Source organism: Pipistrellus kuhlii, unplaced genomic scaffold (genome assembly GCF_014108245.1).
Source record: "Pipistrellus kuhlii isolate mPipKuh1 unplaced genomic scaffold, mPipKuh1.p scaffold_m20_p_30, whole genome shotgun sequence".
Lineage (NCBI taxonomy): Eukaryota > Metazoa > Chordata > Mammalia > Chiroptera > Vespertilionidae > Pipistrellus > Pipistrellus kuhlii.
The window spans coordinates 2,889,662-2,944,533 of NW_023425530.1; the positions used below are offsets into that span (position 1 = coordinate 2,889,662).

The window sequence follows — 54,872 nt, forward strand, 5'->3', positions numbered from 1 at the left end:
TATGAGAGAGACACATCAATTGATTGCCTTCCACACCTGGTCCCAACCGAGGCAAGGGAAGAACCTTCAACCCAGGTATGTGCCCATGACCAAGAATTGAACCCAGGATCCTTTGGTGTACAGCTGATGCTCTAACCAGCCAGGCCTGATTTTTATTTATTCATTTTTAAATGTATTTTTATTGATTTCAGAGAGGAAGGGAAAGAGAGAGAATCATTGACCGGCTGCCTCCTGCATGCCCCCTACTGGAGATCGACCCCATAACCTGGTGCCCTTGAGTGGAACTGAATGGAACCTGGGACCTTTTTAGTCTGCAGTCCGAGGCTCTACTCACTGAGCAAAACCAGCCAGAGCTGTTTGTTTTTTGGTTGGTTGTTTTTTTTGTTTGTAGGATTTTTTATTTTTTTTATGAGAGAGACAGAGAGAGAGAGAGAAAGAGAGAGGTGGATGTAAGAGAGATACATCCATGTGAGAAACACCCATGGTTGCCTCCCCAAAGCACCCCTACCTGGTACCTGGTATGTGTCCTGACTGGGAATGGAACCCGTCACCTTTAAGGTGACAATCTCGAACTGAGCCACTAGGGAAGGGCCGAATGTTGATTTTTTAAAATAAGGAATGAACAGCAGGAATGAACAGCAGGATACTGTGCCGAATTTGTTAGGAAAGGGACTCGAACTGGAGGTTCTAAAGCTTCTCCAGCTTCTCCTGGATTCCACTTCCTCCCGTGGCCCCGCCCAGCCTCGGACGCGCCCACACCACTTCCCGGAAGTGGGCGGCCCGGAGAGCGGGCACCGTGTGCGCAAAGCACCACGGGAATTGTAGTTCCGCCGTCGGACGGAAGCCGGGAGGGACGAGCGGCGGGATGTGGAGCGGATTGCTGGTGGCGGGGACCCGGCTGGCTGCAGGAAGGTGCCCCGCGTTATGGCCTCGCCTCGCCGCCCTCTCCCCCACACAGCGGGTGCCCGAGACGGGTCTGGCCCCGCAGCGGAGCCTGCACACGACGGCGGCGCGGGCTATCCCGCTCATTCCCATCGTGGTGGAGCAGACGGTATCGTGGCCGGCGGAGAACAGGCCTGGGGGCTTGGGCTGGGGGCACGGCCGCCCTGACCCTCACCTCCATCTTTCTCCTCCAGGGTCGCGGCGAGCGTGCCTATGACATCTACTCGCGGCTGCTGAGGGAGCGCATCGTGTGTGTCATGGGTCCGGTGAGCACCCTGATCCTCCCTTGCTTCTGCCCGGATCCTAGGCGTCCCTTATCCTCAAATCCCATTGACTCCCTGATCTCTCCCATTTGACTTCCCTCCCTGGACTCCGCTCTAGTCACCCTCTTCCTTGTACATAAGCCTCTGACTACCCCGCCCCCGTCCCCACGTACTCCCCACCATTCTATCCTGACCCTCCTCTTCCTGACTTCTGAACTCCCTCCCACAGCTATGATCCTATCCCGGTTCCCTGGCTCATCCCCAGCCACGCCAAAACTTGCCTCCCTTAGTCCTCTCCCCAACCACCACCTGGGACACCTATCTTCCACACTTGCAGATTGATGACAATGTGGCCAGCCTGGTTATCGCGCAACTGCTGTTCCTGCAGTCTGAGAGCAACAAGAAGCCCATCCACATGTACATCAACAGCCCTGGTGAGCATGGGGAGTGAGGGAGGAACCCCTAAGTTCGAGGGGGCACTGCTTGGGTGCACTAGGTGACTCAGGAGATTCTAATACCCTCCTACCCCCCAGCCTTTCCCAATCCCATCTGGAGAAAGTAGGGATTCAGAATTAACTTCAGAATCCCAAAAGTGTCTTAACCCTCCAAAAACTGCTCCTTGCTTTTAAGTCACAAACCTTCAGCTAAATTTTCCTCTTTGATCACAGACATAACTTTTTTTTTTCTTTTACAGTTGAGTTGGTATTCAACGTTATTTTATATTTATTTCAGGTGTACAGCATAGTAGTTAAACAATTATGTAATTTACAAAGTGACCCCCTGATAATTCTAGCACCCATCTGGCACCATGCATGCTTAATGCAATTTTATTGATTATATTCCCTATGATGAACTTTAATCCCTATGACTATTTTGTCACTGCCAATTTGTGCATGTTAATCCCTTCACCTTTTCCCCCAATTGCCCTCTTCTCTGGCAACCATGAGTCTGTTCTCTATATCTATAAGTTGTGTTTTGTGGGGTTTTTTTTCTGACTTGCTTGTTTATTTTGTTCTTTAGATTCCTCATATATGTGGAATCATACGGTATTTGTCTTTTTCACACACATAACATTTTACCAACCTGACCTGTTGTCAACATTTTTAAATTGGTAGATTCCACCACCACCACCACCACCCTCTCCCCTCAAAAAAAGAACAGCCAATCTTGATTGAGTGTTTTCTACGCACTTTATGTGCATCTAACTTATTTGATCCTTACTGCAGCCTCACCGAGGAGACACTGTGGCTCCGAGAGGCTAGGTACCCTGCCCAGGCCACACAGGTGACAGATTGCCCAGCCAGGCTGCCCCTGGAGCTTCACCCTCAGCCACATCTCCGGATTTCTAGTATCTCTAAAAAATTTGGTCGCTCTGAGCCCACATGCACGTGTGGCAACAAGTCGCTCTGGAGCAAGCACTCATTTTGTTCCCATCTGGCCTGTGTCACCTGTTCCTGGCACCTCCCTCCCCCCAAGGTATCTGCAGACCCTGCTTTAAAGAACTGCATCTAACCCTAGCCTAGTGGCTCGGTTGGAGCATCGTTCCATGCACTGGAAGGTTATGGGTTCGATCCCTCGTCAGAGCATATACCTAGTTGTAGGTTCAATCTCTGGTTGTGGCATATATGGGAGGCAGCCAATCCATGTTTTTCTCACATGAATGATTCTTTTTCTCTCTAAAAAACGGCAACCTTTTTTTTTTTTTTTTTCAAAGAAAGAATAATTATTTTAATAATAAAATGTAAATAAATCTTATTAAAAATAATAAAATGCTACAAAATTAAGCATTAGATCTTAGGTTTAAAAAACAGCAACCTTTGGGAGAAGATTTTAAAAAAAACAACAACTGCATTCACACCAACTCTCCCAAAGACCAGGCCTAATATAGGGAAAGGATGGTGGGAGGAGCTGGCACAGCCCCTGACTTGTGCTCACACCCATAGGTGGCCTGGTGACCTCAGGCCTGGCCATCTACGACACGATGCAGTACATCCTGAACCCCATCTGCACCTGGTGTGTTGGCCAGGCCGCCAGCATGGGCTCCCTGCTTCTCGCCGCGGGCACCCCTGGCATGCGCCACTCGCTCCCCAATTCACGCATCATGATCCACCAGCCCTCTGGGGGCGCCCGGGTGAGTGCCAGGTCCTGCAAGCTGCTTCAGGAATGAGGGACAGGGGTCTAGACAGAAGGACTGACTGGGTGAAACTCCATGGGGATGTCAGTGTTTTAAAATGTAGGGTTTATTATTACTCAGCTACAGTGAGGTCAACAGAAGCCGACTGCTGTTACAGTCTCCAAAAGGAAGGGGCATGCCAGGCTATGGCAGGGACACACAGGCAAGTGCCAGGGTTGGCCAGGAGGCAAAGGGAGCTTGACAAGAGCCTTTATTGTCATGTCTGTGGGGAAAATTGGGGGCAAGGCAAGATCAACAGCTTTAAGATTGGCTAGTCTGAATAATTAACAAGCTCTGAGGTGTAATAGCTCTCCCTAGTTGTATAGCAGCTGGCCTTTGGGGGATCGGGACAGGAATAGTGACTCAGAATCCAGGAGGTGGTGGGAAGATGGCCTCTGAATTGTCTGATTTGCACACGAAAGGTGTGCTTTTAGGTGAGCTGCATGCTATCTCTAGGAATTAGCTAGCCCTGGTAGGGACCATTCCTCTAGGTCAGTGAGGTCCAGATACAGAAAATAAGATCATATATTTAATCCAGGAAGCCTTCCTGATGGTGGTGAGGATGAAGCAGCGTGTAGAGGGACTTAAAGCCCTGACCCACCTGCCTGACCACACTGGCAGTCCAAAGTCCCAAGGGGGCTCCCGGGTCCCCATCTCCAGCCTTCCCATGAGTGCTGACACTGGTTCCAACCTTCTCCTTGGGACGTCCCCCAGGGCCAAGCCACAGACATCGCCATTCAGGCAGAGGAGATCATAAAACTCAAGAAGCAGCTCTACACCATCTATGCCAAGCACACCAAACAGAGCCTCCAGGTGATTGGTGAGTGCCCTGCCCAGGCAGACCCCCACTGCTCCCCTTCCTTTATTGGAACCAATACAGGTGTAAGTGTCAGGCTTGCGCTGAGCCAGGGCCTCTCAACCTTGGCACTGCTGACACTCGGGGTCAATCATTCTCTGTGGTGGGGACTGTCCTATGCACTGTAGGGTACTGAGCAGCACCCCTGGCTGCCATCCTAGATGCCAGGAACACCCTGTATCTATGACAACCAAAACTATCTCCAGACATTGCCCAGTGTCCTCTGAGAGACAGAATCACCTCCAGTTGAGAACCTCTGTTCTAAGCACTTAAAAAAAATTTACAAAACCTTCAAAAACTTCATTGAAATGAGTCAAAAGGTTTGAGCAGGGCCTTCCACAAAGAATATTCCAAGTGGCCAAAAAGCATAAGAAAAGATGCTTACGCCCGGCTGTGCTGGCTCAGTGGATTGAGCATCATCCCATGGACCAAGAAGTCCTGCATTCGATTCCCAGTCAAGGGCACATGTCCAGGGGTGCAGGCTCGATCCACAGTAGGGGGCGTGCAGGAGGCAGCCAATCAACGATTCTCTCTCATTATTGATGTTTCTGTCTTTCTCCCCATCTCCCTTCCTCTCTCATATCAATAAAAATGTATTTTAAAAAAAAGGAGAAAATGCCGAGACTGGTTTGGCTCAATGGATAGAGCGTCGGCTTGGGGACTGAAGGGACCCGGGTTCGATTCCGGTCAAGAGCATGTACCTTGGTTGCGGGCATATCCCCAGTGGGGAGTGTGCAAGAGGCAGCTGATCGATGACTCTTTCATCGATGTTTCTAGCTTTCTATCTCTCTCCCTTCCTCTCTGTACAAAATCAATAAAATATATTTTAAAAAAAAAAAGAGAAAAGATGCTCACCATCTTTAGTGATGCTGTTTAATCATGACATTATGAGGTATGAGGGAAAGGAAATTAAGCTCTGAGGTGTAATAGGGAAACATTAATGTGGGAGAAATACCATTTCAATCCACTGGAATAGCTAAAATATAAAATGCTGACAAGAATGTGGAACAACTTAAACGCTTATCCTGCAGGCCGGAGTGAAAATGATAGAGCCACGCATGCTCTGATCTGCAGCTCCCTAACTCCAGCTGTTTGGCTCTACGGGCGAAGGCTAAACATGCAGAAAGATGCTGGGGTTCCCCCACTCAGCATATATGGGAGAACTGCGTGTTTATGTCCATCAAAGATGCAGACAGGAATGCTGATGGCAGTCCTGTTCATACAGGCCCCAAGCACAGATGGCCACAGCAGGAGAATGAGTGCATTGGTAGAGGTTTATTCACAGAACAGAATACTTTACAGAAGTGAGAGAATGGTCCATGATGACATGGCAGCCTGGAGCAATCTCAGAAACCTAATGCTGAGTGGAAAAAAAAAAGAGTAAACTATGATTCCACGTATTTAAAGAACAAAAACAGGCATAACTGTTAGGCCACTGTGGTGACAGGAAGTGGGCTCAAGCAGGGTTTTAGGGGATCTAAGTGATGCTTTTTTCTTTTTTTCTTTTTTTTCTTTTTAATCTTCACCCGAAGATTTTATATATATATATATATATATATATATATATATAAATTTATATATAAAATCACTTAGACCCCCTAAAATATATATTTAAATTGACTTGAGAGAGAGGAAGGGGAAGAGAGAGAAATATTAATGTGGGAGAGAAACATTGATCAATTGTCTCCCCATATACACTCCGACTGGGGATCGAAACCACAATCTAGGAAGTGCCCTGACTGGGAATTGGACCCATAATCTTAGTGTACGGAATGACGCTCCAACCAGCTGAGCCACCCGGCCAGGCCAACGTCCCATTTCTTGATCTGGTTGCTGGCCATGTGGGTATGTTCAATCTGAAATTTATCCCATTATCCACTTATGATTCACGCCCCTGCCCAAATTATCATCCATGACTAACAAGTAAAAAAAGTTGAAATATCTGAAGAACAAAATGGACTAGTGAATATAATAGAATCAGGGACATAGAAAGGGATTGGACTAACAATTCTTAGGGGGAAGGGAGTCTGAGGGGTGAGGGAAGAGATTAGACAAGAATCTTAGACCTATGGATGAAGACAGGGGCGGGGGGGGGGGGTAAGGGCATGGGGTGGGGTTGGGGATCAGGTGGAGGGGAGCTATGGGGGAAGAGGGGAAAAAGAGGAACACCTGTAATATGAACAGTAAAGATTTATTATTTTTTTTAAAAAGTTGAAATAGGTATTTTAGCAATGGTATTTAGAAATGGGCACAAAGTGGGAAAGACATGTGCCCTGACGGAGAACTGGCAACCTTTTGGTGTATGCGATGAGGTTCAACCAACAGCCACACCAGCGAGGGTTCCAAGTCTCTGCTTTTAACCACACATGTCCTGTCTCCCACTTACCCCCTCCCCCAGAGTCGGCCATGGAGAGAGACCGCTACATGAGTCCCATGGAGGCCCAGGAGTTTGGCATCTTAGACAAGGTTCTGGTGCACCCACCTCAGGATGGTGAGGACGAGCCTGAGCTAGTGCAGAAGGAGCCTGTGGCGGCAGCGACAGCAGCAGAACCTGCTCCAGTGAGCACTTGAGTGGACCTCACCCTTGAGAGGATAGTTGGGCCAGAAGCTACAGCTGCTGCACTGTCGGCTCCTCGCTGCTGAGCCTGGAGGAGCCCCATGAGGACCTTTGGACTTGAGTGTACCCCTAGTGGTGGGTATCCTGGCTGAGACACTGTGATTTTAAATTAAATCTTTGTAGTCTTTGCTCCCCTTCTGTGCTCCTTCCTTCCCCTCTCCGCCACCATGCAAGTGTACGTGCTTCGTAAGGCCCCTTCTCTTTGGCCCTGACCCTGAGGCTCTAATCTTCCGCTCTTGAACTTCAACAACCTGGACTGGGCATATACACCATTCCACGCACTGTTCTAGAGGGTGCAACGAATCGTGAAGCAAACACAAAAATCCCTGTCCTCAAGTACTTATTCTTGTGGGGGCAAACAGTTTAAAATCAGGAAAAGCAGTGTGCAGGGGGTGTGTGTATATACGCGTATGACAGTTTTGGATGGGGTGGCCAGCGAAGGCCTTGCTAAGAAGGTGACATTTGAGCAAAGATCTGAAGGAGGTGAGGGAGGGAGCCATGTTGCTATCTTGGGACAGAGCAGTCCAGGCAGAGGATATAGCGAGTGCAAAAGCCCTGAGGCAGGACTGCCTGGCACCTGGGAGGAACCAGAAGACTAGAGAAGATTAGAGCAGAAAGGGGAGAAGTACAGATTTCAAAAGGCCTGGTAGGTCTTGGCAATGAGGGAGATAAATTGCAGAGCGTTTTGAGGAGAGGAGCAAAAAGAAGTAGGACTGTGGCCCCCAGGGAGATGTGGGAGGAGTGCAGGAAGCTCAGAAACGTGGAATAATCCAGATGAAGGCTGAAGGCCCAACCAGGTGGTGCGAAGAGGTAAATTCCAGCCAGGTTGTAAAGGCAGGGCTGACATGTGGAATATGAGATTTGAGAAAGAAAGTAATCTTCATAAACTCCAAGGAATTGGCCCAGAGCAGCTAGAAAGATGGAGAGTTGCTAACTGTGATGGGAAGGCTGGCGGAAGGAACAGGTTTGAGGGCCGCAATCAGAAGCTGCTTTTGGTCGTTATATTTGATGCTGGATGAGCCTCAGACATCCCAGGGGATGGGTAAGTCTGGGTCAGGGTTGGAAATAAAAATACAGGAGACATCAGCTTGTGGAATTCGTGGTCAGGCAGAGAACTGGCAGTTGGGTTTGGCACAGTAGAAGTCACTAAGTGGCCTTAAGCACTTACAGTGCTGTGGGGTCTCAGAAAGCATGGGCCAGAAAATACTGGAGCTAGACAAGTCTTCCAAGGAATTCTGCTGTAAAGGAGAGCAGAGAACGTGGGACTGGAGCTGGAGGGAGAATTGGGGTGAATTTTATGTTTTTTAAAATCAGAGGACTTAATTTGGCTATCTTTATTGGTTACATTTGGCTAAACTCTTCATTCTGGACAATTTTAAATATATTACAAAAATAGAAAATATAGGATAATGAGACCTCATGCACCCATCACACCAATTTAAGGCCAACTTTTTTTTTTTTTAATATGTTTTTATTGATTTTTGGAAGGGAGAGGGAGAGATAGAAACATCAATGAGAGCGAAACATTGGTCAGTCGACAGCTTCTGGGATCAAGCCCACAACCCAGGCATGTGCCCTGACTGGGAATCAAACGAGTGACTTCTTGGTGACTGGGGCGATGCACAATCCACTGAGCTACACTGGCCGAGTCATGGCCAACTTTGATTCATCCCTCCCTGTCCCCCACTTACTGGATTATTTTGAAGCAAATCCAGTTTTCATTAAATCTGTAAATATCTCAGTATGTATGTCTAAAGGGATAAGAAATCTCCAAAAAGACAACCACAATGCCACTTTCAAACCTAAACAAATTACAATAGCCTTTCAGTGGGAACCGCCATCTTCCAGTAATTCAACAAAATGACTAACAAAGGGAAAAAGGAGAGGCATCGCGCTGTGTTCTCCAGGCCTTTTGGGACACAGGGAGTTGTTCTTTGAAAGATATTAAAAAAAGAAAGAAAGGTGATATTGTGGACATCAAGGGAATGGGTCCTTTCAAAAAGGAATGCCCACAAATGTTACCAGGGCAAAGCTGGAAGAGTCTACAGTGTCACCCAGCATGCAGTGGGCATTACTGTGAACAAGCAAGTCAAGGGCAAGATCCCTGCCAAGAGAATTAATGTACACCGAAACCAATTTGGCTCAGTGGATAGAGCGTCGGTCTGTGGACTGAAGGGTCCCAGGTTCGATTTCGGGTCAGGGGCATGTGCATTGGCTGCAGGCACATCCCCAGTAGGGGTGAGCAGGAGGCAACTGATCGATGTTTCTCTCTCATTGATGTTTCTAGCTCTCTATCCCTTTCCCTTCCTCTCTGTAAAAAAACCAATAAAATATATATTTTAAAAAAAGAGAGAGAATTAATGTACATATTGAGCATATTAAGCACTCTAGGAGCCAAGATAGCTTCCTGATACCTGTGAAAGAAAAGGATAAGAAAAAGAAGGAAGCCAAAACTGGTTTGGCTCAGTGGATAGAGCGTTGGCCTGCGGACTGAAAGGTCCCATTCTAGTCAAGGGCATGCACCTTGGTTGAGGGCACATCCCCAGCAGGGGGTGTGCAGGAGGCAGCTGATTAGTGTTTCTCTCATTGATGTTTCTAACTATCTCTCTTCCTCTCTTTAAAAAATCAATAATATATATATAAATCAATAATATAATATATATATATATTTTTTTTTAATATATTTTATTGATTTTTTTACATATACTATTGGCCAAAACCGGTTTGGCTCAGTGGATAGAAAGTTAGAAACATCGATGAGAGAGAATCCTCGATCAGCTGCCTTTTGCACACCCCCTACTGGGGATGCGCCAGCAACCAAGGTGCATGCCCTTGACAGGAATCAAACCCGGGACCCTTCAGTCTGCAGGCCGACGGTCTATCCACTGAGCCAAACCGGTTTCGGACAAATGGTATATATTTTAAAAAAAAGAAAAAGAAGGAAGCCAGAGAGAAAGGTACCTGGGTTCAACTTAAGTGTCAGCCTGCACCACCCAGAGAAGCACACTGTGAGAACCAATGGAAAGGAGCCGGAGCTGCTGGAACCCATTCCCTATGAATTCATGGCATAAGTGGAAAAAAAATAAAAAGGACTTCTGTGCTGATCAAAATATTTCTCTTGAGTGGAAGTGTGGCGTCCCTTCTTTCTTAAGGAATAAAGAAAACTCTGTGTCCTAAAAGAAAAAGAAAAACATTTACAATATTTACAAATATCCAACCAGTATCCAAATTTCAATACTTACAAAAAATTAAAATACTTATAATACAAATATCCAACCAATGTCCAAATTTCCTCAGTCTCTATTTTTCTAGCTTGTTGCAATAAGTTGATAGATCTCTAAGTCTTTTGTAATTGCAGGTTTCCCCTTGATCTCTCTCAATCTCTCCCTCTTTTTCTTGTCTTTTTCCTTGAGATTCATTTGTTGGAGAAACAGGGATGTTTTGTCTTGTAGACTTTCAGTTTGGATTTTGATGACGGGGTCAGGGAAGGTGGTGACATCTATCCTAGGTATTTTCTGTAACTTGGTGTATAAATCTAGAGAAATCTAACTGAATTCATATTCCCTTTCTTGGCAAGTGACCTCTTTGGTGGCGGGAGGGGTGTGTGTGTGCTTCCATCAGGAGACACAAAAAGTCCAGTTGTCCCTCTTTTCTTGACCTTAGGGGCTGATGAGAATCCTTGTCTAGATCCACTATATATTATTCCCATAAGGGCTGCAAAATGGTAATACGTATGCCAATTCTACCATGAAGCGAAGGTTTTTTGGTTTTCATTGTTTATAAGGTGCAAATCAGCCTGTTTGTATGGGAATGGGTGATTCCTGGTTTTCCGCAAACTTGGTCCCATAATCGTGACCTGACGTCACTCCTCTGAGCCCTGTGCCCCTGACCCTTTCCTCTCAGTTGAGTTAACCTCTCCGGGCCACTCCAGAACGCTGACTTTGGCCCAAATTCTACGGCCCCTAACCACCCAGGACAGATCCGGCCCTTGCCCCTGGAGACGGACTTGCGGGACACCCAATAGTTTAAACTGCTGAGGGATGGCGCCCAATAGCGCGGGAAAGGAGGCGGGCCTTGGGGGGGGAGCCAATAGCTGAGGGAGGAGCCGAGCAGCAACCAGTAGTCTTCTCCGAGAGGCGGGACGCTGAGGAAAGCCAATCGCTGGAGGCGCTCGGCGCAGCCGCACACAAAGGCTCTGGGGTAGGAGTGGGGTGTCGCTGACCCCGGCCGGTCCCACACCGGGGCGCCGAGGCTATGGCCGGGAGCGGGTGGCTGGCGCTGCGGACGATGCCCGGGCCTGGCTGGGTGCGGGGCTCTGGCCCCGCTGTGCTGAGACGCCTGCGGGATGCGGCTGTGGTGCGGCCTGGCTTCCTGAGCACGGCCGAGGAAGAGACGCTGAGGCGCGAGCTGGACCCCGAGCTGCGCCGCCGCCGCTACGAGTTCGACCACTGGGACGCGGTGAGGCTGGAGGCGGGCCCGCGCTGGGGGCGGGGCCACGTCAGAGGCGGGGCAAGGACGGCGGGGGCGGGAGAGGTGCCCTGGGGGCGGGGCTATCTGGGGCGGTGCCTAGGACGGGTTGGGGGCGGGGCTACGGCGGGAACGGGAGTGTGGCGCTGGGTGGGGTGGGGCTGCGGCTGGGGGCAGGACCTTGGGCCTGAGGTTGGAGTCTTTGAAGATGAGGGCAGGGCCATAACTGGAGGCAAGACCTGGAACTGAAGGGTGTTTGGGATACAGGACCAAGGTTAGGTGAAGAAAGGGGTGTGGAGCGAAGTAAGGGCGGGGCACCGTTTGGGGGCGGAAACTGAGACAACATTGAATATTGGGGCGAGGCCAGCCCTGGAGCCTGGATTTGGAACTGAATTGGAGCCAGAGGTTGGGTACAAAAGACTGAGGCCAAAATATATGGGGCAGAGGTCAGGGTTTGAGTCCCAAGATCATGGCTTAGATAGGATAAAGTTTGTGAGTTGAGGGTGAGGTCAAGGGTCATGCTGGGAAAACCAGCCCCTGGCTCTGCATTCTGTCCCTCCCTACCTTAGTTTCCCTGTCTTCTCCCCAGAGCGCCCCCCAACCCGACCCCCAGAGTTTCCAGGCTTGACCTGAGCTCTCTATGCAGGCCATCCATGGCTTCCGAGAGACAGAAAAGTCTCGCTGGTCAGAGGCAAGCCGGGCCATCCTGCAGCGTGTTCAGGCAGCCGCCTTTGGCCCCGGCCAGAACCTGCTGTCCTCAGTGCATGTGTTGGACCTGGAACCTCGGGGCTACATCAAGCCACACGTTGACAGCATCAAGGTGGGCAGAAGCCAGCAGCTTGAAGCTCCCAGCTGGGGTTGGGCCAGCCTGGCCAGAGCCTGACCTACCACCATGCTCCCTCTTCCAGTTCTGCGGAAGCACCATCGCTGGCCTGTCCCTGCTGTCTCCCAGTGTCATGCGGCTGGTACACACCCAGGAGCCTGGGGAGTGGCTAGAACTCTTGCTGGAGCCATGCTCACTGTACATCCTTAGGTACTGCCCAGCCAAGAAGCCACCCCACTAATCACTGGTCAGACACTACCCAGCACTTCAAGCACCTTCTCTCGTTCAGCCCTCACAGAAAACACTACCATCCCCTGCACAGCAGACGCTTAGCCTGGAACAGGGGTGCCCTCACCCTACCCAGTCATAACCTCTGTTTTCTCTTTCAGAGACTCTGCCCGTTACGACTTCTCCCACGAGATCCTTCGGGATGAAGAGTCCTTTTTTGGGGAACTTCGGGTCCCCAGAGGCCGACGCATCTCCGTGATCTGCCGCTCCCTCCCTGAGGGGGTAGGACCAGAGGAGCCTGGGCAGCCACCCCCAGCCTGCTGACCCCCAGGCCCTTTGCCCAGCTTCTCAAGGACTCTGGCCCCGCCGTGCTGAGACGCCTGCGGGATGCGGCTGTGGTGCGGCTCAGCTTCCTGAGCGCGGCCGAGGGAGAGACGCGGAGGCGCGAGCTGGAGCCCCAGCTGCGCTGCCACCGCTACGAGTTCGAACACTGGGACGCGGTGAGGCATCCTTTATTTGTGAATAAAGATAGGAAATGGACAAGGTAGGCTTCCTTGCACTGGCTGTTTGCTGGGGCTGGGATCTGCAAGGGAAGCCCAGACCCTACCTGCCCACCAACCAGAAGCTAAGATGACAGGGCCCGGTGCACCCCACTGAATACAGAATCACAAGACCCCAGGATCAGCTTCCTTTATTGTGTCCCTTGCTGGCATCCCCAGCCCACTCCATCTTCTCATCTTCCGGGCATCTAGGTCTCCAATAAATAAGTCATCAGACCTCTGGTGTGGCTGCAGGGCCCCATCTGAACACCCTCAGCCACTGCAGCCGCAGGCAGCCGCCGAGAGCTGGGGCAGCCACTGCCAGCGGTGGTGGTCATCCAGGAAGGCCACGTCAGCGTAGCGGGTGGGCTGGCAGCAGGGGCTTCCATGTGCTCGGCCCTGGCTCCGCAGCCTGGCCAGTGCCAGGCTGTGTTGGGTGCGGGCACCTCGGGGACAACTGCCAGCACAGTAGCGGAAGATGACCGTCTCCTCCGAAGCGTAGCCCAGGCCCAGCTCCACCACTGGCAGGGCCAAGCTCCGCAGCTGGCATGGGCCAGCCGGGGCTCTGCGCAGGCGGGCACCTGGAGGGGACAAGGGGCAGTTGACAGCGGTCAGGGGTTGGCCAGGAAGGAGTTGGGGAGTCACACGGGGTCCTGGGGGTCCTTACCCAGCTGTGCCTTCCAGGTCCCTACGTCTGCTGCTAGCTCAGACGAGAGCGTTTCCTCCACCACTGGGTCCCCGCCGAGGCCCAGCTGCAGGCGTAGGAGCAGCAGAGAGCCGAGCAGGACTCTTCCTATGGCCATCGTGACGAACAGGTCCTGAGGATGCAGATGTCCTGCGCTCTCAATTTATCCCCATCTGGGCTGGGAAATAACCGCTTCACTGCCGGATGCTCCATGGGCACGAAGGCCCCATGTCCCCCACATCCTCAGACCCAGGCAGGCCAACTCCCTCTGTCCCACATTCTTTCCTTCTAAGAGTTAAGGGCTCACCCCCACATCCAGACATTCCATAGATCTATTTCTGACACCCCCTCCACACCTTGATTTAAGAGTTGTAGCGGCAGCCAGGGCCCAGCCCAGGGTGAGCAACCAGGTCCCTGCCCCACTGTCCCACCTGCCATCTGGAAGAGGTGGGGGGGAGAGGCGGTTCTGTGGGGGCCCCATTGGGGCCCCTCCCCATTCAAACAGGGTGTGGAGGCTCAGGAGCCCCTGTGTTGGGCACCAGGTGGAATGGATATGTGGGGGGCGGGGAGCGGGAACAGGGAAGAGGTGGTTTGGCAGGTGAACTAGCTAATGGAGACTCATCCATCATGGCTGCAGCCTAGAGGATTAAGACATCATGACCCTGTGTCTGGGCCTGGCTGAGCCAGTGTCAAAACAGGAAAAGGGAGAGGCTCTAGGACAGCCAAGAGTTGGGACACAAGGGGCTGGAAGCTCACCCTGCAGGGACTCCTGTCTCTGGAAGACCCACCTGAGGAACCTGGAACCTCAGCCTGGTCCTGGTGTCCAGAGCATCAGCAAGAAGGGAGGTGACTCCCACTGGGCCTTGGAGGCAGTTGCAAATCAGTGACTTCCATACCCTGCCCCTGTGGTCCCTGGGAAGTGAGACTGTCCTTTGCCTCTGAAAGGAGGCTAATCAGTCCCCCCCACATGTGGTTCTGAGGACAGTGTTTAACAAGGTGTTTGGCACTGAGGAGCTTGGGAGAGCTTCTGAGGCAAAGGAAATTCAAAAAGCTTTTGCATGTCTGAAGAGGTGCTCGATCTCACACAGGTGAGACTGAGTTAAAACTCAACTTGGAACCCAAGATTGGCAAAAATCAGAGTGGCTTCCACATGGCTGGGGTGCACACGTGTCAGGTGTATCGCCACCTGTAGGTGAGTGTAAGTTGGTAGCAGTTGAGAAGTTGATACTGAAACTGCAAATCCCATCCCTTTGACCCCGAAACTGCTTCAGGAATTTGTGCTTAGCAGGTGAGCAGACACAAACTCAGGGCTATTCGCTGCTATCAGCAAAAGATCAGAAATGACCGGAAGTCCACACAGGGGATTGCTTTACTAATTTGGTGTGGTGGTTCTTATTGCGGTGCCTAGTGAGACTATTTTCAGAAGTCCAAAGCCACCCAGAATTAAATAGATTTGAACCCAGGTTCCGTGGAACACAAGGCCCCTGCTCCTAACCGCTGAGGTCACGGCTTTAGGTCACGGTCCATGGCAGTGAGTATGGGGGTGAAAATCCCAGCGTAACGGGTGACAGCACCTTTCCTGCTGCCCCAAAAAGGCCTGGCGGAAGTGTGGGGAGGGAGGTTGGACCGACCTGGTCCCGACCTGGGACATTCCTAGGAATTAGCCTGACATCTCAGGCATCCCAACTGACAGCCATGGGCCTGTGGAACGGGGTGGGAAGTTTTCCACCTGCAGTTTCCAGCTGAGGGCAAGATGGAAATCTGGGATAGGGGTTCAAAAGTAGCATCTGCTGCCAAATTTCATTTCCAGCAGCATTATTGTCCATGACATTGAACAGTCCTCCCACTACGGAACACCTAGCAATGCTGGAAAAAATAAATGCATAACCAACTTGTGAGAAAGGGAAGCCCCAGAAACATCATTGGGAAGCTGAAAAAGGTGCCAACATCAGCAATAAAAGAGCCCTGAGCTGAGAACCATCCAAATGGGTTCAGGCTGGGACTTGTGGGGCACCTGGTGGGAACAAAGGCAAAAACCATTTAAAAGGACTGGCCTGTAGGCCATCCAGGAGTCCCACAGATAGAGCCCGAAGCTGGCCACCACTTCCCCTATCCAAGATTACAACCAACCAATCATGAGTCGTCAGAAGATAGAACAGGAAGCCTGTGAGTTTCAGGTGCTGGCTGATGTGTCTGATGAAAACTGTAAGACAAGATGCTTAAAATAGCATATATATAAGCCTAACCAGTGGTCATGGACAACAGAGGGTGGGCATACGTGGGGAGGAGTTTGGGATGGGAATGGGGGGATGAGGACAATTCTGTGATACCATAATCAATAAAGAATTTTTTTTAAAAAAGATGCTTAAAATAAAAGTGTGAAAGGGATGAAAAACATTTAGGATAGTCCAGTCTGCGTGGCTCAGTGGTTGAGCATCGACCTAAGAACCAGGAGGTCATAGTTCGATTCCCAGTCAGGACACATGCCTGGGTTGTAGCTTGATCCAGTGTAGGGTGTGTAGGAGGCAGCCAATCAATGATTCTCATCATTGCTATTTCTCTTTTTCTCTCTGAAATCAATAAAAATATATTTAAAAAATACACACATTAAGGACAAAACATTCAAAACAGACCAGCTGCCCTGGCCGGTGTGGCTCGGGTGAGATCATCCTGTGCACCAGGGGATTACCTGTTTGATTCGCAGTCAGAGCACACATCCAGGTTGCAGTTTTGGTCTCCCATTGGGGTGTGCACAAGAGGCAACCAACCAATGTTTTTCTCTCTCATGGATGTTTAAATGTTTCAATAAAAACATTTTAAACTAGCCCTAGCCACTTTGGCTCAGTGGATAGAGCGTTATCCTGCAGACAGAAGGGTCCCCTGGTTTGATTCCAGTCAAGGGGCACATGCCCAGGGTTGATGGTTCAATCCCCAGTACAGGGCATGCAGGAGGCAGCCAATCAATGATTCTCATCATTTTGATTCTCTCTCTCCCTCTCCCTTCCTCTCTGAAATCAATAAAAATATAAAATTAAAAACAAAAACAAAAAAACAACAACAGACCAGCCAATGAGAAAAAGAAACAGCTGAAGAGATAACTGACAAAGTGGAAGACAGACCTGAAGAAATCACCGCATGTGCAAAATAAGCTCTAAGAGACATGTCAAGGTTCTAGGAGGAGGAGTGGGGGAGAATAAGAGAAGTAAATTGAGAAGAATGATGCTTGGGTTTTTCCAACCTATTAATGCTGGGGCCTGGGATTCAGGGAACAGGGTGACAAGTGGACAGTTAGATCCACCGAGCAATGAGTATGTGGAATTCAAGAGCCCATGAACTTCTAGAGACAAGCTTATTTATTGGGCAAAAGGGTGGGGGCCAGCCCCTCACTCCTTGAGGGAGAAGTGCATCTTGTCGTTGATCATCTTACGCTCAGGGTTCAGACGTTTGAGGATCTGGGCAAGCACGTTCACTGTCTGCTCGCTACTCAGCCCTGTCTTCTTGGTCTGGAACTTTTTCAGCAGGTCTTTCGTGGTCATGGGCTTCCGTGTCAGGTAGCGGCGCACAGCGTCCTCAGTCACCTGCACATCACTGAGGGGCGCAGTGGAGAGTGGGGAATTAGTGGGTGGCCCTCCTTCCCAGTGGTCCCCGTCCTGTCCCTGCTGTCCTCCCTCACCAACTTACCCACTGCTGGGGGTTGACTTCCCAGATTGGGGCTGAGGGGTCGACTTTCCAGACAGGCTCTGGGGTCCACTGTCCAGCCGCAACCGCTTAGCTGCTGTCGTCTCATTTGTCCGCTTTCCTGTGAGAGCAGAGGCAGGGCCAGATATTAGAAATGTGGAACTGGACATGTCGGGAGACCTCAGGCTAGGTGGTGTCTAAGGCCCTAGCATACAAGGGGCTCAGGCAGATAGGGGTCTGCCCCTTAATCTGGCCTCAGATCCTGACGCTCAGTGCACACAAGAACAGAGGTCAAAAGGAAGGGGAAGGCCACTCACCTTGCTCCAGTTTGCTGGCAGCTGCCCGAAGGGTGGACGAGGTGTTGCCACTCTCTGTGCTGGGTGTGCCTGGCCGGCTATTGCCCCTTGAGCTGCCCCCTGATGGCTTCCGCTCTCTCTTGGGGGGAGTCTTCTTTTTCTGCAAATTTTAGAGTTGGGGATGTGAGTCTGGAAACAGACACCAGGGCCGACATCCCTCCTCCCAACCCTGGCTAGGCCTTACAGCCATGAAGAGAGCTGAGGAGGCCTCGCTGTCAATGTCACTCTCTTCTGAGCTGTCAGACTCATCACTGCTGTCTGTATGGGGACAGAGAAGAGCTGTCAGGATAAGGCACCCACACCCAGCCTCAGCTCTATCTCAGGTAAGGGGGTCTTGTAGGGGGCAGAGGGGACAGAAGCCTAGAAAGCCAAGCCCACCTCTCTTCCGCTTCTTCTCTTGTGGTGTGGGTGCCTTCTTCTCCTCCTCCTCCTCCTTTTCCTCCTCAGGAGGCTTCTCCTCCTCACTCTCTTCGCTGCTTTCGCTCCGCTCATCCACGCCCTTAGGGCCCTCCTCCTGCTGGATGACCTTGGGCTTGCCCTCCGGCTCTTCAGAACTGCTGTAAGACGAGAGTGAGCAGAGGGTGAGCAGAGGGTGAGTGAGCTCGTCCTCCAGGCTGTCCCAAGTCACACCTGCCTCCCGCTGGCCTCACCTGGAGCCATCAGACATGTAGTCCACCTCCTGACCCTCAAAGTCCCCATCGTCACTGTCCTCGAAGGCCTCATCGTCTGACCCCTTCTTCTTCTTCTTCTTCCGGCCTGCCTTCGTCATCGGCGCCTTCTTCTTGGCCTTGGGGGCTTTGCTGCCTGGGGAAGCAGAGGGGGGCTGAGCACTCATCGTGGTTTGTATACTCAAGGACATTGGGACATCTCAGGCCTCGACAAAGGGGAAGAGGTGACCAGGGCTGGCCAGTTCTTAGAGAAAGCAAAGGGCCTGCTTAGGGGAAACACCTGTCATGTGCAAACCAAACCAATCTTGGATCTATACGCCCTGGCCACAGCCTTTCTCTAATCTCACATTGAGGACCACTGTCCTCTGCACTAAGTCACCCTTGGAGCCCAGAGCCCCCTGGAATGATTCAAACTAGTGGATCCTAAGTAATCTCCCTGCCCTGCCTTGTCTTTCCCTTGGAAACTTCAATAAAGTCCATCCCATCATATCTTTTAAAAATATGTTTGTTTGTTTGTTTGTTTTTGGGGGGGCTGGGAGATGGAAACATTAATATGAGAAACATCAATCAGCATGCACCCCAACCACAGATCAAGCCTGCAACTTGGGCATGTGCCCTGACTGGGAACTGAGCTGGAGACCTTTCAGTGCATGGGATGACGCTCAATCAACTGGACCACACCGGCCAGGGGCCATCACTCATCTGCCTCCTGCTCATTCTGGTGCTTCCCCAAGTCGCCCTGCGTGGCATGTTGTGTTTGCCTCTCACCTCCTGCTTTTTTCAGGGGCATTAATCACTCTGTGTTGTCACTACAACCTTTGTAAAGTAAGACTCAAGCACGACTTGGGCAGCTGTGCCCAACACCCCAGCCACCAGGGGAGGCTCTGCCCAGGCTCACCCTCCTCGCCGCTGGCCTCGCTGTCATCAGACGACATCTCCAGGTCGTCTTCCAGGTCGTGGATGCGCAGCTCACTGGGCTTTTTGCGGCCACGCTTATCCTTCTCCTCATCCTCCTCGTCCTGGTCCTGGTCTTTGAGCCGCCGCTGCTGCATGATGCTGAAGTGGTTCAGGACTTTGTTCCTCCTGCAGGCAGAGGTAAGGGGTACACTGGGATCTGATAACAGGTCTCCAGGAGCCAGGTCTCCTCCCTGCACTTCACTGCATGTTCCCCAGAAGGGAAACACAGACATGAGAGTTAGGTGATAAGAGGGTGATCTGACCCCAGGGGACTCACACATAACATGGACACCCTAAAATCACACAGGGAGAGCGGACCCTTTTTCAGTTCCCTTTGCCCTGAGCTCTCAAGGAGAAGGTGTTGGTATGGTGTTGGCATCCCAGCACCTCTCTCAGCTCAGGACCAATTTCAGGTCCACACAAAGGCACATCAGCCGAAGCTGGTTTGGCTCAGTGGTAGAGCGTCGGTCTGGGGACAGAGGGGTCCCGGGTTCGATTCCGGTGAAGGGCATGTACATTGGTTGTGGGTACATCCCCGGTGGGGGGTGTGCAGGAGGCAGCTGGTCGATGTTTCTCTCTCATCGATGTTCCTAGCTCTCTATCTCTCTCCCGTCCTCTCTGTAAAAAAATCAATAAAATATATTAAAAAAAAAAAAAAAAAAAAAAAAAAAAGGCACATCAAAATTAAAATGGCAAAGGTGCCTGGCCAGCATGGCTGTGGTTGAATGTCAACCTATAAGGTCAAGGCTCAATTCGCAGTCAGAGCACATGCCTGGGTTTCAGGCTCAGACTCCAGGAGGGGGAGTGCAGGAGGCAGCCTGTCAATGATTCTCTCTCATCATTGATGTTTCTGTCTCTTTCTTTCCCTTTCCCATCTCCCTTCTTCTCTGAAATCAATATCAATTTTTATTTATTTAAAGGAAAGGGATGGAAAAAAATATTTCATGCAAACAGAAATGGAAAAAAAAAAATTGATTTAAAAATAAAGGCCATAACAAGACCAATCTCAGGCAACAGATACCTGCAATTGAACCAGCCCAGACCTCCTGCCTGGGGAAACTCAAGGCATCCAAGGACTGCTCTGCTCTCAGTCACCAACTCCTTAGCCGTCACAGGACCCTGTACATCCCTGATGGCTTGGTTTACGTCTCCCCACTGGACTGAGAGCTCCCTGAGGGCCTGGTGGGGTCTGGCTTGGTCATCTCTGAGTCCCCAGCTCCCAGCTGGGCATCAGTTATAGTGACCTACCTCATTTCCAATATTTTGGCTCTATACTGGAGAAGCTGAGAGATGACACTGCCTGCATCCTTCCCAGGCTTACTCACCTCTCCCACTCCTCCTCGGCTTCCTCAGCAGTGAGCGTCCGGTGCCGGGCCAACGGCGTGAAGTTGTACCAGTTGTGGACTGGGAAAGCTTCAAAAGCCCCGTCAGGGCACTGGGTGAAGATATAGTAGGACGTGTTCTCTGTCACACCTCCCTTCTTTATACCCTTGAACCTGCAAAGAGCCATGGTCACAGCCTGTGTCCAGAGAGACCCGCCCTGGTTCACCATGCCCCTAGGCCTGTCCCTTCTACAGAGCCACCTGGTTTCTCTGAGCAAAATCAGAGGCTGGGAGGCCTTGGGCTAGCTCTTGGACTATCTGAGCCTTGATTTCAAAATCTGGAAAGCAGGGCCAGTGCTCCTCACCCTGTAGAGTGGGCTCAGGGCTTCCCCCATTTTACATATCATGGTCCTTTCATGGAAGGAAATGTTAGATAACCTGAAGAGCACAGGCCCTGCAGTCAGACCTCTCTGACCTGCCTCCAGGCTGCTCCTTGGGCCTGAACCACTGTGAGCATCCTCCTGGCTTCTGCCCTCACACTCTTCCCACACTTAGAGTGCCCCTTCCTTGCTTACCCCCTTCAAGGTGGCCCCTGGATATATATGAACAGGACAGGCGCCCTTAGGACTCTTACACAAGCACCAATTTTATTTACCTTTAAAAATAAAACCCCACAAAAGAGATAAACCAAAGAACTTATATGCAGAGCCCCAAACATGGGCAATAGGGTGGTGAAGACCTTGGGGGGGAGTGGGTAGGGCTGGGCTGAGGTGAGTAAAGGAGGGTAAAATGGGAGACATCTGTAATACTAACAATAAAATATATACACTGAGTAGCCAGATTATTATGATCTCTAAATACATAATAATCTGGCCACTCAGTATATATATTATATTAGAGGCCTGGTGCATGAATTCATGCATGGGTGGGACCCAGCCAGCCTGGCCAGGGGGAGGGGACATGGGCGGTTGGCCGGCCTGCCTTCTGGTCGAACTCCTGGTTGAGGGGACAATTTGTATATTAGCCTTTTATTATAGAGGATATACACTGAATGGCCAGATGGTTATGTGTTCAGAGATCATAATCATCTGGCTACTCAGTGTATATGTTAAAAAATAGAAGGAATAAATAAATAATAAGATAAAACCCCATGATGGAGGACATGCTGTCACCTGCACTGTGCATATGGGGCGTACAAGTTCTGAGAGAATACCTCACAAAGGGAGGGCATGAGGGAAGAGGAGGGTGGGCACTGCTGCCATCACCACTTACTTCCTGCCGGACTTGCCATTGACTCGGAGCAGCCAGGGCTGGTCCTCAGGTCGGAACTCCTTGAGAACAATGCCGTACTTCTTTCTCCGAGCCTCCTCCCGAAGCTTGCGGTTAAACTCACTGCCTGCACCGGACTCAGGCATCTCCTCCTCTTGGTAAATCTTCTTGTTGCTCAGATCTCGCTCTAGCCGGGCCTGGGGGAACAGGGTGGGGGAAGCAGGAAACAAAATCTCTCATCAGGGAACCTGCTTTTGCTCAGGCTATGCCCCTACCCCTAAGAATACCCTTTATTCGCTCCACGCTGAGCTACAGACACTCCAAGTCAACTTTCTTGCTTAGTAAAAAAAAAAAAAGTAGAAAGTCGGCGCTTAGTGAATGTGAGTGAAGGGATATGGGCAAGCTTTGTACTGTATCTGTGCAGCTTTTTGAAAGTTTGAAATTATTTCCAAATGAAAAAAACGCACAAAAAAAACAAAAAAACAAAAAAAACACAGTAAGTTCATAGTGGTAGTAAACAGAAACAACAAGCCCTAGCCAGTTTTGTTCAGTGGATAGAGTGTCGGTTTGCAGACCAAAGGGTCCCTGGTTCAATTCCAGTCAAGGGCACGTACCTCGGTTGCAGGCTCCTCCTGGCCCAGGGCCCTGGTCAGGGCTCATGCAGGAGGCAACCAACTGACGTGTTTCTCTCACTTCAATGTTTCTCTCTGTCTTTGCCTCTCTCTTTCACTCCCTAAAAAAAAAATCAATGGGAAAAATATCCTCAGGTGAGGATTAACAATGAAAACAACCTGTTTGCCTGGCTGGCGTGGCTCAGTGGTTGAGTGTCGACCTATGAAGCTAGAGGTCCCGGTACTGATTCACCGTCAGGGCACATGCTTGAGTTGCAGGCTCAATCCCCAGAAGGGGGCATGCAGGAGGCAGCCAATCAATGATTCTCTCGTGTCATTGGTGTTTTTATCTCTCCCTCCTTCTTCCTTCCTCTCTGAAATTAATAAAAATATATTTTTAAAAGAAAATAAAACAACCTGCTTGGAATTGGCCTTCCTCTCTCTGCATTCGACTCTGGGCTGCCCCATGAATTCAGAAACCATTAAAGGCCGAGGTTTTCCAAATTTTAACCTCTGGACAATTTAACAGTAGATATTATTTTAAATATGTACATTTATAATTCTGCCCTGGCCCTCACCCCTCAATATCCAATCCATCAACAAACCCTGTCAGCTCCACCTCCAAAACCCACTATAGTTAAATCATTTCTCATCACCTGTGTCCCATCATTGCTCACCAGGACCACAGCTATCACCTCTACCCTGCTTCATCTGCCCTCCACTCTACAGCAGCCAGATCACTTCACAAAACCCCCACTGAAAACCCTTAATGGCTTCTGCTATAGACTGAATGTTTATATCTTCATCTCAAAATGCATATGTTGAAACCTAACACCTGCAGATGGTATCTTGGGTGGAGCCCTTATACCAAAGGGTTCCAGAGAGTTCCTTTGCCCCTTCCTAGAGGGCACAGGGAAAAGAGTGCTGCCTATAAACTAAAATCGGGTCTTTCCAGACACCAAATCTGCTGGTGCCTTAATCTTGGACTTTCAGCCTCCTGAGCTGTTTATATGATGACTGTTGTTTATATGATGTTCTTTTAGAGCAGCCCCAACAGACTGAGACAACTCCCAAAGGCCTTACAGTGGGGACTCTGAGACCATCTGTAGGATGTGGCCTCCTCTTTTGCCCAGAAAAATCTAGGCCCAAAATGCCCATCAGTGGGGCACACTTTCTAAATGTTCTCCTTTCAGGAGAAGGCTTCCTGCAGGGCCTGACAAGTTTTACTCAGAGCCCAGCAGCTCAACCTGTACTTTAGTTGTCACTTATCTCCACTGGGGAAGCTCTGAGGAAACAAACTTAATTACTGTCACAGCCACAACACTCACAATCAATTCTCATTCCCCTGAGAACCGGGACTTACCTGATTCCAAGTAGCGAAGTTGACTTTATCAGCTGCATTGAAGGCCATGATGTTATATTTTTTGGTTGTGTTTCTGGAATGATCAGGAAGAGGTAGTGCTCAATCCATCATTCAACAAACCCTCCACGGTTCAGCCCTTTGTGACAGGCAATCCTGAGGACCCTTAAAACATCCCAGAGGTCCCAAGTCTGTCAGGGAAGCCAGATCCATACTCTCACCCCATGCAGAAAAAGGTACAAAGATTTAGGGGAAACAAGATGAATAATCGGGAACTCAGTCCTAGGCAGGAGGGAGGGCAAGCAGAGAATGCTTCCTGGAGGAGGAAAATACTGGAACTGGTTTTGGGGACCAACAAGAACCCACCAGCAGTCACGGCTGGGGAAAAAGCATTCGTGGCAGAGGGAATATTAGGCCACGGGCCGCATCGCTTGCACATTAATGTACTCATTCATTCATTCCACTCAAAAAACAGTGATGCCCCAGAGAGTCCTCAGCTCACCCGGCCCTGCCCTCAAGTCGCTGCCAGTCTGGAGGATGACTCACAGGCAAGGCAGCGCCTGGCATGCCTAGAGGCTCTTAAAGGTTTCAATTGTTAGGGGAATGGGTGTGTGTGTGTGTGTGTGTGTGTTAAGACTTACTTGGGAACTCGAACCACATACTCAGTGACATTCTGGCTGCCAGGGCCCTGCGCGGAGAAAAAGCGGAACGGTGGGTGAGGGACTGAGGGACTGATGGCCGAGGCCGTCGGAACCCCCGGACTCCGCCTCATACTTACGAAGGCCGCCATGGGCAAGGGTCGGTGGTTCGAGTCTGGTCCAATCCGTGCTCTTTTCGCCTCTCCTGCGGCCCGCGACCCTCAGGCCGGGGAAAGCCGCCTTCGCGGGATCGGGTCTTCGGCCCCGATCGAGGGCCCCAAGTCCCAGGTGCCACCGATCCTGAGCAAAACTACCCGGAAGCGCTGCTGAGTCTGCGGTCCGCCTCAGTGGCCGCTCCTAACACAGCCGCGCCTGCGCCTTAACCTGAGAAACTCTCCCGCGGACGGCGGACCGCGGCCTCCGCCTTCGCCCCGGGACCCCAGTGAGCGGTCACCTAGCCTCCTGGCGCCTTGCGGAGCAGAGAACCAGCCTGGCTCAGAGGTAACTACCTTCTGGAGTGCGGACGGCTGCTGACCGCTTTATATAACGCGGTTGATCCGCTCGTGACGCAAGCACGTCCTTGCGTGACGCCAGCACGCAAAAGGCAGCGGGGCATTCTGGGAGGGGAAAGAGAAACCAAGCACTGACTGTCCCGCCCCATTACGGAAGTGAGTTCCAGGAGGCCGCGTCACCATAGCAACCGAAGCCTCAGCCACGCCGCGCAGCCGCGGCACCACTACCTCTTTGGAGTTCGTTTCTTCTCCCTGCCCCGGGGCTGGGGGAGAGACACATCACCATCCTGCTAAATGATTGGGCCAGGTGCCCTTGTGAAGTTGAGCCGAGCCGGAAGTGGTCAGGGCCAGAGAGGAGAGGGGGCGCGGTAACCCCCCAGGCCGCAGGCAGGACGGGTCTGTCCAAGTCTAAGCTGCCCCGGATGGGCAGACCCCCGAGGCCCCAGGAGAACGGTAACATCGTGGGGATGGCAGGCTTACTGGGGGAAGGAAAGGAGGCTATGGAGGGCAGGAGGGAGGTACAGGTACCCCACCGCATCCGACCAGGTGTGCACAAGCTCCTCGCACACAACATAGTAGTAACACAACTGAGCATGCTCACAGATCAGCCATTCGTTAGTCCACTTGAGCATCTGCTGTGCTGGGTTGAGGGCGGTCCACCGTGACTGTCAAACCAGCTCCCTGTCCTCTTGGAGATGACAGTGTAGTCGAGGAGACCGTCTTAGAAAACGGTGCCTACAACTCAGGAGATGTCAAAGAAAAAGCAGAGCGGGCTCTGGAGGCTTAGAGAAGAGGGGAGGTTTAAGCTGGGCCCTTTGGGTTGCTTAGGAGTTGGCCAAGCAAAGGCAGAGGGAAAGCGGGACACTAAAATTGCATCATAAACTACAACACCCCATAGGCTCCTCACTCACTGCTGTTATGTCAGGAACTGTAAACTACTAGAAATAGAGGGACAAATGAAACAGATATAGTCCTTGCCCTCATGGTGTACACTGGTTGGGAGGCAAAAGACAAACAAACAACAACAACAGCAAAGACAAAGTCATCACTGATCATTGCTGTAGAGGAAATTGCATTCCAACACAGGGATGAGGGGTTCGACCTGAAAGCGCTGATGTAGGGATTTCCCAGGAATGAGGGGAATGAGCTTGGCAGTTTAAGGGACAGAAAGGAGACCAGTAGGCTACTGGGGCTGGACCAGAGTAAAGGAAGGGGAGGGTGATATGGGATGAGTCTGGGGGATGGACAAGTCCCTTCCCCCTATCTGAGCCACAATGTCTTTAACTGTGAAATGGGATGATAAGAGTTATTATGATGCTTCAAGGAGATGCTGCATGCAAGGGGCCTAACCTGCCCTGGTTCACATCCTTATCCACAGAATCCACAGCAGCAGTAATGTATGCTATGCCTGGAAACACCACTGGGCCTGAATACCCACCCTCAGATGTCATCCTAGGACAAAAGTGGGTTTGCCACCAGACCTGTGTCTGGTATCACCCCAAGGACATGCACCGAGCTGTGGATACAGCTCTACAGGCACCAGCGACTCTCCCTCTGGGCACCACAGACATCCTCAAGTCTCCCCATCTTTGTGATGGGTGGCCCAGGCTGCGACAAAGGGACGCAGTAGAACAACAAATCACTATTTCTCTCTCTCCCTTCCCCTCTCTCTCTAGAATCAAAAAAATTTTTAAAAAGAAGGTGTGCCCCAGCTAGTTTGGCTCAGTGGATAGAACATCAGCCTGTGGACTGAAGGGTCCTGGGTTTGATTCCAGGCCAGGGCTCATGCCCAAGTTGCAGGCTTGACCTCCAGTAGGGGTCGTGCAGGAGGCAGCTGATCAATGATTCTTCCTCATGATTGATATTTCTCCCTCTCCCTTTCTGGGGGAAAAATAAAAAAAATTTTAAAAAAATTAAAAAAAAAAATATATATATATATCCGTATTTTATATATATCCGTATTTTTCGGACCATAAGACGCTTCGGACCATAAGACGCACCAGTTTTTAGAGAAGGGAAATGAAGAAAAAAAGATTCTGAAACAAATAGTGTCCTAAAATATTTTATGTGCATTAAAACCCAACATCACAGTCATAAACACATGTAATCAACCCTGTAAAGTAAACAGCAGCATTTAGAACCATTTTAGAGCCGGGCAAGCACACAGAGACCACACAGAGCCGGGCAAGTAAAAAAACTTTTTTTTTTAAAGTATATGTGTAGGCTATATTTGGACCATAAGACGCAGGGACATTTCCCCCCCCACTTCTGGGGGGAAAAAAGTGCGTCTTATGGTCCGAAAAATACGGTAATATATATATTAAAAAACAGTAAATCATGTGCTTGGGTGAGAAATAAAAAAAAAGAATGACATCTAACCCTCACCACACTGCTGCTGCAAGGTCCAGCTGCTCTCCCATTTTACAGATGAGGACACAGAGGCTCAAGGCAACAAAACAGTGCTGAGGTGGGGAGCTTCCACAGGGCCTTTTCCAGAAGTCTCGATGTATCCTCTCCTTCCCTTTACCCCTGCACACATGAACTCTCACCCTGGGCACCAGGAGCCCCTGCAGCATGATGTCACGAATCTTCCATACCTGTTAGGTGTTGCCTTGGGTCTCCTGCCCCAGCAGCTGCTCCAGCCCCACATGGTAGAACCTATAATTAGTTGCCATGTTCTTTCTAAAAAGTTTTTTTTTTATTATTGATTTTTAAAGAGAAAGGGAGATAGATACATTGATGAGAGAAACATTGTTGGCTGTCTCCTGCATGCCCCTAATGGGGATCGAGCCCACAGTCCTGGCATGTGCAGCATGTCCGAGAACTGAACCAGTGACCTCTTGATTCATGGGTTGACTCTCAACCACTTAGCCACACTGGCTGGGCAGTCACAATGTCCTTGCACTGCATCCCTTTGTCACAGCCTGGGACGCGGGACAAATTGTTAAAAATCGGGACTGTTCCGCCAAAAGCGGGATGTCTGGTCACCTTATTATAGGGGTATTTACCTACCCTGCCTTCTTGGTTCTCCTCCAGTATTGTTGTTGTTTGAAACCTGTGATTGCATAAACACACTCTGTTTGCCAAAGCCTAAGGAGGCGGAAATCAAAACCTCAGGTGTACATTTCTATGATACATGATCTTTAGTATATTGTGGTACAGCCATTATGGAAAATGCATGGAAGTTCCTCAGAAAATTAAGAAGAGTTATCATGTAATTCTGTTAATTTTTTATCGAGTTTTATTGGGATTACATTAATGAACAAAATTATACAGGGATCAGGTATGCAATTCTATAGTGCATCATCTGTATATTGTATTGTGCGTTCACCGCTCCCAAGTTATTCACTCTTACCATCAGTGAGGTTGAGCATCTTTTCCAAAGTTTAAGGTTCATTTCTTTTTTTTTTTTTCTTTTTTCTTTTTTTTAATATATATATTTTATTGATTTTATACAGAGAGGAAGGGAGAGAGAGAGAGAGAGAGAGCTAGAAACATCGATGAGAGAGTCATCGATCAGCTGCCTCTTGCACACCCCCCACTGGGGATGCGCCCGCAACCAAGGCACATGCCCCCGACCGGAATCGAACCCGGGACCCTTCAGTCCCCAAGCCGACGCTCTATCCATTGAGCCAAACCGGTCCTGGCAAGGTTCATTTCTTTTGTGCATGCATATCTTTTGCTTTTTTCCCCCCTAATAGATTTTTGGTCTTTTTAATTTCCAGGAATTCCTTATGTATTAGGGTTATTAGTTATTTGTGATATATTGCAAATATTCCCTATCTTCCAGCTTGTCAATAATCTTTTTAAAAACATATATATTTCATTGATTTTTTACAGAGAGGAAGGGAAAGGGATAGAGAGCCAGAAACATCGATGAGAGAGAAACATCCGTCAGCTGCCTCTTGCACACCCCCTACTGGGGATGTGCCTGCAACCAAGGTACATGCCCTTGACCAGAATCAAACCTGGAACCCCAGTTCGCAGGCCGGTGCTCTATCCACTAGGCCAAACTGGTTAGGGTTGTCAGTAATCTTTTAACTTGTTTTTTTTGTTTTTGTTTTTGTTTTTACATGCAAAAGTTATCTTAAATTTTTTTTTAATCAAATTTGGGTATTTTCTGTTAATTCTTTTGGATTTTGATATATAGTTGTTTGTTTTTTCCTAATACTGGGTTTATAATGGAATTCTATGGTTTTTTTAGTACTTGTGGGATCTATTTCTTACATTTCTCGATCCATTTGGAAGTTCTCCTAGTTTTTGGAATGAGGTAAGGATTCAATTTGAACTTTTTCCAAATTGCACCCCACTTGTCCCAATATAATTTAATTAAAAGCCTGTCCTTCCTCCATTGAGGCAGTCAGTCTAGCCATATACCAATTTTCCACATTCACTGAACTTTCCACTCTGTCTTAGGACTGGGTTTATCCCCTTGTGCACTGCCTTTTTTTTTTTTTTTTTTAATGAGGTGGCTTTATTTGGTTTTAGTATCAGCTGGGCTTGAATGCTCTTCTGCCTCCCCAAGTTCTTCTGGCCATTCTTGCTTGTTTTTGTATATGAATGTTAGAAGCAACTCAACTGGACTACAAAAATGTCACATTTGGATGACATAATTATAAACTAATTTAAGGACTCTTGGTTCCTCTGAAATATTTGAATCTTCTTAACCAAGAACATTTATATATACCTTCTGTTCAAAGTTCTTCTCACTTAGGAATGTTTTATTCAAGTTCCCCTTGATTTTCATTAGGACTTCGCACAATCAGAAATGTTTGGCCTAGTTTGTATTTTATTTTTGTTGCTATTGTAAATGGGGCCTTCTTTCCCAACTGGTGATTTTTGTATACATATTAGCTATATTTTTAAATGTCTTTATTGATTTCAGAGAGAGAGAGAAACATTGATGACAGAGAATCATTGATCAGCTGCTTCCTGCATCCCATGCCCCCTCCCCCCACCTTGGGGGGGGGGGATATCAAGCCTACAACCTGGGCATGTGCCCCGACTGGGAAACAAACTATGACCTCCTGGTTCATGACTCAACCACAGAGCCACACCAGTCAGGCCATGTTGGCTATTGAATTCTGTATGTCAATGCTACATCCTGTTACTTTACCACATTTTTTAAGTCTGTTTTATATGATTTTGAATTTCCCAGAAATATAACCACATCATCTGCAAATATACATGGTTTTACCTCCTTCTTTCAAACTCAAGATTTATCAAATTGCTTTCTATTATCTCTTGCTTTAGCTAATCCTCTCATACATTACCAAGTCACAGTTGCAAGAATGGGCAGTTTTGCCTTGTTCCCTACTTTAGTGCGGAAGTAAGTTTCCATTAAATAAGATGCTGGCTGAGGAGATATTTATCAATTCCTATTTTTTTTTCTATTTCAAATTCTAAGAGAAAGTTTATTTAAAAAGTTAGAGGTAGTAGAACTGAGCCAGCTGGGTTGTGTAGGCTCAGGAAACAGGTTAGAAAAGCAAAAGAAGGGCCCTTGGAGCTTAAGAGAGACAAAGGTAAAAGTAAAGAGCCTGGTGGGGAGCCAGAAGAGAGGGAAGGAAAAGTCGGGAGCACTCCTCTCTCTCTGTTTTGTGGTGTTTTTAAATCCAGAATGCATGCTTAATTTTGTCAAATGTTCTTTCTGTGTTTATGAGGATAATGATGACTCTTCTTGATGTTATTACAATAAATTATATTGAACCATCCTGGCTTTCTTGGAATGAATCCCACTTGCATGTAATTTTTTAAAAAAACATGCTTTTGGATTCTATTTTACAAGCAAATTCTGGAGAAACTAGGAGGTGGAGGATCCTTCAAGTGGGTGGCCATCATGTTTCAGGAATGCCTCCCTAAAGTGGGACCATCAAGGTCAGCAGTGTGGACAGTAGTGAGCTGGGTATTTTTTTCTTTAATGTATTTTTATTGATCTCAGAAAGGAAGGAAGAGGTAAAAAGAAACATCAACGATGAGAATCATGGATTTGCTGCTTCTTGCACACCCGGATGTGTGCCCTTGACCGGAATTGAACTTGGGACTCTTTTTAAAAAAATATATATTTTATTGATTTTTTTTACAAAGAGGGAGAGGGATAGAGAGCTAGAAACATTGACCAGCTGCCTCCTGCACACCCCCTACTGGGGAAGTGACTGCAACCAATGTACATGCCCTTGACCGGAATCGAACCTGGGACCTTTCAGTCCGCAGACCGACACTCTATTCACTGAGCTAAACCGGTTTCGGCTGAACCTGGGACTCTAATCTGCAGGCCAATGCTCTATCCACAGAACCAAACCGGCCAGTTGAGCTTAGTACTCTTGTACCTTCCCCAGTGAAAGTGTGTGGGCAAGAAGAAGGCAAGTGAAAACCACTTAAATCTTACCTAAAAAGGAATATTTCAATCTAAATACCCATTCATAGAAACTAGTTATTAAATTATGGTATACCGACACAATACTACAGTGGTTAAAAAGAATTATTCTCCTTATGTGTCAATATAGAATCAGCTGTAGTCATATTGAGTAAACTGGCAAATCAGTGTCTTCACTATTATATTAAAAGTGGAAAAAGAGTACCAGAACTGGACTTGTTTACACATTACATGCCTAAAATAGCTACAAAGGGAGACACACAAAAAAACAGAATACTTGGTTGCTTCCAGGAAGGGTGAAACTGGGTGGCTGGGGACAGTGAGGTACACTTCACTTTTTCCTGTTAGTGTAGTTTGGCATAGTAGCTTTGCAACTGTCCTACTTATCAAAAAAACAACCACCAACCAACCAACCAACAACAACAAAAAAATCATGTAGGACAAAAACTTGAAACTAAAAAAATATAAAGGTGGACCGAAACCAGTTTGGCTCAGTGGATAGAGCGTCGGCCTGCCGACTGAAGGGTCCCGGATTCGATTCTGGTCAAGGGCATGTACCTTGGTTGCAGGCACATCTCCTGCTGTCATTGCAAGCCAGTAGGGGGTGTGCAGGAGGCAGCTGATAGATGATTCTCTCTCATCGATGTTTCTAACTCTCTCTCTCTGTAAAAAAATCAATAAAATATATTTATAAATAAATAAAATAAAAAGGTGGAGCAACAGGCAGATGTCTGTGAGTTGGCCATCCACCAGCACCTAGAGAAGCACATCCTGTGTGAGCCCTTCCTGACCCTCTACCAACAGAACCTGCTCCTAAAAGCCTTTCTGGCCTCCATTGTGCAGAGATCCTGCTTAAAATAGCACAGGAGCTTACGCTACAGCCCCAAGTATCTCCAGGCCTCAGTCGATCCACATACATTGGGAAATGAAATTTCCTCCATTAAGCAGTACAGGTGCAGGCTATGGCCTCCCAGCTATGACATTTAAGGTCTAAATAAAATACTGGCCCCAAAACTGTAAATACATTTTAGAACATATCTACATGAGATTATGACAACTTGCCAACCACAGCTCAATTCAAAGCTATATACAATAGATTCGTAAGGTGGAAAGTAGGGATAACTGTCCCGGCCAGTGTGGCTGAGCAGTTGAATATCGACCCAAGAACCAAGGTCGCTGGTTCGATTCTGGGTCAAAGCAGATGCCAGGGTTGCAGGCTTGATTCCCAGTAGGGGTGCATGCAGCACACAATTCCTGTAGTTTGCAGTTATAAAAAGAGACCTTTGGTGATGTTTCCATCACTGACTGAAAGTAGGAAAAAGCAATGAGGCTAAAGGAAGGGAGAGCATCTCTATATAGCTTGTGTGGCTGAGTGACCAGTAATAACATGAAATCCTGTTTTAACCCAGCCTCCCTGACCCATTTCCCTCACTAGTCCTAGGACTGTCCCTCCTGATTCATCGGCAAATAAAACAGAGGGCTGGCCCTAGCTGGTTTGTCTCAGTGGCTAGAGCATCAGCCTGCGGACTAAAGGGCCCTGGATTCTAGTCCGGTCAGGGGAACACATGCCTGGGTTGCAGGCTCGATCACCAGTAGGGGCTGTGCAGGAGGCAGCCAATCAGATTTTCTCATTGTTGATGTTTGTCTCCCTCTCCCTTCCTCTGAAATCGATATATTTAAAATAAAAATTAAGAGGCCCGTAAAATTGTTTTGCCCTTGTCTATGGGTGGAGGGCAATAGTGCAGCTGTGACTAAGAACTGACTCCCTTCCTCCCACTCCTCCAGACCTTGACAAAAGCTACAGAAAACTTTGCTAGGTGCTGCTGTCATTGCAAGCCTGTAGAGATGGCAGGGGGCTGGAGGCTGATTCTCCCTCATCCCAGTACCAGCACAGGGCTAAGGGAGTGTACTGCGTGCAAGGTGAGCCCAGGATTCTAATCTAACCTGTCCACGTGACCCTAAGCAATAGCATCCCTCTTCTGGCCCTCTGTACAAGGTGGGCTTTCTGGAGGCCATCAACTCCTACAGGGACTAGTTCCTAACAAATGTGGAAGGTCACAGGGCTGTGAGTGGTCCCATCTAGAGGCAACACTGTTGCTGGCCTCTGCTTGGTGTTGCCACTTAAGCCTCTGGACCCAGGTAATCAGATTCAGAATGTGAGACCTGATAATTTTAAGTGTTAATAGTCAACCGTAAATCCAAATGGAACACTCCTGCTATACCATGTGCAAGATGACTGTCCCTGGACCAGACAGGTCAAGTAGCCCCTTAATTTACTCTCCCATCTCCTGACATCCTTGGGAGGCCATAGCCTGCCACCAAGCACTCGAACTGGTGCAATTTCCATGGACAGAATAGGTTTCCACCTCGATTCTCCAATGAGAGCACATGTACCAAGGCCAGGCCGATTCTGGTGAGGCAGGCCGCATCCATGGGAACGCAAGCCCCTGGGGATCATTCTGGGTGCTTTGCTACCCAAGTTCCCAGAGGAAAGAACAGGGTGCATCCACAGCGATATGGCCTTTTCCTCCCAAAACAAAATCAGAGGGTAGAGTCTTTGGATGGGGCTAGTACCCCACTCTTATTAGCCAAGCCTTGTTCCTCTAAAAAACACAACTGCGGCCAGCACACTCTTTTAGACAAAAAGCACTTTATTTAACAAAAAAGAAAAAGAAAAAAATGGGGTAGGGAAAGAAAAGTTATAGGAAAGTACAACGTGCCTGCTGAAACTATTTTATATTTGTTTTCTTAAAAAAAAAAAAAAAGAAAGAAAAACCAACAAAAAAACACAACACAAAGCTCGTGATTTCCAATCACCATTACCAGGCTTTACAACATCTATGAAGAACAAACATCTGCTTCAAAGTCCTATGGGGGCAGGTAGGGAACAGAGAAAGAGAGACGGCACCCAGCAGACATGGGGAGGTTTTGTTATCATTTATTTGTGAAGTTAAAAACGAGCGATAAAAAGTAAAAACTGCCATACAATTTTTTTTTTGTTTGTTTTGTTCTCAATTTGTTTTCAGTTTCAATGTCCTCTTGAACAGATGAAACATGACAGACCAGTCCTGGGAGAAGGAACGCGGGAGGGGAGGGCTGCGAGAAGCGAGCTAGGGCAGGAGGAGCGAGAGGAGCAGAGAGGCTGAGGGGCTGGACTGATGTAGGGCAGGGGGTGTGTGTGGGGTTCCCTGCAATATCAATACCTGGTCCAAGGAATGTTCCAACTCTAACTAAAAAAAAAAAAAAAAAAAAAAAAAAGCAAGTGACTTTTTTTCCTTTTTAAAAGTTTATTTTAAAAACATGAAGAGGGCCAAGGGTGGCAGGGGAGAAAATAAGTTGTTTTCCTTGAAAGAAGCAGTTTTAGGGAAGACTAGGGGGTGGGGTATAGAGATTTTATATATATATATATAATTTTATAGGTTTTGTTTCACTTATTGTGTTTCTTATTAAAAAAATTTTTTTTGGCAGAGAGTTAATTCTCGCTATCTTCTATGGCTGGCTCAACATGAAGGATCCCAATTTTGAAAGAAAAGAAAGGATGTGAGACACAGAATGAACGAGAGAGTGAGAGCCGGGCATGACCTCCAACCACTCACAGAGAGGGCTCCCCTGCGCCCTGCCCCCATGGCAGCCATCGCTCTCTCGCCTAACAAATGGAGGGAAAAATCAAAAACCAAAATATAAGCCCCAAACACAACAAACAATAAAAGAATTTTCACAGATGAAGAAGTTCACATTCATTCGATTCATTGAGCCTGCGGAGAGGGAAGAGATAGGAATTGGTCACTACGGGAAGGGGCAGGCAGAGGTGGAAGATGGGGAAGGAAGGGGGCCAGGAAGCCCCTCTCCAAGCCAGTGGCTAGCAGGATGTGTCTGTAACTGTCTCTAGTCAAGTGCTCCAGGGACTCAGCTGAAGTCAGACTGGCTCCTTGATGGAGGAGGAGAAAGAGCAACACAAAGGCAAGAAGGAGAGAAGCAGGGGCCAAGGGAGAAAGAGAAGCAAAGTCAGGGTCTGCAAGGAGAAGGTGGTGGGTGGCTCCCGGCGCATCACAACATGAACAGTCTCAGAGATCACGGTGTCCCCACAACACCCCTGTGAGGTAGGTTGGAACGTGGCAGCGATCATCATGCCCACTTCACAGACAAGACCGGGACACAGACACGGGCGTGAGAGCAGAGGCCGAGCCCAGGGGCCGAGCCCCTTTGCAGGCTCCCTGTGTCCTGCTGGAGCCAGGGCCACCCCACGCTGGGGCTGCCTGCAAACAGTCACTTGGACACCGTCGGGGAGAAGATCGTGGGTTTAAAAACAAAAAGAACAAAAGCCAAAAAGTAATGCAGAAGGAAAAATATCCATTTTCTTCCCAAGTGGCCAGATTTTGAGTTAGCAGCCAGGATGGTGACCAAAGTGCAGTGCCCGGGCTGCCCACCCCCAGGACTACCCACCAGTTCAAGTTCCACCTTTTATCCGTCTCGCACTCTCCCCCAGCATCACGACAGCATTACACAGGAACAAGCGAGCCGGCGGAGGGAGGCCTCTTCTTTAACCTCTGGACCCAGCGCACACTTCCCCTGGCTCATGGGGACTCCCGGAGACCTCCAGCCACGCGGCCCCCGCTGCAGGCATCAAGGACACACCCCGCAGGGGAAGGGATTTCCGGCGCTACCCACTAAGGCAGGATGGACGGTGGCTGGGGGTTGGAAGGAAAAAGGAGGAGGAGGAGGGTGGCAATTCCCACTTGCCTGCTGCTGTCCCTGCTGTGTGGGTGGAGGCTGGGGGCCCCCAGGACCAGGGGTCTGTCCGTAGTAAGCGGCTTGCTGTCGGTAGTATTCAGCCCAGGCGGCACTATAGTCTGGCTGAGAGCCTGGGGGAGCTCCTGGACCCCCTCCAGTGGCCACTTGAGCTGTCGGGGAGAAGAGGGTGAGTGGGGCTGGGCAAGAGTGGGCCTGGCCCTGCCTTGCCTCAGGCCCCACCAATTCAGCCTGCTTTTTTAAAAAAAATTATGTTAAAGTACAACTTATATACAATGTTATATTAGTTTCGAGTATAGAAGTAATTCGCCATTTAAATTCCTTAGGATGTGATCATCATACTAAGTCATGGTACAAATTCATAATAATGACTACGTTCCCTACATTGTACTTGCATCACTGTGACTCTTTTTGTATAACTCACCCTGCTTCTTGTAGTACTCCTCCCAGGCCTTTGTGTAGTCCTGCTGTGGGGGAGCTCCAGGCTGCTGCGGCTGCTGGCCTGCAGGAGGCGGCACCAAGGTCAGAGGACCCCTCTTCCGCCCCTCTGGCTGATGTGAGCCCATGTAGCAGCCCACACACTCACCAATCTTTTTGTAATACTCTTCCCAGGCCTTCGTGTAGTCTGACTGGCCAGCAGGTGGGGGCTGTGGGGGCTCGCCCTGGGCAGGTGGGGCTGCGGGAGCAGGAGCGGGGCCGGGCACGGGGCCTGGGGGCTGCTGGTAGTAGTGTGAGTAGTAGGCGGCCCAGGCTGCATTGGGGTCTGCGGCGGCTGCGGCGGCTTTATCTGCAGGAGGAGGGCAGTGCAGTTGAGGGTTGACACAGAAAGCCAATCCTGGGCCCAAACCCCGCGCTGCCCCTCAAATGGGTAGCCTTACTTACTCGGGTCATGAGGAGCAGGTGGTTGCCACTGGGGGTAGGTATTGCCCCATCCCTGGGGTGGGTACTGGTGAGGAGGGGGACCACCGGCACTGTAGGATGAGAAAGATGGGGGACACATGAGCAGGGGCTGCTCCTTTGCAGGGTATGGGTGGCTAGTAGGAAGAAAGCCCAAGGAAAGATATGAGACAACTAAATGCATAGGATCCAGGCTATGAAATAAAGTATCACAAAATCAACATGCACAGATTTATGTATGGGGTGAAGACCAAGGTCAACACCTGTTGCATCTTATAAAAGGTGGTGTCTATGAAACAAAGCTGGAACGGATCGTGTTTGGGCCCGAACAATCATTGCTTCTGAAAGATGAGGACGGACCTCTCGGTGGTAAATGGAAACAGGGCCCATCACTTTTCTTGCCAGCATAGACACCATGTCACAAATCCCAGGCAGCTGAAGAGTACTCACTGAGGGGGAGCCCCTGGTGGCCCCTGATTGAAGGGCCCAGGATTGAAGGGCCCCATGGGGCCTGCAGGGCCTGGACCTCCTGGGCCTGGTCCGACTGGACAGAGGGGACCCTGGAAGGAGAATGTGACAAGGTCAGCGGGTGGGAGTCAAGAGCTAGGCCTAGGCCCCCAGAGCCCTCCATGAGCCCACCTCAATCTTCTCCTCGATGAGCTGCTTGGCGTGATCAATCTGCTGGGGCGAGCCCCGGATAATAAACAGTTTAAAGTTGGGGTCCCCATTGGGCGGCAATTGCCGGGAGATCTCTACAAAGGCGCCAGTCTGCTGGTTTATGGCTTTCACGTTCTCGCCACCTGCAGGGCACACAGGCAGTGAAGGGAGGGTGGGAGGAAAGAGTGGGTGAGGGACGAAAGGCAGGGAGAGGCCTCCTCACCTCGGCCGATGACTAGCCCACACTTGTGAGTGGGGATGGAGAAGGTCATCTCCCCACCAGGCGGGCCCCAGTTGCCTTGGCCCCTTCCTCGGCCACGACCCCCTGGGGGCATGCCAGGACCCCCCGGAGGACCTGGGGGACCACTCTGCAAGACAGGGAGACGGAGAAATGTAGGACCAGGCCCATCCTCTGCCCCCACCAGCTCGTCTCACCTACCCCATGCCACCTACCCTAAGGCTCTGGAGAAGGTCATTGATAATCCGCGCTGCATGCTCGCATCGGTCTGGGGGCCCCATTATGTGAGCTATCTTCTCGGGACCTGTCCCATCATCTGAAGCCAGCATCCAGAGAGCGGAGACACGATTTAAAAGAGAAGCACAACTCCAAACCACCACACCTTCTCAGGGCAGTACTGTGCCAAGCTAGGTGTCTGAGACATCTCAGACTCAGTGCCGCTCGCCTCACTCCACGTACTCAGGAGTGAGAAAGGAGGCAGGCAGGCCCCATGTCCCCAGAGAAGAAAATTGACCAGCTGGGCAGGGAGGTAGCTGAGGCTTCTTTCTGTAATTAGAACCCCCAGAACTAACGGATGCATTTTATAGAACAAAGAACAAATTTCTGAAAAGCAGGAAAGGGTCCCTCCACCCCACAGACCTGCCATCAGGCTCTCACAGGCTTGGCAGGAGCCCAGAGTTGGGTCAGTGATTTGATCCAGCCCAGAGTACCCAAGTTACCCAGGCTGCCTTGTTGAGATAGGGGATGTGCCCACAACCAAGGTACATGCCCTTGACCGGAATCGGACCTGGGACCTTTCAGTCCACAGGCCGTTGCTCTATCCACTGAGCCAAACCGATTTTGGTGGCCCTGACCTTGTTTAAACTGGATCCGCACACCGGCATCATTCTGGATCTTCTTAATCATCTCTCCACTACGCCCAATGACCACGCCAACAGAATGTCTAGGCACTGGCACCTGAGGGAGATGCAGAGAGAGGGTCAGCCGAGTTCTGTCCCCACAGCTTTGCTGCCCACTGGACATAAGGAGCTCCCCCCCACCCCCCAATAGCCCTCCATCTTCTGGGGGAAGCCCGCACTCACATCAATGCCCCCGCCAACCCGGGATCCATACTCATTCCGGTCCCCAAAGCCGCCCTGGTCTCGCTCCCGAAGAATGTCCATCACCATCTCACAGGCTTGCTGAAAAGACACAGAGCATGGTGCACATGGCAAGCCCTGCTGCCCCACTGCACCCCCAGCCTCCCGTAAACCAAGGGGTCACAGGCTTAAGCTAAGGACTGACACACAGATGCTGAGCTCTGTATTTGCCACTGAGAGGCAGGCATGGCCAGCAACACCATTTTCCAGATGAGAAAATGGAGGATCAGTTAGGACACTTCATGTACAAACCATTGTTGAAGGGAGAATTCAACACAAGAACATGAACACTGGGATGACTTCAAAACCAGTGCTTTTGTAAACCTCTCCACTTTTATTCAAATCTCCAGACAGCCCACCAGCTCTCGCTTCTCTAAAACCCACTATCAGCACCATCGCAGGGCACACTCACCTGCACTTTGTAAGGATCCCCAATGATCCGAAGGGGCTTGTCCACATTTGTATTTTGGGAACCATCTTGAATTAAAATCATCTTTACTCCAGCACGTTCCTTTAAAACCAATATCGAGGGGGAGATAAGAGATCAACCGAAGGACTTGTATGCATGCATATAAGCATAACCAATGGACGAAAAACTCTGGGAAGAAAGGGCATGTATGGGAGTGGGGGTGGGGTGGGGATTGTTAAGGTATGTACACATATAATACCTTAATAAAAAAAATGAGAAAAAACAAAACAAAAACCAATATCGACTATCAGTGTAGGACTTGCAAATAACTTTCTGGCGACCAGTGCATTTGGGGCAGGGTCCATGATCAAAAAGGATAAAAGACTGGGAAAGCAGCTGGGGGTGGGGGTGCTGTGCAGACCAGATACAGGATGGAAACTTTGAGATTAAAGGAACCTGTCTCCACTCCCTCACCTGTAGCTGTTTAATGGTCTCCCCGCCTTTCCCGATGACAAGGCCAGCCTTCCCTGCGGGGATCATAATCTCTTGCACTGTGCCATTCTGGCCCCCATTGGCGTTGTCATGGAACTGTCCTGGGGGGCCCCCACGACCCCGGGAGACGATGTCATCCAGCATCATCTTTGCTTTCCTGGGAAGGGGAAGAATGGGGTGCTGTCACTTGAAAGAGTACTGGCCTGGCGACCCCCCCACCCACCCAAGCTCAAAGCAAAGAGGGTGACTCCCAATACATGCATTTGACAGATGATGAGGAAGAGAGTACTACAGTCCCTGGGGCTAGGCTGCAAGGATATGGTGTGGGAGTCACCCCCAATTTTCAAAGGGATCAAGAGGATTTCTGCCCACTCCCATCACAATGACAGGCCCAGCCAGGCACTTACTGGACAGATTCTGGGGCTCCTGTCAAGGACACACTGCGCTCAGGGAGGCCACCACTGTCTGGAGAGAAGAGGAGATACGGTCAGTGCCTTTCCAGACCTGCCGATCCTGGAAAGGCTTAAAGTGGAGATGAGAAAACTTCCAGAACAACCACCAGCCACTTTTGCCACCATTCAACAGCCTGGCAAATCAATTTACCTCCCCAAACACCTGGGAGGCTGCCCTATGCAAGGCCAAGGTCAGGATGCTTCAAGTCCAACAAGGGAGACAAAACTTTTAGGAAAAAAGATGAGGTAGAAGGAGAAGCAGGTTCTGGAAGGTCCAAACCCTAGGCCATTCTTGCCACCACTAATGATCACATGCACACCCTATAGTCAACAAACTCCACTCTGCTAGAACAAGGCCTCAGAAGCAGACACTTACAGAGGAGCAGGCGGAATTGGGATTCAAACCCAGGCCCACCCTCAAAGCTTTTCTTTCCAATGCACTTTCCTGCCTCCCATATACCCTCTAGTTTCTACTAGATATTTATTTTAGGTGGCAGCTTAACATAATGGTTCACAGCAGACCTGGAATAAGGCACCGTGTTCAATTCTAGATCTTCTCCTTCATCTCTTCCCCAACCCAGAAAATGAAAACAAAAGTCACAGCTACACCCTGTGGTGCTCTAAAGTGGAGATACTTTACTGAGCCTGGCACATAGAAGACACTCAATAAATAATATAAACAAATATGTTTCATATCTATCAGTCAAGTTAAAAGTGAGAGGAATACTAAAGTGCGAAGAGCCCAGCCCCTGCATTCATTCTGGCGCAAAACTGGCTCACTCATACCTGGAGAGATCTGGACTTTGCAGCCTGAATCTTGCTGGATTTTATTAATCTGTTCACCTCCTCTGCCAATGACTAGGTGATGAAGAAAGGAGAAAAGTTAGTTACTTTAAAATGGAATAAAAAAAAGAAAAAGAAAAGCAGAACTGACAGAAGGAGCCAGCACCAAGTAAATGAGGTGTGGTGGGGCCACGTGAATATTCAAAAGGGGCGATGACCGTTCTTACAGTCCAGAAAGAACAGGCTAACAGGGGAAGCCCTTTCAGACCAGAGGGTTCTGGGTTGCCAGGGGCTTCCAGGACACTGTCCCAGGGTGGGGCTGTGGATATAATGGACACCCCAGAGCATAGTGACCCACACTCACTTAGTCCTACCATGCCGTCTGGGACCCTGTACTCCTCTGTCATTGATGTCCTGCAAAGAGACAATGAAGGTCTCAAATGGGAAAGCAAAGGGTCTCCCTAGAGCACGTGTCAAACACAAGGCCCGCAGGCCAAATCCGTCCCGCTAGGCCTTGCAATGTGGCCCGCACTGCGCTGTCATCACTGCACTCCGCTGCGTTTCCATCACAATGACAGTTTATGACTGTTCAGTAAACCATTCGGCCCGCGATTTAGGCTGGATTTTAGGTTTTGGCCCCTTCTCTGATTGAGTTCGACACTCCTACCCTAGAGAAAAGGGCCCCCGATGTTTCTGGCCTCTGACCCTGCTTCCCATGATGGGACCAAGACCTCAAAAGCCTATGCAAAATCTAGCAGCACGAGGCTGGGATCTCTCGCCCCACAGCAGGTCACTCCATTTCTTGAGGCCAAGTTTCCCCGCCCGGGCCACGAAAGGCCTGTTCTAAGGCAGAGCGGCCCCTGGACCAGTGCTGTCCCTAACTCAGGGGAGAATGAGCACCTGGACACTTTTATAGCAATCTGATAAAAGCTGATTTATTACGGCTGACTTTAAAAACAAACAAACAAACAAACAAACAAACGAGGAATTTTGCACTTTTTAAATTTCATTTCCTAGCAAATCATTTTTTTTTGGTATTTTATAAAAATGTTGGCCCACTAAAAAAATAAAAAGAAATAATGTGGTCCTACACAAAGGATTCTATGTCAGATTCATTGAAGTCATGGGGTGGGTTGGGGAGGAAATAAGGTAAGAACCCCCCTCCCCCCCATCAGCTCTCAGGGAATAAGCACTTGCAGAGGATGGATGAGAAAACCAGTCTTTTCTAGGAAGACAGATGTGTGTGCTTCTGGAGAGTCCCCACTCCAACAAAGGAAGCACCATGGTGTAGAAATCGCCATTCTGTCATTACAGTGAAATGCCACAACCCTCTCCTACCTCCAAACTTGAAGACATGTTAAGTACAGGGATAAAGGCAGCACATCCTACCTCTCAGTCCACTGTTTGGTGGACCAGCCCTAAATGGTGCAGGGCTCCCAGAGAGTTCTCCCTCAGGACAGTAAGAAAGGTCAGAGACAGCAGACAGACAAACATTTTCTCCAAATCACAACTTACCTGGGGGGAGGATGGATGGGTCCAAGTTGAGAACTGATGGCTACAGAGAGAAAATACAAAGGAAAGATTGGCATGGCTTCTCTCTGGAACTCAGAACACCACTGACCCCAGGTGCTTCTACCTACATGGGAGTGACTAACACTATTCCAGTCTAAGCCCTCCTGAGCACTGGAGCATCATGGACCCTGCTCACAACAGCACAGGCACTGGGTATTTCCGCCTCAGTTTCCAGGTGCTATAGGAACCCCAAAGATCATGAATCCCAGATGAAGAACACTTAGAGCCTCCATAAAGGACAGGTGCACAGTCCCCCCAGCTCCAAACAACCTCCTAAGACCCTGAAGTTGCCCTCTGCCTGCATTACCCAACGACTTACAGTCTCCCTGAGAGGCCAGTTTCTTGCTCTCCGGCTGGTCTGTGAAAGAGAGGACGTCAGATGTAGCACCCACCCACTCATCCACAGCCTCCTTACATCTGATGCTGGTGCCACACATCCTGGCAAACTATCCCCTTTTGCTACCCACCAAAATCAGAGCAGAGAGAGGAGAGACCAATCGCTAAGTCAAGCCAGACTTCATCAATCCTGTCACCAGCACTAAGAATAAGAGTAAAAAAGCCCTTGATTACAGGGAAACAATGATAGTGGCATCTGAATCCTTCCAGCAAAGGATCAGACCTGCCTTGGGCAGCAGGGTTCTGGTGGAAAGAAGTTGCTGGCCACCCAGGACAGCCAAGCTTTACTTATGTGGGGCCTCAATAACAGTACCAGCATTTCCCCAGCCAACCAGAAGGGGAGAAACAATCTTGAGAACTTACAACTTGGACCCAGCCAGTCAACCTGCTCTTCTCTCAGCCACCTGATACCTCAGGAGGGTGGCCCAACAAAAAGAATGAACAAAGCTGGGATTGCTGAGGTTTTAAAAGACTGAACAGCAGCAGGCTGCCCTCCCCCCGACTCTGAACCACATTCAAACAAAGGCACCTCACTCTCTAGCCTCCTTCCCAGCAAGTAGTTACCTCCATCTTCCAACTGCCTCTTTTGGCCCCCAAAACCAAAATCAGGAGTGCTGTTATTCACTGTTGTAGCAGCGTCGCCTCCAATTTTGGCTGCGATCTAGAAATGAAGTTGTAAGCAGAGAAGAATTAGCACCAAAAAGCAACCTCCGTGGGGCTCAGATCAACTTCTCGGAATCTCTCTTGTTCTCTGGTCTTGCTGTTTGGACCGAGAGTCAGGTTCCCTCTGATTTAGGGAAGAACTTGATGGTTAAGACATTCCAGAAGGATTTTTCACCCAAGGCCTCAGAGTTCAACAGTTAACTCCTTTCTCCATGGGTTTGGTCCTGAATTGTTTGTGGCCAGACTGTAACCCACACTAACTTGTTCTGGGAGGTAAAGGAACAGAAGCTCAGTGCCACTGAGGGTCCTCAGGTCATCTCCACAATGGCTGGGTTCTTGGGGGATGCTGAGGAGTATTATCTCCCTCACTCTCAGAACCTTAGCATTTGTGAAACAAATCTCAGGGAATTTTTTGCTTCAAGGCATCTGAAATCTTCATTTAAGGAAAACAAAAGACCCTTTTGGAGCACATGTTACAATTTAGCCACATGAAGAGCAACTTCAAATAAACCCCTATCCAACAAACCTAACACCAGATTCTGTTTGTGGAAGTATTACAAGTTTTCCAAAGAAACACAAACCGAAAACTAAGTATCTTATCTTTTCACTTCTCAACTATTTAACACTTTTGAGCCAAAGCTTTTGGGCTGTCCAGATGGGGGCCTTAACCCACCCCAACAGACAGCACACAGCACCAACTCCCCCAGTTACAGCTGCTCAATCAAGACAGCTCAGTGGGCAAGCAGACGTAAGTGCACATTAAAACACTGAAGTGAGAAAGCCTCAGAGCACACCGGGCGGAGCTGGGCGGTCACCTAACGGGGACCTCCTACCCTGTCCTGGAGGCATTGGAATTACCCGGGGCTGGGGTCTGGCTTCCGGAAAGGGTGGCAAAGTCCTCCCACTCCATGGGCCTCCTGCTCGCCAGGCTCTGGGGAGGTTAGTCCCGCCAGCATGTGTCACCTCCATGTTGTCATCAAGACTCAAAAAAGTGGTTGGGATCCTCCTCTCTTTCTCAAAAAGATACAGACCACGCTTTCAAGCAACCGGACGATCAAAGAGAGTCAGCTCCTATGCCCAGCCTCCCCATTTCACTTAAGTGCTTCAGTGAAAGCTCGGGCAGCACAAGGGTCCCCTTTCCACACTCAAGAGGAAGGACTACTTTTCCCCAAAGTCCCTTCTTCCTGGGGAGCGGGCTGAAACGGGGCTGGGTGGAGGGCAAACAGTTCTGTGCCCTGTCGGGAGGTGGGGGCCAAGTAAGACCCACCCGGGAAGGTGGACCCTTTCCTTCCAGAACCGTGGAGCATGCTTTCGCGGACCCTAAGGCGGGGCAGAGGTATCCCCAGCACTCGGGGGCCCCTGCACACCCAGGGACCGCTCTTGGGAATCCCCGGACGCCCCTTCCCCCTGCAAGGGTCACCCGTGGGGGGACCCCACTCCAGGCGCGCGGGGCGGCCCAGGCCCCAGCTTACTGCTCCACGAGACCCCGCGGCGGCCACGGCGCCCCCTTACTCGCGACCCTGTGCGCGCGCGCACGTGACCCCGCCCCCTCCCCCGCCGGAGCGCGCGCCACTCAGGCCCGCGGCCACCTCACCTGGCGGGCCCGCTGCACGGCGTCGGCGAAGGCGTCCTTGCGAATTCCCGGGCCACCTCCGCCTGAGGACTGCGAAGGGCCCCCGGACGACCCTCCGCCCGGGCCCCCGCCGCCTCGGTCCCCTGCGCCTGGCGGGCCCGGTGGAGGGCCTCCCCCGGCGCCTCCGGACCCCCCGCCTCCGCCGGTGGTCGGCGGCGGCCCCGGCGGGGGTCCTCCCGTGCTGTAGTCCGACATGGCGCAGCGGGGCTGGGCCTGGCGCGGCTGCTGAAGCTGAGGAGGAGGAGGCGGTGGCAGCAGCACCGGCGGCGGCTCAACGCGGGAACAAGGCCTCGCTCTACACAGCCGCAGAGCACTCTGGGAACCGAGCGGCTGGGAAGACGATGGGGGGGGCTTCCCCCCTCCCGCCGCCGTGACGGACGGTAGGATCGAGCCAATAGGAAGTACCCGCCGCTCCCCAGACACCAATCAAGAGCTCTATAGTGAAGCGACCAATCGGAGTGCTGCGAAAGGCACTGGGTAGGAGGCGCTGTGTGACTGACAGCTCTCGGAGGCAATGCGCTGCTGGCTGCCGGCGCTAGGTTGGCCCAATGAAGTGGAATTCCAGAATCGCGGGGCGGCTTCAGAACCGATTGACCGCTCGGAAGAGTCAAGCTTACAGGAAGGAGGAGCCTAGCAAATTGATCCTTTGAACACAAGCCAATAAGTACACGCGGAAGGCGGTCCTGGTAAAGATTGGCAGTCAATTTAATCCAATCCCTTACGAGGTCTGGGTAATGCGCTTGGGTTTGGACTGGCTTTTCATGTTAACCATAATCCTTTTCCAGTTTTGACTTCTAAGCCAATGGTTGAGAGACGGGGGCAGGTGTTAGGTGATTGACATGGCTCCACACAAATGGCAATGCAGTGCCCCTTATTAGTGGGAACCAGTGGAATCGCAGCAGTATTGGGGCGGAGCCTGCTACCAGACGGCGAGAGGGGATTAGTGGAAGGGGGAATGAGTGGCAGCGTACATGCGCAATAGCGACCGGCTGCTGGCATTCGGGCCTGACGTCAGGATTAGCGCCTGGGAGACTGGGTAGGCCTGGCACGTGGTTTGCTTGAGGCCTTGGACGTCCGGTGCTTCTGTAGTTGAAGTGGCCTGAGAGCAGGGGGAAACTCAGGGATTCCCCTGTAAACCCATCTCCTTTCTCCACCCAGGATTCTAGAAGCCCTTCCAGAATTCATGGAACCAGCTCTCCTCCTGAGCTAATGGGTTTTGGGCCATTGTTCCCTCCCAGCACTGAGGGACCCCAGACCCTAATTCCACACCCCACATCTGCCTCCCACCATGTCCCAGGATCCAAGCACAGGACACAGGCAGCATCCATCTTTCCCATTCAGGACTGAGAGGTCTGAGGTACCCAGACCCACTCAGTGACTCATGAGTGCAGATACTCAGCTCCTCTCTTGGACCCAAGTATTTAGGCCCCCAGCTCCCCTCCTCAACCCAGATATACCAGACATGTTTAGCAGAAACCATCACTTTATTCCGGGTTTGACTCCCATGTTCACCATTTTGCCCTGGAAACAGGACAGACCACTATGAGCCAAACTGGAGTCCATAATAGCTTCAGGCTGCATCCTGGAGAGCATCTTCTGACCCAGACCCCCAGGCTGCTTTTCCTAAAAAATAACTTCCCTGTGGCCGGAGCATGGAGAACTCTTGGGGCCAGGGGCCATTGGATCCTCCTGCCCATTTCTGCCTAGGGTGTGTGGCTTAGCTCATTGTCTATATACCCAGGCTCTTCTTCATGGCTTCGTACACCACATAGCTGATGCCACCTGCTGGCAGCACCTTCAGTAATGTGGGGGTCATACCTCGGTATAACCCTGGCCAGCCCTGCTGGGTCAGGATCCGCTGGAAGACTTCACACATGGTGGGGTTTGAACCCTCCACAGTGTCTGCAGGGACAGGAACAATCTCAGGGCCTCAGAGATAAGCTGTTCTCCGTGGGGGTCTGGGGGTAAGGGGGAGTGGAGGGGGCAGGAATATTGGGGGATGGGGAGTGGAGCCAGTAGTAGAGGTTTGGGGGGCAGTTGGAAAGAAGACTTGGAGAAAATCGATCAGTTTGGGGGAGCAATTTGGGTAGGAATTTTCAGATTTCCTTTTTGGAAACATTCAAGCCTATTTGGGAGGGAACGATGATTTTGGGGAGTGTGCTCAGGAATAGTTTGGGGAGATTTTTTCAAGGTGAAGGGGGTTGGCCAAGGACCCATTGGATGTTTAAGAGTCCATTTGAGATAATCACATTTGTGAAGTTTCCAGGGTGTGGGGAAGTGGTTATGAATTTTGGGACATCTAAGGGTCAGATTTGGTGAATTTAGGAACTATTTTAACTTTTGGAGCCAATTGAGGACTAGATCTGACTTGGAGAAATTAGGAGGTCATTTGGGAGAAGTATATCTTGAGGTCAGTATGGGTCACATATATCTGAGGGTGGGGGAAGAGCTTGTGATAATCATTTGGAAGATGGGATATTCATTTTAGTGATTTGTAGTGGTAATTTGAAGGCTGGGATCAGATTTGGAGGTGAGTGTAAAGTCTTGGTGGGTTCGGGGGTCAGTGAAGTTGGCCAAGATCAGATATGGGAGTTTTGGGATGTGAGAAAGTTCAGAGGGTTGGTGGAGAACCAAGGGGGGAGAGCCATACACAGTGACCACTAGGGCCAGGCTGACCTTGAGCCTGCATCCTGGTGCGCACCAAAGTCAGTGGGTAACTGGCCATCTGACCACAGGTTGTGGACAGCGTCACTGACATGAGACTGACCAGGCCACTAGGGTCTGCCATGTCTCTGCCTGACTTCAGCCAGAAATACCTGAGTATCTGCAAGAGAAAGGGGGACAGGAGGAAGCTTGCTAGGGCCTGGGTTCACCCCTGCCACCCTCTCTGAGGGGCCCATACCTCATAGACAGCCAGGTCCGTACAGGCATAAGGGATGATGCCGAGCATGTTGGGCAGGTAACCACGGTAAAGGGCGCGGGTGCCCTCCTGCTCCAGGATCTGCCTGGCACAATCCAGCAACCCCTTGTATTGGCCTGTTCGGCGCAGGGTCAGCCGAGTCTTCAGCACCTGGGGAAGGTGAGGAATGAGGCAGCTCATTTGATTTAATCCTCTCACTGACCCTCAGCAATGGCCATTGTCCCCATCTACAAGTGAGGAAACTGCTCAGGAATGTGCAAAGCTGGGTGTCAAACCCGGAGCTCCCTGTCTCATTTCTTGGCCTGTGTTTGCTCTCAACCCCGGGGTTCAGAAGTTCAAGTGCTGACAGAGGCCAAGAGGGGAAGGGAAGTGACATGAGCCAAGTGGGGTATGTGGCAGCTTGCACTTAGCACCAGCGAAACGTAGCGCCATGGGAGTGCAGGTGGCCAGATCTGCCAATTTTCTGAAAGAGCCAGAAATAGGAATTTTTATAAAATGCCCCAACATAAAAATATTGGCAACTCTACAATTACGCAAATAACAGAACACCAAGTCTGGTAGGCAAAATTCTAAGGTGGTCCTCAAGATTCATGCCTTCCCTACATTCTCCTCGACCTTGAATGTGGGGTAGACCTGTGAACACAATGAGTTATCACTCTCCTAATCGTGTTCCATGGTAATGACAAAGGTAACAGGATTTTGCAGATGTAATAAACTCCTCTAAGCCATTGACTTTAAATGAACCAGGAGAAATTGTCCTGGATGGCTCTGACCTAACCAGGCAGTTCCTTTAAAAGAGGCCTATCGTCCTGACTGGTTTGGCTCAGTGATAGAGCATCGGCCTGTGGACTGAAGGGTCCCAGGTTTGATTCTGGTCAAGGGCATGTACCTTGGTTGCGGGCACATCCCCAGTAGGGAATGTACAGGAGGCAGCTGATCGATGATTCTCTCTCATCGATGTTTCTAACTCTCTATCCCTCTCTCTTCCTCTCTGTAGAAAATCAATAAAATATACATATTTTTATTATAAAATGTATCATTGGCAAATATGTTCTCCCATTCAATGGGCTCCCTTTTTATTTTGTTGACGATTTCCTTTGCTGTGCAGAAGCTTTTTTATTTTGATGTAGTCCCATTTGTTTATTTTCTTCTTAGTTTCCTTTGCCCTAGGACATGTATCGACAAATATATTGCTACAAGAGATGTTTTGAGATTTTTCTGCCTATGGTTTCTTCTAGAAGTTCTATGGTTTCACAACTTACATTTAAGTCTTTTATCCATTTTGAGTTTCTTCTTGTATATGGTATAAGTTGGTGGTATAGTTTCATTTTTTTTGCATGTATTTGTCCAATTTATTGAAGAGACTGTCTTGACTCCATTGTATACTCTTGTTTCCTTTGTCAAATATTAATTGAGCACAATGGCTTGAGTCAATTTCTGGGGTGTCTGTTCTATTCCATTGATCTATATGCCTGTTCTTGTGCCAGTACCAAGCTGTTTTGATTATAGTGGATTTGTAGTATAATTTGATATCTGGTGTTGTGATCAAACTTTCTCAAGATTGCTTCAGCCATTCGGGATCTTTTTGGTTTCATATAAATTTTGGAGTATTTGTTCTATGTCTCCTCATTTTGGCTATCTGTTTGGGTTTGTGACTATGTATTAGGTAGATCCTCTATGTCTCTCAATCTCTAGTATAGGACAGTGTCAAATGCTGTTTCTGCCTAAGTACATCAGGCAGAGACTCAAAGCCTACAGACTGGTAGGATTCTGACTTGAATTGCTCCAGGCAATTATCCTCAGGTATGGCAAGTGTTTTTCAACAGGATGGAGCAGTTGCTTCTGCCTGGAGGCTAATTGTTATTTTTAGTCTCTTAAGTGGCCTCAGGGCAAAGCATTTTCCAATAGGGTGGGTCAACTGTCTTCCTCTAGGCAAGGCAAACATCTGTGGGAAATATGTCATCCACTATGTGAGTGAATTACTCAGCCCAGGAAACTGGGGATGTCTGCCTTCTTAGCTGTATCCCTCAAACCCCCAATCCTGGCTTTTGTTCACACAGCTCCAATCCACTCCACCCTCCCTCTGCCAGAGGACAAGGTGGATGGCTCCACAGTTAATTTTGTGTGTTGGCCCTTTGAGAGGGTGCCTGAATTTTCAGCAGTCTCTTCCTGGCAGGTAGCAACCCTGCTGCTTTCCACAGCCAGACATTATGTGGGTGCCCTTCTCAGTTGTGGTGCTCTCTGCTTGGGTGCCCAGCTTGGGGATTAAATCCCAGAGTTTTCAGTGGCAACAACTAAGATATCTCTCTGGAACTTCAGCTGCTTTCTGTGGGTGCCTGGCCAGCCCTTTTGCACCTCTGCTCCTCCTACCAGTCTCCATGCAGTCTCCACTTTGGGTCCTCTGGTGTCAGAGTTCTCTCCTGTGAGTCTTTCGTTGATTATTCAGGAAGTTTTTCCTGTATTATAGTTGTAATTCCAGTTTGTTCCTGGGAGCATATCCATGAAGCATCCACTTACTCTGCTACCATTTTTAATCTCTGGAGCATTTGTTCTAGATCTGTGAAATATGCTGCTGGTAATTTAATAGGGATTGCATTGAATCTGTAGATTGCCTTGGGTAGTATGGACATTTTAATGATGTTAATTCTACCAATCCATGAACATGGTATATTCTCCTACTTGTTTATATCTTCCTCTATCTCTTTTTTCATCATCATGTAGTTTTCCAAGTACAAATCTTTTACCTCCTTGGTTAAGTTTATTCCTAAGTCTCTTAATTTTTTTGTTGCAGTGGTATATGGGATCGTTTGTTTAGTTTTCTCTTTCTGATAATTCATTATTGGTGTATGAAAATGCCATTGATTTCTGGCTGTAAGAATTATATTAAAAAAATTTAAAGTCCATTAAAGAACTAATGAATATGTTCCTGGATGCATAGACTCAACATCATATAAATAACAGCAGTCTCTAACTTGTTTATGAATTGAATACCATCTAAGTAAAAACAAACAAAAACAATAGTTGATTCTGTCTTTTGAGCCAGATAAATTGCATCTAATTTTATATAGAAAAATCAATAGAGAATAATAGCCTGAAAAACTGATGGAGAGAAGCATGTAGAATGAGAAAACATAAAACTATATAGACAGTAAAATGACCAGTGTTTGCCAGGGACTCAAGGAAGGAGGTAAGTGAGTAGGTAGAGTAGTTTTTTTTTTTTAGGGCAGTGGAACTATTCTGTATGATACTGTAGTGGTGGTCACACATCAGTATACATTTGTCAAAACCTATAGAATGTTTGACACCAAGAGTGAACCCTAATGTCAACTATGGACTTTTGTTTAAAATAATGTATCCATATGGCTCATCAATTGTAACCAATGCCCCGCCAAAATGCAAGATGTGAATAATAGTAGAAACTTTGTATTTGTGGGGAGAAGTATATAAGAACTCTCTGTACCTTCTGCTCAAATTTTCTGTCAACCTAAAACTGCTTTATTTTATTTTTTATTTATTTATTTTGTGTGTAGCGTGCTTTTTTCTTCTTCCAGTTTTTAGTAAGGTATTATATGTGTACATATAAAAACTGCTTTACAAAATAAAGTCTATTCATTAAAAAATTAATAATGGGAGATAAGAACACATATGTAATAACTTAATAAAGAAATAAAAAATTTAAAAGATAGTAGCGCATGAACAGACACCAGAGCAACTAGAGGAGAAAGGCCAGAAATAAACCTAAATATATACAGGAATTTCGTAAATTAAAAAGGTGGTATCTCCGATCATTGGGGAAGAAAGGATTGAACTCATTCAATAAATACTATTGAGGTGACCAGGTAACCATCTGGAATAAAAGTCTGATATGAACCTGGCTGGTGTGGCTCAGTGGTTGAGCATGTACTTATGAACCAAGAGGTCACAGTTTGATTCCCAGTTGGGGCACATGCCCGGGGTTTTGGGCTACATCCCCAGTAGGGAGCATGCAGGAGGCAGCCCATCAATGATTCTTCTCATTGATATTTCTGTCTCTCTCCCTCTCCTTTCCTCTCTGAAATCAATTAAAAAATATTTTTAAAAAGTTGGATATGTATATTAAATGAAGAAAAAGGAGAAAAAGAAAAAGGGGAGGAGGAAGCAGTTGCAGCTGGCAACTAATTTTCATCTTCTATGGGTCAGCTATGCTCTTACCTCCATGGGGTTGATGAGCGTCTGGGAGATGGCCACAGCCAGAGAGCCAGCAAGGAGACGTTCCTGAAAGGGTGGGGACCCATGCAGGCCACAAAAATAATTCTTACACTAGGACAGGAGAGAAGAGCAAGAGCGAATAACTAATCGTCTTTCTACCTGAAACCCATGTGGAGGGAGAGAACTGGAGGGTGAACGTCTTGGGTTGTGATCTGAGCTTTGGGGAAGTGGTGGTGGTATAGGAGAGGTGAGGACTTAAGGGTGGGACTGGGGAAAGCAGACCATCTCCCACCTGTTCAAAGACGGAGAACTTGATGGCGTACTCAGGGGCTATCTTGAGTATGTTGATACCATTGCCCCGCCATAGGGAACGGAAGCCCCCCTCTTGGACCATGCTTTGTAGTCCCCCCAGTAGATTCATGAAGTTCGTCTTGGAGGAGTAGACCTGATGGTAGAGAGGTCCCTGGGCCCGTGAGAAGTCCTCCACCCTATCTTCATCCCCCATCCCATTTGGAACTCAAGCCCATCCTGTCCCCAGTCGCACAACCCCTCCCATATTCCCATTCCTTCTCCAAATCCTGCCCTGGATGGTGTTAGAATGCTCTAACCAGGCGTCTTCAAACTACGGCCCGCGGGCCACATGCAGCCCGCAGAGGAGTCTGATCCGGCCCGCCAGGTTTTTTGGGCAGTGAGCGCAGCCGAGGTGTTACAGTAGGAATTAGTAGTTCATATAGTCCGGCCCTCCAGCTCTCTGAGGGACCGTGATCTGGCCCCCACTTTAAAAAGTTTGAGGACCCCTGCCAGTGAATGCAGACCCAGATCCCACACGGAGCCACATTTTCATCTCATCCATCTTCCTCTCCTCTCCAGTCCTACTTTGTCTTCAAAGACTGCCATCCTCAACCCCTGATTCCCAAACCCAGCCCTGTCCCTGGTACCATTCTCTCAACTCTTTCCCCAAGTCAGCTCCATGGGCGGTGCTCCAGGTCGTTTTTACCCAAACACTCTCCATCGGCTTCACATTCACATCAGCTCCATCGCCATCCGCAATTCAAACCCTTTCTCCGTTTCCATTCAACCATCCCACCCTCCTGCCTGCTTCCAGTCCTCCCTCCCACCCCCATCCTGAGCTCCATCAGCTCAATTTCTGTCCATCCCTACCCCAATGGCTTCAGCGCCATGGCCCCCCACCCACACGCACCTGCATGTACACCTTGGCACGGTCCAAGGGGGCTGTGCCAGTGCGAGACACTGCCCCAGCCATGGCTCCTGAGAGCAGGAACTTCCACAAGGCTCCCACGTTATCCACTTCCAGGACATCTATGGGCACCATCAACTGCTCTCCTGTGTCAAGTACCTGCAGGGCAGACTCAGCTGCTGCCCATGCTCAGCCAGGCTGGAACCAGACACATCTCCAGAACCCCCTCCCAGTGAAAGGCCCACCATAGTCCTCACTGCTTCGGGATGAAATTCTAGGACTGCTTGGAGGGAAGTGGATCATGTAGAGGGGTGGGCAGTATGGCTTTCTCCCCCTGAAGTTCTGGCTGGAGACACTGAGTGACCTGTATCTCACCTGCTGTGATGTGAGGTGCTCCAGGTCGTTTTTACTCACATGCCCAAACACATATCCATACACGTGAGTATAGCCTGGGTTCCAGAAGACAGGTGGGGGTGGGGACAGGGGTAGAGTGGGGGGCGAAGGTTTGGTGAATAAGGCCTTGGCCCTCTTCAATAGGGTCTGGGTCCTTGAGCAAGGGTTCTGGGCGTCCTCAGGTTTCACGACCATGGCAGCCAGAGAGTCAGGACATTGAGGTTCAGATGCCTGGTGAGAGGTTTGCCTACCAGCAATCATGTGGGAAGTTGTAAATTTGCCTTGTAAATTTGGGTCCCAGGGATAATGAGGTCACAGAGGCCCTTGTGATCTAGCTGGATAGGGTGGGCAGAGTGAAGGTCTCCCCTCACTCTGTTCATCACTCTAAACCTGTGAATGTGTTATGTTACATGAGGTGGGGGTGGATGTTACGTTTGCAAATGGAATTTAGGTTGCTAATCAACTGATGGGGAGATGGACAGATAATACAGGATCAACCAAATGGGACCAAGGCACTTTCATGAGTCCTTAAACAGGGAAGAGGGAGCCAGAACAGTTGGTGTTGGAGTCATACAATGTGAGAAAGGCCATTGCTGGCTTTGAGGATGGAGGGTGGGCCACCAGCCGTGGAATGCAGGCGACCTTTAGAAGCTGGAAAATGCCTGGAGGTTCCAGAAGGAGCCAGCCCTGACGACAGCTTAATTTTATCCCAGAGAGATCCATGTCATGTTTCTGCCCTCCAATTATAATACACTG

General features: G+C 49.4%; 6 protein-coding genes and 1 long non-coding RNA gene across 13 annotated transcripts; 3 read left to right on the forward strand and 4 right to left on the reverse strand.

Annotated features, from left to right (window-relative positions):
* Positions 1-817: 817 nt before the first annotated feature.
* LOC118731430 (caseinolytic mitochondrial matrix peptidase proteolytic subunit) lies at positions 818-6,981 on the forward strand. Its single transcript, XM_036460080.2, has 6 exons — positions 818-1,051; positions 1,137-1,208; positions 1,543-1,639; positions 3,149-3,336; positions 4,093-4,198; positions 6,633-6,981. The coding sequence occupies exons 1-6, from the start codon at positions 866-868 to the stop codon at positions 6,803-6,805; spliced, it is 822 nt and encodes a 273-aa protein (XP_036315973.1). The 5' UTR covers positions 818-865; the 3' UTR covers positions 6,806-6,981.
* A 4,033-nt stretch (positions 6,982-11,014) lies between these two features.
* Positions 11,015-12,915, forward strand: ALKBH7 (alkB homolog 7). Of its 2 annotated transcripts, XM_036460081.2 has the most exons (5): positions 11,063-11,309; positions 11,965-12,138; positions 12,227-12,351; positions 12,531-12,729; positions 12,885-12,915. In XM_036460081.2, exons 1-4 carry the CDS (start codon positions 11,106-11,108, stop codon positions 12,691-12,693), a joined length of 666 nt encoding a protein of 221 aa, XP_036315974.1. In that variant the 5' UTR covers positions 11,063-11,105; the 3' UTR covers positions 12,694-12,729; positions 12,885-12,915. The 2 variants fall into 2 exon arrangements, with proteins under 2 accessions (XP_045445115.1, XP_036315974.1); XM_045589159.1 differs by having other exon boundaries at positions 11,015-11,309; positions 12,531-12,915.
* A 129-nt stretch (positions 12,916-13,044) lies between these two features.
* PSPN (persephin) lies at positions 13,045-15,106 on the reverse strand. Its single transcript, XM_036460083.2, has 2 exons — positions 13,576-15,106; positions 13,045-13,489 (listed from the first exon to the last, which is right to left on the reverse strand). Exons 1-2 carry the CDS (start codon positions 13,709-13,711, stop codon positions 13,182-13,184), a joined length of 444 nt encoding a protein of 147 aa, XP_036315976.1. The 5' UTR covers positions 13,712-15,106; the 3' UTR covers positions 13,045-13,181.
* A 1,822-nt stretch (positions 15,107-16,928) lies between these two features.
* On the reverse strand, positions 16,929-25,006 carry GTF2F1 (general transcription factor IIF subunit 1). 5 transcript variants are annotated; one of them, XM_036460076.2, is made up of 13 exons: positions 24,665-25,002; positions 24,593-24,613; positions 24,456-24,502; positions 23,818-23,890; positions 21,847-22,040; positions 20,578-20,748; positions 19,190-19,378; positions 18,278-18,427; positions 18,006-18,184; positions 17,812-17,885; positions 17,589-17,727; positions 17,275-17,392; positions 16,929-17,181 (listed from the first exon to the last, which is right to left on the reverse strand). In XM_036460076.2, exons 2-13 carry the CDS (start codon positions 24,602-24,604, stop codon positions 16,977-16,979), a joined length of 1,551 nt encoding a protein of 516 aa, XP_036315969.1. In that variant the 5' UTR covers positions 24,605-24,613; positions 24,665-25,002; the 3' UTR covers positions 16,929-16,976. The 5 variants fall into 5 exon arrangements, with proteins under 5 accessions (XP_036315969.1, XP_036315970.1, XP_045445117.1 ...); XM_036460077.2 differs by having other exon boundaries at positions 18,006-18,181; positions 24,593-25,005; XM_045589161.1 differs by having other exon boundaries at positions 18,278-18,431; positions 19,194-19,378; positions 24,593-25,003.
* A 92-nt stretch (positions 25,007-25,098) lies between these two features.
* On the forward strand, positions 25,099-34,997 carry LOC123653317. Its single transcript, XR_006743049.1, has 3 exons — positions 25,099-25,417; positions 33,123-33,257; positions 34,806-34,997. It is a non-coding gene; the product is annotated as an uncharacterized LOC123653317 (long non-coding RNA).
* LOC118731428 (KH-type splicing regulatory protein) lies at positions 34,260-45,745 on the reverse strand. Of its 2 annotated transcripts, XM_036460073.2 has the most exons (19): positions 45,379-45,745; positions 43,686-43,782; positions 43,045-43,083; positions 42,669-42,708; positions 41,518-41,567; positions 41,157-41,228; positions 40,326-40,383; positions 39,901-40,075; positions 39,430-39,528; positions 38,961-39,059; positions 38,733-38,835; positions 38,094-38,194; positions 37,864-38,008; positions 37,623-37,783; positions 37,434-37,543; positions 36,969-37,057; positions 36,673-36,873; positions 36,511-36,588; positions 34,260-36,238 (listed from the first exon to the last, which is right to left on the reverse strand). In XM_036460073.2, the coding sequence occupies exons 1-19, from the start codon at positions 45,610-45,612 to the stop codon at positions 35,961-35,963; spliced, it is 2,229 nt and encodes a 742-aa protein (XP_036315966.1). In that variant the 5' UTR covers positions 45,613-45,745; the 3' UTR covers positions 34,260-35,960. The 2 variants fall into 2 exon arrangements, with proteins under 2 accessions (XP_036315966.1, XP_045445116.1); XM_045589160.1 differs by lacking the exons at positions 42,669-42,708; positions 43,045-43,083; positions 43,686-43,782; positions 45,379-45,745 and adding an exon at positions 41,824-41,981 and having other exon boundaries at positions 41,518-41,615.
* Positions 45,746-47,097: 1,352 nt separating this feature from the next.
* On the reverse strand, positions 47,098-54,343 carry SLC25A41 (solute carrier family 25 member 41). Its single transcript, XM_036459655.2, has 7 exons — positions 54,099-54,343; positions 53,727-53,882; positions 52,818-52,970; positions 52,529-52,636; positions 48,320-48,487; positions 48,094-48,241; positions 47,098-47,319 (listed from the first exon to the last, which is right to left on the reverse strand). The coding sequence occupies exons 1-7, from the start codon at positions 54,309-54,311 to the stop codon at positions 47,147-47,149; spliced, it is 1,119 nt and encodes a 372-aa protein (XP_036315548.1). The 5' UTR covers positions 54,312-54,343; the 3' UTR covers positions 47,098-47,146.
* Positions 54,344-54,872: the final 529 nt, after the last annotated feature.

Coding starts and splice junctions, on each gene's coding strand:
- SLC25A41 (XM_036459655.2), bottom strand. CDS start 54,311: ATGGTCGTGAAACCTGAGGACGCCCAGAACCCTTGCTCAAGGACCCAG. Junction 53,883..54,098: donor AGCACCTCACATCACAGCAG/GTGAGATACAGG, acceptor TCTGCCCTGCAG/GTACTTGACACAGGAGAGCA. Junction 52,637..52,817: donor AGTTCTCCGTCTTTGAACAG/GTGGGAGATGGT, acceptor CTCCTGTCCTAG/TGTAAGAATTATTTTTGTGG.
- GTF2F1 (XM_045589161.1), bottom strand. Junction 23,891..24,455: donor TATGTGGTTCGAGTTCCCAA/GTAAGTCTTAAC, acceptor TGATCATTCCAG/AAACACAACCAAAAAATATA. Junction 18,432..19,193: donor CGAGGCCAGCGGCGAGGAGG/GTGAGCCTGGGC, acceptor CTGCTTCCCCAG/GCAGCAAAGCCCCCAAGGCC.
- LOC118731430 (XM_036460080.2), top strand. CDS start 866: ATGTGGAGCGGATTGCTGGTGGCGGGGACCCGGCTGGCTGCAGGAAGG. Junction 1,052..1,136: donor CCATCGTGGTGGAGCAGACG/GTATCGTGGCCG, acceptor TTTCTCCTCCAG/GGTCGCGGCGAGCGTGCCTA. Junction 1,209..1,542: donor TCGTGTGTGTCATGGGTCCG/GTGAGCACCCTG, acceptor CCACACTTGCAG/ATTGATGACAATGTGGCCAG.
- ALKBH7 (XM_045589159.1), top strand. CDS start 11,106: ATGGCCGGGAGCGGGTGGCTGGCGCTGCGGACGATGCCCGGGCCTGGC. Junction 12,139..12,226: donor CACACGTTGACAGCATCAAG/GTGGGCAGAAGC, acceptor TCCCTCTTCCAG/TTCTGCGGAAGCACCATCGC. Junction 12,352..12,530: donor TGCTCACTGTACATCCTTAG/GTACTGCCCAGC, acceptor TTTCTCTTTCAG/AGACTCTGCCCGTTACGACT.
- PSPN (XM_036460083.2), bottom strand. CDS start 13,711: ATGGCCATAGGAAGAGTCCTGCTCGGCTCTCTGCTGCTCCTACGCCTG. Junction 13,490..13,575: donor GACCTGGAAGGCACAGCTGG/GTAAGGACCCCC, acceptor TGTCCCCTCCAG/GTGCCCGCCTGCGCAGAGCC.
- LOC118731428 (XM_036460073.2), bottom strand. CDS start 45,612: ATGTCGGACTACAGCACGGGAGGACCCCCGCCGGGGCCGCCGCCGACC. Junction 36,589..36,672: donor AGAGTATTACAAAAAGATTG/GTGAGTGTGTGG, acceptor CGCCTCCTGCAG/GCCAGCAGCCGCAGCAGCCT. Junction 36,239..36,510: donor GGAGTACTACAAGAAGCAGG/GTGAGTTATACA, acceptor TCTCCCCGACAG/CTCAAGTGGCCACTGGAGGG.